This window comes from Kryptolebias marmoratus, linkage group LG24 (genome assembly GCF_001649575.2).
Source record: "Kryptolebias marmoratus isolate JLee-2015 linkage group LG24, ASM164957v2, whole genome shotgun sequence".
Lineage (NCBI taxonomy): Eukaryota > Metazoa > Chordata > Actinopteri > Cyprinodontiformes > Rivulidae > Kryptolebias > Kryptolebias marmoratus.
In genome coordinates, this window is record NC_051453.1 from 18,471,432 (window position 1) to 18,542,280 (window position 70,849).

Sequence of the window (70,849 nt, forward strand, 5' to 3'; positions counted from 1 at the left end):
TTGATCATAAAATTAAGATCTTTGCATTTTAAAATCGTCAAAGTGAAGAAATGGCTTGATATTTGTTGAGTTTTGCGGTAACCTAACTATAAACCAGCCAATGTGAAGTCTGGAAAACTGTAATTGATACTAAAGTTTTATTTAGTTGTCTTTGGTTAGCCAATGCCACACTGTCTCAGAGAAATTGTGTAGAGTCAAAACATTCACTAATGTAATAAAAACTTACTCATCTGTAAAGCCGATGTCTGTTTGAAAGTGTAATGTTTTGTCATAGAGATAACTAAAAACCATACTCTTTACTTATGAAGTAAAATGCCCACAGCACCAACAATAATTATCTTTGCGCTATTCTTTTAACATAACGGTTTCGACAATGTGTCTATTTTTTATGTTGCTCTTTGTATTTATAGTTTGAATGACTCATATTGAGTCTGTTCATTGTTAAAACAATAATTATGTGATTATGACATGTTTGAGTAACATTAAATTTGACTCTTCAGTGAGTCAATGTTTACATTATGACATTTCTTCTTTTTACACAAAAAGTAGCACGATAATTTAAAAACTGAAACTATTTGACTTTTGGGAAGTCTTTCTTCAGTTCCTGTTAGCTAGGAAGCTAGTTAGCTTAGCACAAAGTTAGGAGACAAACTTGTCTGGTCTGTCTCAAGTTAATAAAACATCTATTACCACTTCCAAAACTTACTAATTAGCACAGATTACCAGTAGTTCCTTAAATATACAGGGTGTCCCAAAAGATTTTATAGCCTAACATAGCTAATTCTCGCTCAGATGATCTCAAATTTTAACAAAATGTGCAAAAAAATACCTAAGTTTAATGGTTAATTAACATTTTGGGCAATAACAGCAGTTTTTATGTGTTATTTGAATAAATGGGACTTTTTTTTCAGGGTGAAGAATGATATTGACTAGAAATGTAAAAGCATTTTGCGTTTATAATATGCTTGAATACATTCAGACAAGAGCATACAGCATGCATTTTTGAGAAAATTCAAGAAAAATACACCAACTGGAAAGTGGATTTGGATGTGGCAAAGAAATGTAAGACAAATTCAAGCTACAGTGTGTTTGACGGTACCTGGATTATTAAGTTGACGTGGGTCATTGGCTGTGTGCATATTGAACGCTTGTGAAGCTTCGTGACATTGGTTTATAAAATCTACATCTCTCCAAATTTCTGATTCGAATTTTGATGAACAAATCTTTTACTGTTCAACATGAAGCCTAGTTCATTGTTTGCCTGAGGCACCTTTAGTAACCCTTCATGTAGTAACTTAGATATTCACATTTTAAAATATGTCATATTTCTAACATTCATGCATAAACAGAACAAATTTCCACTTATGAACGTAAGCTAGCTAGTAGCTACCAGTATTTACCAGAAAGACACAAAGATCACAGTGAACACACTGATAGATAACTGGAAAATAAAATGTAATACCATTACTCTGATATAGCATAAGTTGTATCTAGAATATGAGATCATTTTGAAGCGAGAAAATGGAAACTGTTTTGTAAAAAAGTGGGTTAATTTTTTTCTACAATATCTTACTATGTGCTGTGGATCAATTCAACCAGTTATGTTTTCACCTAATGACTGTCGGTAACTGGAGACTGAATATTGGTCATTCAATGTAACAGAGCACTAAAGTGGGATTTATGTTTTGAAGGTTAAAATGGCAGCATTTCCTCTGTCTTTGGTCTGCTCCCAATAGATTTCTGACTGATCTAAAAAACCTTGGATATACTTGGCTTCAAACCATGCTTGCTGGTTTCAGATCATTTATCTCTGCCTTTAGACACCACTGAATAAAGAGCAGACCTGCTTTTGTGGGCAACCATATTTCTCTTTGGAAATATCAATTTTCATAGTTCAGCAGAACAATGTCCTGACAAAAATGATCTTACCAGGAAAAAAACTGTAAAAGGTTACAGCCACGGGCAGTTTCGGAACAGCCCATATACTTTTACAACAAATTGTATTATTCCCCAGACATTTAAATATTACCTGAATCTATTCTGCTATGAAATGTCATGTAATGTCATTTCCTGATAAATCTGGGCTTCTTTTGTGAGCAGATTAACTCCACAGATGGCAACGCTTCTCCATCCTTAGCATCTCAGCAACTTAAGTGTAGTAAAGTATTAATATAAACCAATAATGATAAACTGCCATAAATCTGACTTGTACTAAATGATATAATAACCAAAAAGTGACTGGCAAAGGTTTTTGTTTTCATCTTTATTTAGGCCCTACACTACTTCAAATATTTTAATACTTTTCTGCTGCGTCTGCACCTCTCTTCCACATGCAAACAGCTTTTGGGAGGAAAAAAAATCAAGATTTTTATAACCTCAGTTTCTGACGGATCAGAGTAGACTAGCAATACAAAGCTTTTCAAATCCGATGATGTAGCAGCCTACGTCATGCATGCCCGATATCACTTTGAGCCCTAAAAACAACAACAGCGGAGACGTTTAGACTGAGTTTTCTGGGTCTGTCTCGCTTTATCCTGATCATGTTGCCATTAAACTTTGAGGGCTGGAATTGTTAATAACTGAGAGAAAATTCTAAATGGTATCAAAGAAAAAACCCAGACCAAAAACATGCATTTTAGGTTCATTTGTGACTTCAAATTGTCTCTAGGTATGAGTGAGAGCGTGAATTTCTGTTATGTGTCCCTACGATGGACTTGCAACCTGTCCAGGGTGTCCCCTGCCTCTTGCACAGTGACTGCTTGAGACACCAGCTCTCCACGACCCGAAAAAGAAAAGTAAGTAAAGAAAATGGATGGATGGATGGATGGATGGATGGATGGATGGATGGATGGATGGATGGATGGATGGATGGATGGATGGATGGATGGATGGATGGATGGATGGATGGATGGATGGTTTGTTTACTAAGAAATCAGATGTATGTTTCACCTCCAAAACCTTAACACTATCTCAATGCACTGCTGTCACAGTCTGACAGTCATAGCTCTATTGTGGGCTTTCAGTCTTTAAAAATAACTGGTGTTTCTCTAACACCAGTCACTGTTTAATCTCAGCTAAAAATAATACTTTGTTGCACAGTTTTTGAACTCTGGAAGTATGTTTAGGGTTATGACAAACTGACTTAATGAGAGGTCCTCTATGAAATGCAATATTTGTATTTAAAATACCGGTATATCACCAACCCTATAATGATTTCAAAGTGCCACTAATTGTTTTCCACATTGTTTAACTTTATAGAATTTATTGCCCTATGGAAACTCCCTCCTGAGTGACCTCCTGTAAACAGCATCGGTGACTAATTCATTGTCAGCTGTAGGTTTTGAGGCTGTAATCAGAATTATTCACAGTTCTGTCACTACCGTGTTATGCAAACATACAGCACATGTCTGCTTCATAAATCTTCATGCCGTATTTGGGGCTGGAAATTATATTGACGTAGCAAAAACAGGAAAAAAAAAACTATTGAAGCTTTTTAGCTGTTGAGGCGCTATTGATTTGATTTGCCCCCTAAAAGGGGAAATTTATAGATGTGGTGCGGCCTCTCCAGAGAGTGATATTAGTTTCCCTCAGGAGGAAAGAAAACTGTCTGAGCGAGGTGTGAAGAATTAGGTCCAGACTCAGCTGGAGCTTGGGCCCCTCTACGAATCTATAACATGTTATTAAGCGAGAGAAAGTTGTTTCTTTTGAAGGTAACCCAAACCTATCCAGTTCTGTGGTCGCAGTAAGAAATTTTATTTTTTGCAGCACACTAAGCACAAAGGCAGCTGATGACTTAAACCCCATGTCTTAGTTTCTGTCTGCTTTTCTTCTCTACTCACCCACAGGTGCTTTTTCCAGTCTTTTTTTTCATATACTGTAGCTTTACAGTTCCATTATGGTAACAACTAGTCCAAAAAGGATGGCTCCTACATGGATAAATCCATGTTTGCTTGCAGCAATGCTGCTCAAACTGTTGTCTTGCAGTATTATTATAAACAGATTGAAATGCTTCACTAAAGCTGACTTACCAGTTCTGCTGTGGGAAATCTAACATGTGTTATGTCTCAAACTGATAACTGTTTCAGAAAAGTGGATTAGATTTATAGTTCTTTCTAAGAAGCTGTCCAACACGCGCAACACAAGTCAGGATGTTACACATTCAGACACCATAAATTTAATACAATAACTCTGACATTATGACGTTCTCACTGGAAAAAGGAGATTTTCAAGTAGCTGAAAAAATCAACATTAAAAGTCTTTTGTGGCACTGTTATCATAAATAACACAGGTATTTTTTATAGATCTGTAGGTCTTTTTTCTTTGTCACTTTAAATCCCCATTGTAACTTGACTTGAATATTATTAGACTATGACAGAAAAAAATGGAGAACCATGGAGAAAACATGCAAATTCCTCACAGAATAGTTCCAACTGACTTTCGAATCACAGACCTGTAGCTCCACTACTCTCCAGTCATCTCAAAGCTGTAATTCCTTTTCCAAATCCAAGGCTTTCCACACACAGTCCTTTTGATTTTGTTTTTGTGTTGACTTGTAGTCAGGTATGATGGATCAATGCTATAACCTGTTAACCCTCGCTAACACGTAAAACAAGTCTAACAGAAGGGTGGAGTCAATAGGGTTTGGCTGAACTATAATATAGTACTGGAAGCACCTTTGTCCAGTCACATGATGCATATGTATGAGACCAAGAAATGATAAATGCCAAAGTGGAGCAACAGAGAGCACCAGCAAGAAGAAGAACAAGGAGATGATGGGGGAGACCACGGCTAGATGTTGTAAGATTATAATTCAGATGATACCATAGGTTCATGGGTTCCAATCCTAACAAACTATCAAAAAAAAAAACGACAAATTTACCTGTTTCAAAATTTATTTATTTTTTCAAAAATAAAAAAACAAAACAACAAAAATAAACTAACACTAAAATTTGGGAAGAATACTTGGAGTTTTGGCATCAAATTTCTGAATTATCTGAAGCTAATATAATATTAATTTACCAATGATTAAATGAAGAGACCACTCTGAAGCAAGAATTAACCCATTACTATATGAAGGAAGTATTTGATTATAAGTTTATCTGAAACACAAAAATCTTTTAAACAAGATGTTTAATTAAAATTTATATTTAAGTTTCTATATGCGAACATTTTGAACAGTTTAGCCTGTTTGACAAGGGTTTTACTTTGGAACATAGTTCAAAAGAATATTAATAATTCTGACAGATTAGTAAATTATTTAGGAAATATCAGTTTGCATCAGCTTAAAATAACCAGACCAGCACAGTTTTCCTCATCACCAGGTAGGAAAAGGAGGACACCTGACTGTGGTAACCCTTGGGTTGGGCATGAGGTCAACAGTTTGTCCTAAAGGTCACCCAGGAGGGTTAAGGTGATGGCGTTGAGGTAGGTCTAAAGTTTTTAGGTAATAGGGAAAGAATTCAGAGGCTGATAAACAAAAACGTATCTCTTAAAGTGAAAAGGGTAATCTTCGACTTTGTTAAGTATGTTTTACTCTCTCTTTACTTCACTGCTGAAGACAACAACAAACTGAGCTGCAATCGCCCGCCAAGGTCTCTCTCCCCTCACTGTTATAAAACGAAAGCCTTAAAACAGACGGCCATATTGCTGGAACTACGGCGATGTTAAAGTCTGTATAGATGGGTTATCTCATCCTGTTCTAAAGAAGTTCTGTTGATGTTTCAGGACAATCCCCTATAAAACACAAACAATAACGGTTTGTTGAAAACACTAGACTATTTTCTTATCAAAAATGTGCATATAACAATCATCTACATTCATTTTTAACATTCAAAAGATTTCACAATCAAATGGCCAATTATAATTCCTGCCAAAATCATGTTTTATAAGCCTTAAAGAAATGTAAACATTATGTATTTCTACTGATTAGGCCTCTGAGGGTGACCTTGGAGTAAACATGTGCCCGGGGCAGAATGATAAATAAGACAGGACAGTCTGGAAAGGTGACTTTAGGTCAAATAGCATGAAGAACAGGGCTTTTTATTGCAATAGTCATATAAAATTCAGTCCAGCATCACGGACACAGAAACTGCTCAGGTTATTTATTAATACCTTTGTGTTCCTAACATTGCTCACATTTAGTCAGCTTTCTGGCAGACCAACAGATGCATCTGTGTTTTTTCTCAGCCACAATCAGCAGCAAAGTCTGATAACAGAGTCGCTCAGGTAAGAGTCAGACATTCTGAGCAGGTATAAGAGCTGAACAGAAAGACTGCAGCTCGCTTCGTCACACTGAAATCATGCTGCGGACACTCGCCTTCCTGCTGCTTCAGGCAGTATTTGGTGAGTTACTTGGTTAAATCAGAATTTAAAAGGTGACTTTTTCCTACCAAATGCTGATGTAACACAATACAAGCATGTAAATGTATAAAATCTTATTGTGGGTTAGTAGTTTTTGGATGTGGTACACCTGCTGTCAAACCTGACACGAATAGGATTGTAAATGGAGAAGATGCTCGTGCTCATAGTTGGCCTTGGCAGGTAACGTCAACATATTATTATACAATAAGTATTCATTTAATTAGGATTATTACATCCTAACATGTTTTTCACAGATCTCTTTGCAAGTAAAGCATGGCAGTCGTTATCATCATACATGTGGAGGAACTCTAATTGCACCTCGTTGGGTGTTGACTGCTGGACACTGCATCTGGTGACTATAATGCAATCAGTGCAATGATCCGTAAAGGAATATAATGCTAGAAATAAAGCAAACCTCTTACATCCTATAGGCCTGGCGATGTGTATCGTGTGGTTTTAGGTGAGCACGACATGAGCACACAGGAGGGCACAGAACAGATCCGAGACATCCTGCGCATCATTGTCCATCCTGACTGGGACATCGACCACGTGGCTGATGGGTGACGGCATTACCTTTTTTTTTCACCTTGCCGATGAGTAAAAATCTAACTCTAATAATGTTTTCCTCTCAGCAATGATCTCACCCTGCTAAAACTGGATAAGAGCCCCATCCTGAACGACAGCGTCAGCGTGGCTTGCCTTCCACAGGCCGGAGAGATCCTCGCCCATGGAGCCCCCTGTTACATCACTGGCTGGGGCAACCTTTACAGTAATACCACTGCTTTCCTATCTCTGTCATGCAGTTTCTGTTTTCACTGTGAATTGTTGGGAAGCTCTGCAGTATTAAGGCTCAGACAGAAGACGAACATAAGAACGTGGCCACATTAGACCATAAAATCAGGGTTTCTATTGGCCTGTTGTAGAAATGAATGAACTTCTTTAATACTGGCTTTTTTTGACCTCACATCCAGGTTTTAAACTGACAAAATTAGTGCTCAAATTTCATGTCAACAGGAGCTCTTTGGCCTTTTTGCTCTTCCTGGTATACATTTTTATCCATAGAGACTATGTATTTGCGCAGCCTTCCTTAGTTTTACTTTCTTTGTGTCAACACAGAGCTGTAGCCCAAGCAGAGACCCGTTGGGAAATGCACATATGGAATTCATTGTTGCCATTTTAGCAACCTTTTCTCTAGATTTGGCAACTTTTCAGATGGTCTTTGTAACAAATTTAGTGAATTTTTTTTTTTTGTACAAGCTTAAAAAATACATGGACCTCCCCTTTTCCTTAAAGTCCACTCTGTTCAGTAACCTAAAGAGCTAGGGGGAAAAAACCAACCTTTTACTTAAGGAATTTTATTATCTTAATGTAGTCATAAAATCAGAATTTTAGAAAATGTGGAACTTGTTTTGAAGTGACCTCAATTTAGTGTGTTAATGTACAGAGTCAAGGCATAACTTTAACCTTAATCTGTCATTTGACAACAGAAAAAAAACTTTGTTAGGATGTTTTTTTTGCACTATTTATGCACAAACAAAAGAAGCAGCCTGCCATAAAGAACATTAAGCAAATGGATTAGTTCCTAAGCCATTTTTTTAGCAGAACGTTTTTCCTCATGCCTTTGGTCAGAACGTTTTTCCTCAGATAACTAGAAACCTTTCTTGAGTTTAATGTTCATAGTTTTAGCCAAGAGACTGCAGCTTTCTAGACAATTTCAAAAATTCTCATCAGACTTTTAAAGTCAGAATACATCAACCCCACTGAAAATTTATTTTTGGCAATTTTGTTTGAGGAAATAAATAGAGTTTATTTCTGAAATAATTTATGGGCTAATGGTTAGTCAAAGTGGATTGCTGCCATTTTAAAACAACTCCAGTCTCAAAGATTTCAAAGTGCTTCATGCAAATGCTATTTTATAGGCATTTACACGCTATCCATTTCACATTGCATGGTTAATTGGGTATTTATTTATTTATTTATTTTGCAAAAACAAATATGTGGTGTAGCACTTCCAGTGAAACCTGGGGTCAATTCTGGCAGGAATTTCATTATATTTTTTCTGAAACAACTATGTTGTGCAAAGCTGATGTGATGTGATTGTTTAAATAATAGTGTTTGCATAAATCAGTATGAATTTGTTGCTAGGATAACATTGAGGAGCTAATAAAAACTAGTCCAAGTGGATCCCCTTTCAAAGCAGATTTCTTAAAACAACTTCTGTATTAAAAGCTTTAAATCATTGCATCCGTTGAAGCTTTCAACCTTTACTTTTGCCTTACATGCCTATTTTGGCAGAAATATCTTAAAATTCCATGCAGAGTTGATTACACTGCGCTGTTAGTGCCATTTGTGCTTGCAAATAACCACAAAATTGTATGTAAATTATTATGTATTGCAAAAATAACATTGGTGTTAAGGTTTGTGAAATACAGTTTGCATGAATCTTTATGACATTTTGGAGACTGGAGCTGTTTTAAGATGGCAGTAATTCACTTTGGCCAGCTACCAGTTCTGTCAGAATTAAACTATTTCTCCAAATTGAGGTCATTCAAAGAGCTATCCAAAACAAGTAAAATATCAATTGTTCATAACTTTTTCATAGAACCCCACTTCAAAATGACCAGAATATCCTTACAGGTTTAAAAACATCGATACCTGAGTCATTCTAACTACCTGACCCATGTTTTACTAACAGCTTCTGCAGATAATATTTAAAAGGGACATTACTGGGTAAATGGTTCCAAATAATTTCAGTCGACACTCTGATGTATTTGCACATTTAAACAGCATCTGTGTCGTCTCTGTGTGCCAGCCCACGGCCCCATGCCTGATAAACTGCAGCAGGCCCTGCTGCCTGTGGTGGAGCACAGCGTGTGCAGCAGCAGCGACTGGTGGGGCACTGTTGTGAAGAGCACCATGGTGTGTGCAGGAGGAGACGTCGTATCAGGATGCAACGTGAGCAGCTGGATCAAAAGAAACTAGCTTTTTCCCTGGCAGAGCTTATCTGCTGCACGCGAGCATTATGGGAGCCTTCATTCTCTTTCTGCTTCTCTCACAGGGAGACTCTGGGAGTCCTCTGAACTGTTTGGGTCAGGACGGTAGGTGGTACATCCAGGGTGTTACCAGCTTTGTTTCATCAAACATCTGCAATGAAGTAAAGAAACCCACCGTCTTCACTCGCACGTCTGCTTTCACCGAATGGATCAGTGAGGTACAGTCACTTTGTTTCCTGCTCCGTTTTAGCTGTGGTGACCTTTCACCTGGGCATGGGTCTGTCTGCGGGAAGCGAAAGTGTATCACAACCAATCTCATGTTATTTCTCAAAGATTTATGTTGTTTCTGCAGATCATGCTGCATTACTGAGGAGCTCCTGAATGATGCCAATAATAATGAGATCCCTGGTCAATTTTTTCTGTATTTGTTCATTACCTGGTTTCACATCTGGTTCGGGAACAGTTACAGATCAAGAAATGTTAGCTGTACTTCAAAAATAAAAAGTAGACATGAAAACCTTCAAAATGCTGGTGTTTTAATGTGATATTAGGACACTGATTTTATACAGAACAAGAGGTTTTTGTGTGTTTAAAGCAACTGAACAATCATTTATGATAATCAAACAAGACCTCTCGAACGAAATCACAAAACACCTACAATCAGTGTAGAAAGCTTTCTTAATCTGTTTTCACCTCTTCACATTCCACCACCCTGCTGTGCGATGAGACAAAAGATGAATGACTGCCCACCGGAGCGTGTGGAGGACTCGTGAATCAGTCTTCCTATCGATCACCTCCAAGGTCAGCCAAGTGCCAGCGCAGGTGAATGTACTGTCTGATGCACACAGGTGGGATATCTGGAGATCAGATAAACACCTGCAGTCATGATGCTCAGGCTCAGTAACTTCTGACAAATATACAATACATAGCCAAAAATTGTGTTAGTTTCATTCAGAGGGAGAATTATATTTAGACATGGTGCATAATACAGATAGCTGGTTGAACAGCCTCAGGTGGGAGAAATAAACTTTTATGTCCAACAGAACTGATGAGCTAACAACTAGTCTGATCTCAGAAAAGACCAAAATAGATTGTTGCCATCTTAAACATTTCCGATCTCAAAGTTTTCATAGAGGTTCATTTAAACACTGTTTCATAAACCTCACATCAGTTCACATTTATTTAACTGATAGGCTCTACAGTTTTTTGCTGCAAATAAGAACAGAATTATACGTAAATACTGTGAAATGTGTAACTGACTCTGGTGTAAAGGTCTGTGAAATGACGTTTGCCCTTAATAAAATTTTTTAGCCTGAAACTGTTTTAAGATGGCAGCAATCCTCCTTAATTTAAACTTTTTGAACTAATTGTTAATTGTATTTAAGGAGTTATTTTGCTGATTTCCAGAAAAAGCATGTCATCACATATCTGAAATCACCTCTCTGAAGGTTTCTGGAACAGCGAGCATACCTTGGCCATGACCTTCCTTCATCTGTTCTTCTGATGAGCTGGAATGGTTTTAAACAACAGGCATTTCCTGTCGTTTTCCATTACTTTGGAAAATGTCCATTTTAATCTAATCTGTCTAAAACAAAGCTTTACTCCATACGTTTTCGGGCAGCGTTTTGTCTTTGGCTGATTTATATTCTTCAGATTTTTGTTGCTTAGACTAATGCATGTGTGTGAACTTGCAGCCACTTTTGTGAACAGAATGTGTTTCCTACACATACAGCTAGGGACAGCACAGACTTTTATTTCAGTGCTTTATAAGGAACGTATAAGCAGAAGCAGCTGCCACGCAACAACTAGAAACAAAAGCGCTGATCAGGCCACTCAACCTCTTTAAACTCATTTTTTAACATTACATTATGATGACAGAAATGGTTCTTGTCCGGTAAATTCTGGGGTGATATCTAGATAATAATAAGGCTAGTTTGCCTATTGTCCTCTAGAATATAATTTCTGTGGAGCACTGACTAACATTGAATACAGACTTCCTCCTTAAACAAATAACACTGGTGGTACAATAAGTGGACCTTTGCACAAATATCTGCCCCCATCTGCTGGTGCATGTGGGAACTTCACAGCAGCTCCATCCAAAGAACAAAAAGGAGCTTTCTATGTTCTCCTCTAACGCTTCACCCAATTTATTTTACCACTGGAGGGAGGGGTAAGGCTGGGGTGTAGTGTTTAAAGGTTAATATTCTCCTAAAAGGTGGATTTAAAGCAGGACAGTAAAAGATTGTGTATGATTAATGAATGTTTGCAAAGCAGAGTTTACAGCATATCTGCGCAATAATTTAAGCTGATTAAAATTTGTCATTTCAACTGACTATTCAAATCCCAAAGTAACTAGAAATACTGACTTAGTTACAGTTTTTAATCTGAAATAAACTGAACTAAACTCTCAAGCTGAACAGCAACCCTGTACAATGGATGGGCATTTCAAAAATAGTTTTCAGGTTTATCTGCAAGTATTCTGTTATTCCTAATATGAAAAAGACCAATTCGCAGCTAATCAGGCTTTTCACAGAGCATGCTTACTTTGTCCTTTTCTCATACAAGGTGAACTGAAATCTCACAAGTAGGATTAACAACTAACTAAAAAAAAGGCAAAAATTCTGGACACAGAAATTCAGCACAGCTAAATTAAGCTCTCCTAGTGACGACTAACCCCAGCAAGGTCTGTTCACTTTGCTGCTACCTTTGATGGAGTTTTCAGGTGCAGCGGCTAATCCTGCTGGCTGAGGATCCTAATATTCCTTCATATTCACTGGTCCAGTGGTTCAATGTGCAGGAGTATGCATGTATTCTGGCAGTAAAGGTGACATAAGTTTCCATTTTGAATACTTTCAAAATAACTTATCATGGCAGAACCAGATGCAGAGTTGCTATCTACAAGAGATGAGACTGTTTATGACGTTTACAATGAACAAGTGGCCGAAGTATCCCTCTAAAGCTTCCTGATCAGCAAATATCATGAGAACCAAGCTTTTACACAACTCCGCCTTTGTGTTTCACATATTATCTGCATGCACCACCATACTTCATGACAACATGGGAGAATATTTCTGCAGAGCCACATCTCTGCTGCCTATAACATGTGATATACGGTACATTTGAACACCATTTTTGGTTTATAAATAATCTTTAGAGGCTGTTGGAGTGTCTGACTTTTTACTGTGACTATCTGAGGGCAGCAGCTCAATTTATAGAATGCATTTTGGTAGACTTTCTGTTGTTTCAGTTGCCAAAATTGATCATAAATCTAAGCAAAAAAAGAGGTTTACATGCTGTTAAGTGTCATGGATGGTGTTATTATTGATGCCAATCTTCTTTATAGCCAATGAAAAACTGCTACTAGTGTTCAGTTTGTTTCCTCAAACGGTCTCTTTGGAAACCGAAGATAAAACCTGCAGAAACACATTGACCTTCCATTGCTGTATTTTCTGTGTCAGTCTGATTGTAATATCTTACATGATAGTCACTCGCAGGGATTCAGCCAGTTTGGACAAGTTTTACCAGCTGAGTTTTATGGTTTTACAGCGCCGCCTACGCACTGCGTAGTACTACAGGGCGGCCTCTCTCTGTGTAACATGAGGGCAAACTGCGTGACCCTCCATGGACTGTGCCAACCTGGCAGACAGGCAGTGACCCCTTCAGACAATCATTTACCCTGATATAATAACAACATAAATATAAAACTCGTGAGGAACACAAAACATTTATTTAACCTGCCAGCTGCTTTAAACATAGAGAACTATAGGGATTTATAAACAAATAGAAAACAGGAAAATCACTTATAAAAAGGGGAGAATGCAACACATAATTGCAGGGATGAAAGCAAGATGTGATTTGCATGTGGGTGGAGGACAGTGAAAGCAGTGTTTCAAAGGTCAAAGGTAAGCCTCAAATGATCCTTCCATCATATGTGGGTCTTCTGAAGTCACATGCAGAAGAGTGTTACATCAAACCTAATGGTTTAGTCAATAAATAACCTGGGGGGGATTGTAAAATGCTGCCTCTTTGAGATGCCTCTTCATGTTTAATTGCTACACCACGCGTTGGGCCTTCAGTCATCTCACGCTCTGATCATGTCTTGTTATTGTAAACTCTGCGAGGAGGTCAAGGCCGGGGACAAATGGTTTGAAGAAAATCAGATACCTATTAGAGATATCACCCTGTTCAAAACTGCACAGAAGCTGCTCCTCTGGGCAACAGCACATATTAACAATTATCAGTAAGATATTTAATCAGCTAAAGATAGCCTGCTCCACCTTTTGTCTTCTATCTGCACAATAATTAAATTAGCTTACATTTACGCCTCATAAAATGCAGCAATACGCTGTTTGCTGAAATAATGAAGACACTGTGTTTACAACCATCAGCAAAATGTTTGTCCTTTATTAAAAAAGATGCCTTAACATTCAGTTATGTTACATCAAATTCATAGTGTATTGAAAATAATACTCAAAAAACGGAATATATATATATATATATTTTTAGAATATATATATATATTTTTTTTTTAAATAAGGTTTTGTAATGATGTTATGAAAATATTGCTTGTTCGGAAAATTGAAAATTGAAAAATACCGTATATATAAAGTTAACTTATATAATATTGCAATATATGTAAACAGGCAGTACAAAAAAGGAAATACTAGCAAAAAATTTTTAGCGTTCTTTAATGTTTTTTGTTGCCTGTGTGGATCACTTCTTGTCTGAAAGACTCGTAGGATGGTATTAACAAAACTAGCCAATTTTAGCTAGTTTTGTTAATGCAAAGAAGTTAACGTTTCTCAACACAATTAGAAACAAATCACATGCACAAAAAAGAAAGATTTTGTCCAAGTCCACTTGGCTGAATGGTAAAGAGATATCAATGAAAACAATTCAGCTGTGGACTTGGTTGTTAACGGGACTTAGCAAGATTAGCCTGTCTAGACGCCTCTATTGTAAGGACTAAATACAGTCCAGAGTCCCAAATGTTGCTTAGATTTGGATATTTCATATTTTGTGTTAATATAAAATAATAACTTGTGCCTAGTAAAGAAATGCTAGCAGGCTAATATAACGAAAGCTGTCTTATGCCAGCATCTAACTGGGTTGCGTTTGTGTTCAGGTCTCAAAACCACACCGTTGATAAATAATGATTAATAAACTAGTTCAAATCTGCCTATCATCATTTTGGCAGTGTACTCCGGTCAATTAAGTCATAATATTTAAAGCCTGCTGCCAAGGTTGGTGCAAAGCAGGGCGAGGTGGGTATGATGTGGGCGGAACGAAATAATGTGCGTGAGCTGGAATACAGTTTTGCAAGCTACACTCACAAAGTAAGCCGAGGCTTTCGAAAATTGGCTGCGCACAATGTGGTTGTTACCTTTTTCAGTTTAGTCTTTGTCATTTTAGTGCCGTATTTAAATGTCTGCACAGCAGCTACAGCCCCAAATGTCCAAGTGTAAAAACCACACCAGTAGTAATTAATAACTGTTAAAAAAAACAATGGTCCAAATGTGCTTATCTCGCTGTGTCGCTCAGTTACTAACATCAGCACCTAAACTGCAACTGAAAATGTGGTTAACTCTGCAGCTATAAAACAGGAAAATTAAACTGCACAGCTAGAAACTTCATGGGTCAAGGGTGATCATCGTTGTGTACAGGGTGATGGGGTCAAAGGTCAAGGGCACAGGTAACCCCAGTTATGTTTCTGGATGTGTTTGCTTGTCTGTCTGTTAGCAAAGATCAGGTAAAAACTGATGAATAGATTTGGAGCAAATCTTCAGGAGATGTTGGAGTTGTTACCAAAAAAAATGGAATAAAGTTTGGTGCTGATCCACATTATGATCCAGTTCGCACTGTTTTTTTAATCCCGCTGTGGCCTTGGTGGAGGTTTGCGCTCTCTGAGTGCTTCTAGTTCGGAATATCATCACTGCTTCCATGTGGCACAGCAGCACAGTTAGAGCTGTCGCCTCAGAGTGAGAACGTTGCAGGTTTGCCTTTTCTGTGTGGTTTACATGTTTTCCCCGTGCACGTTTGGATTTTCTCCAGGAACTCCAGTTTCCTCTCACAGAGCAAAAGAAAATGCATATTAGGTTCACTGGTAACTAAACTGGTAGCTAAATTGTCCCTAGATGTGAGCTAGGTCACTAATTTAGCCAACAACGATATTTTGTTAGTTTTTACATGCCAACATGATTTTTATTTTTATATTCTGGATCTATAAAGATTCAGAGGAGTTCACAGGTTTTTCAGGCTTTTGCTATTTAAGGTCTAAAGAGATTAAATCTACAAATAAAACACAGCTACAACAGGTTAAGACACATCATGTAAGCCCCGTATTTCTTATTATATCAAAAAAAAAATCCTAATTTGCCATTTAACAAACTCCTGCAATTATTGTGTTGTCATTTCTTTATCTTAACTTAGAAAAGTCTATAAACTTGATTTTATTTTCCATCAACTCAGTGAACTTTTTTTTTTATTACAGATGCTGTATTAAATCTATCATGATTATTTTACTGCAGATGGGGAGCAGCTGAAACCCAATCAAAGTTTAATCATTTACTTATATTCACACCATTTATTTTAGATGTTGTTACAGTCCTATCTCTCTCACTATAAATACAGATAAATACAGTGAGCAATAAACATGGGCAGGAGTGTGCGTTATCTACAGAGCTGTAAACCACTGCATGTTTGTATGCTATGAACTGTATGTATGGGACAGTGAGTGTATACATGTGCAATGTGCCTAAGTGAAGATAACAGATTTATGTTCAATTTTGATTACTTGTTAACTGGAGACAAATATGCAACAAAAAATGGTGAAAAGTTGCACCGTATGGAGAAATGTCAGATAACCTTTGATGACCCTGTATTATCATTACCTGTCCTGAGCTTGTGACTTTTTTTCCCTTTTGCTCGACATTACTATTTCAAAAAGGGACATTCAGTTTAAGACTATAATTTTTTTTTATTTTGTTTTAGAAAAAAATAATAAATCAAAATAACAACAAAAACAAACCTTTAAAATAAAACTTCAGAGCAGGTGTACCCCCCCCTCCNAATTTTTTTCTGCTTTGATGTAAATAATTATAATATATAATATCTGTATTACATCAAACTATAATCTATTTATGTGCAGTAAACATTTAAAATTGTTTTACCATTTTTATTATATTTGCATACTTACCTTAAAAGCAAGTGTCACTTCATAAGATACTAAACATTTAAGTACCAACACATGATTATCATATATATATATCATATATATCATATATGATATATATATATATATATATATATATATATATATACACACACACAAAAGCAGAAGTACAAAAAAAGTGAAAATCTAAATTTTTGCCATAATTAAGATTTACCTAAAATGAGTACATAAGGACCCCATCTGGCAATCCCAGTAACTAAAATATGTAATAATTTTCCTAATCTAACTTTTAAATCAAATGTTTTTAAGAGGCACGTCTTCTGACATAATCCGTTGTCTTAAAACACCTATTTAACCACTTTCTCTGTTGGCTGTCGACAGGAAATCCCTTCGTATAATGTTTGGCTTCATTGTGAAGGTTGGGGATTCCCCCTTTTAAATTTAAGGCTGGAACTCAAGATGACGTCACTACAGATCAACTCAGTATTGACTAATTCATCATTGAGACTCATTCTTCCATCATGGGTCAGATATATATTCCTCTTTCTTTTTTCTGTCGACACGTTCTAAAAAAAAACAGGTTAAAATAGCCACGATATGCCACTAGGTGGTGAGATCGTCCACATCAACAACATCCCAGAATCCAGAGAAAGAACTTGATTAAGATTCTCTCAGAATGCATTTTACGTAATTCAGCATACAATCAAAATTTAGAGGTGACAGATCAGTTTTTCTCATCAATAACTCTGTTTGTGTGGACAAGAGTCACAACCACAGCATAAAAGATCTGTTTTTTAAAACTATCCAGAGCAGTGTGGAGAGGGCCCGGGATGTGATGGTTCCCCGCTGAGATCAGACACCACAGCCTCGGCTCTTCTTCTGCTTAACAACAAAGAAATGCAACATGATTCAAACCTCCTCTGTGTTTTAGGGAACCCTACAGAACCTTCACTCAGTGCTGCAGTATCCAGTCGCACATTAGTTAACCATTACACTATACAGCTACAGTTTCTGTGGGAGTTCTCAAAATATTGCAGCTTTGTTTTAAGTAGTTTCCATTAGGAGACAACATTGTGTTTGCTTGAACCCCCTCATTAGTTTTGCTCTGTGCATCACTATTAGGCTTATTATGATGTTTAATTAGCAAATTTTGAACTTAAGGGACCATGAGTACCACCAATGGTACTTGTACCACAGTTGCTCTAAGTCCAGGGACATGGTTGCACAATTTCATCTTGATTGAAATCTGAGTTATTTTATTTTATTTTATTTTATTTTATTTTATTTTATTTTATTTTATTTTATTTTAATTCTGAATAGAGAGAAAATCTTTGTAGAAAACAGGAAGCTACTGCTTTTGTTCACGGTCAGGGATAAAAGCAAGTCTTATATGCAAGGTTGGCACTTTTCCAGGCCAGGAAAAAGCCCCCCTCAGACCAGAGAAGGCCCATGAGCCAGCAGTTGATGATGACTGTGTTAAGCTACTGGCAATTAGCAATTTATAACTGTTGGATGGTTTTGTTTTGTAGATTTAAATCATAAAAAATGGATGCAAAGCCGGGGAGGGAAAAGATGACCTAAAGAACGAAATCTAGTCGTTTTCTGGCTCTGACCTGTGATGTAGTCAGGCGTCCTGGTCTGTGACTCTGATTACTCCTCAGGTTATTGGGGCTGTTATCAGCTGAGAGCTGCAGCACACAGGTAATCCTCCGTGCACTCTGCCCAGAGGCGCACGACCTTCGAACTGCGGGCGGCGGGCGCGCGCTCCGCAGCCGCGCTATAAGAGCAGCGTCAGGTGGGACCGACAGGTGAGACTCCAGCTCCAGCTGCGGACACGCTGGCGCACAGCTGCAGGTGAGGACTCTGCCTCGTCTTGTTTTTCCTTCCTTCACAAGATGGGCTGCGCGGGTTGAATGTCGTGAAAGTGGGGGGTTTTCAAAGCGCTTTAAAGCTCATTATTATCAGGTGGTGTTTTGTTTTTAGCCTGTGAGTATCCGGGTTATTACAGTGTATCAGGTGCTTTTGTTCTTTTTATCCCAGCTTTTTTTTTTTTTTTTTGGTTATCTACAGTTTTAACTCTTTGTTCTGTTTTCCTTTGCTTCTCAGACAATCATGGCTCCAAGACCAGAAGAGGGGACTCAGTCCACCACCGCTATAAGTATGTGATTTTCTCTGGGAACCTCATGAAACTCTTATCCTAAAATACATATTTATATATAAGTCACATATTTATATTATAAGTGTCATCTGTCTGTCCAATGACAGATGACAAGGCTCGGGATAAAGACGAGGTCATCCCACCGGCCTACTCCACTTTGGACCTGGTGAACGTGGACCCTGCTGAGGATGATCCCTGGGATCTGCCCGAACTCAAAGACACGGGAGTCAAGTGGTCAGGTGGGTAAGGTAGCCGGTCATTCGAAAGACTTAAAGGTCCAGCGTTCCTTAAAGGAATGTCTATCGCACATCCCCTTTCATGCCAGAGTTGTAGACTAAAATCTGTCTTTTTTTGCTGAGAAACATTGAAGTTATAGCCATTTTGGTCAAACCTTGAAAGTAGCTTTATGTGCAGAGTCTGAGCTTATTATGCAGTATGTGTTGTGAATGACTCTTTTTTTTTTTTGGGTTGATTTGCTGTAGTGTCCATTTTGAATTGGGTTGACTCCAAAAGTTAATCAGTTGTTGACGTCCATCCAATGATTATTTTCTGACAGTATCATTAAAATCACAAACATCACCTTCACCGTTCGGCAGTAGGTGATTAACAATCATCCCTGACTCTGTGTTTTGGTTTTTCTTGTTTGTTTTTCTTCCCGTACAGATCTGGACACAAAAGGAAAGATAATGAGAGTTCTTACTGCATTGGTGAAGCTGGTTCTGCTGATTGGATTACTCTACCTGTTTATTTGCTCTCTGGATATCCTCAGCTCGGCTTTCCAGCTAGTGGGAGGTGAAAACATCATATTCCGTCTAAAGCCGTAGGCTCATGAGCCAACCTTGCACATTTACTGTACTCGCCAGCAACTAAAGCGGCTCCAACGAGGTGCTTTTGTGTTGGAGTGATGCGTTGCTGAATTGAGGCTGTGTGTGCATACAGGTAAAGCTGCTGGGGACATCTTCCAGGACAGTGCTGTGTTGTCCAACCCTGTGGCCGGGCTGGTGATCGGGGTGTTAGTCACAGTGCTGGTGCAGAGCTCCAGCACCTCCTCTTCTATTGTGGTCAGCATGGTGTCCGCTGGACGTAAGTAGACTTCACCAACTCACCTATTCAGACACTCAGAGCAAGCAGCAGCAACTAAAGCACATGCATGATGCAGCAAATCTGGGCTTTTGTGTAGCTTGGATTATCAGTTAAAGGGACAGTCTGGAGCAGGCGTCTACAAACTGCGGCTCTCACATGTCCTTTAGCAGTGGCTTTCTTTACCTTTGACACCCCCCACCCCTAAAAAAAAAACACTGAAATAAATCACGTTTATATTTAAAACTGCTACTTTATGAGTCATAGAAACAAGATGTGGAGGAAAATTATCGCAAGTCTCTCTGCTAACACAGAATTAAAAGTCAAGGTTTGCTTTTGATAAAATCTTACTAAAGGTTGAAGTAAATGAAGGGCTCTGCTTTTATTAAGAGAAAATAAGCAAGTCACAAACATCCACCAAACATGACCTATATTCACTCTAATGCTATAGTTTTTTTTAAGTGTATATTTATATTAATTTAGAAATGACTCAAATATGTGCACATTGTTTATCAAAGTGGGTTTAAACAATTTTTTTTCTTCTGAAGTTGTTCTTTTCATTTGTTTTATCATGAAAAAATACTAATAAATGTCAACAACGTGTTCTTTAATGTCAGAATGCAACTAACTATGGTTTTATTTATATGTCGTGTTCATATCACAGTGGGCTGAGTATGTTTAAACTTAAGAGTGAGTTTTGTGGCTTTGGACACATTTTTAGAGTGGAGGAAAAAAGGAAAAAATGCGTCTTTAGGTTGTAAAGAGACAAGAGTCTTCATCCAGGCTATGCTAATAATTATGCCTTTACAATTAAAACACCATTTTTACCATTTTATTTACTAAAGCAAATTTGTAAAAAGCCACAAAATCCACCTTACCAATAAATTAAGATAACAGAGTTTAGAAGATGTCATTTACACTTTATGCATACAATATGCTGCATTTTCTTGCAACATATTTTCAGGCTTTTAGATCAAAACTTGAAGAATGATAAAAGCAGCCCTTCATTTGACTAGCTATTAACCTAGCCTGGACAAAGACTTTTGCCCTTTTTTCCATATCTAGTGCTCTATGGCTGACGTCACGGACTATTCCTTTAATAATGTTGGTTTTGCTACTATTTCCTGTTCTTTAGTGCTGGATGTTAGGTCTGCTGTACCGATCATCATGGGCGCCAACATCGGAACATCGGTCACTAACACCATCGTGGCCGTGATGCAGGCGGGGGAACGAAATGAGTTCCGCAGGTAAACCAGAGCAACGGGTGAGAAAACAGACCCACAGGGAGAATACGTGCAACCTGTTCACACGTGTACTGCTGTACTTTCAGAGCGTTCGCCGGCGCTACGGTTCACGATTTCTTCAACTGGCTGTCGGTGATGGTCCTTCTGCCCTTGGAGGCAGCCACGGGCGTTCTGTACAAACTTACCCTTCTCCTGGTGGAGTCTTTTAACATCGAAACCGGAGAGGACGCTCCCGACCTGCTGAACGTCATCACTGACCCCCTCACCAGCTCTATCATCCAGGTAACACTCAAGCAATGTTAAAAACTGATGCACAATTCTGACTCAAAAGGATGCGTTGTTCTGAATCAAGTGTTTTCTCTTAGCTGGACAAGTCTGTTATCACCGGCATCGCAACTGGTGACCCCGACGCACGAAACAGGAGTCTGATCAAGAAGTGGTGCAAAACCAAGACAAACATCGTAAGAAAATCTCTGTTATCATAAATGAATCCAATGGGCGGGTGACTGTTATCAAAATAAATATCTCATGAACCAGTGGGCAATTTTCATAAATTGTGCAGAGAGTAATCGTTGGCTGTTTGATGGTGACCTTCAAAAACACAAAAAAATGGCTATGACTCAATCCACTTTACAAATACTGAGCTAAAATCTGCTGTGGTTGTAGCTGGGACTGATCCCCAACACATATTCTGAGCACTAACAGATTATGCAGCAACATTAACTTTACCTGGAGTCACCTCTGCCTGTCTGTTAGCAAAATATCTCATGAACCATCCACCAGAATTTGATTAAACTTTTGTAAAATAATCATTGAACATGCCTCTCCAATTGATCAGGTTTTGGAGTCAACCTGATTTAAGATGGCCTCTACAGTCAACTGAACTCATGAAACACAAAAATGCCTATAAGTCAGTCAGTTTTACAGATATGGAGATAAAATCTGACGTGTCGATAACTGAGACTTGTTCACAACATATAGTCTAAGCGTGACATCTCACATAAGATTATTCATAATGTCATTTTCAAGGTTTGTCAAAAATGGCCAAAAATTGATCATTTCTCAACATGAGATGATCGTAGTTTAAAACTCATAAAAGGTGGCAGGTGATATGCATCCCATCAAAGAATCACCTTTAACCTAATGACTGTTCTGATATATATTATACTTTTATTTATGAAGGGGAAAAAGTCTTGTATTGCAGTGATAGAAGGATGCTTATCTGCAGCTGCAGTAATCGTTGTGTTGTCTCCTGTTTCTGTCGCCTCCCTCTCTGTTAGACTTTCTGGAATGAGACTGTGGAAAGCTGCCCCGCTGGCGTCATATGTTGGGAGGAAGGAAACCAGACCTGGGCTGAGCTGAACTCCACTTCAATTGAGGAGCTAGAAAAATGTAAGTGTGCCTTAGTGCTTGTCTGTGGGGGGAAGAGGGAGATAATGGAGGCAGGGGACATTCAGAGAGCAGTTGGGATTACCTGATCCACTAAAGCTCAGTGAAACATGAGCGAGCCAGGTCGCCACAAGAACGTCCTCTGATAGCAGGACAATGCAAGCCTTTGAGATGTTGCTGTGCTTCAGGTATTACCCTCAATAGGTCTTTTCATGCCTCCTCGTCAAAGCACCTGAGTACCTCATGACTGTGAGACAGACCACTTCCTCAGTGTTATCTGCCTCCAATAAAGAACCTTATTCACTGCTTTGTTTTGTAAACAGAAATACTGTTCATTTTTTTAAATTTTGACACACTAAGAAAACTTATTGTACAGCTTCTGTGAACATTTTGTCCCAAACAAATGAAGCTTCATGCTGTTCTCAATATTCAGCAAAAAATGTATACAGCATGTTTTATACCAAAACCTTCTTATGTTGAGAAATGGCAGAGTTGGAGGTTTGGTTAAACCTTGAAAATACTGTTAATTTGCTCAGATATGGCAAGACATCCTGCTCAGAGTATGTGTTGTAATTGTTTCTTAGCTACTACATGAAAATTCAGCTCAATATCTGTGAAAATGACTGAGGTATAATAGCCATTTTTGGAGCTTTCCAAGGTCGGCTGACTGCGGCAGCCATGTTAAAGTTAGTCTGGAATTAATCAGTCGTAGCTAGACATCCAGTGATTATTTTCTGCAAGTATTATTAAAATTCAGCCAGCGGTTCATGAGATATGGGCAAAATCATTATCGTTCTCGTTTGGCTTTCAGCTGCTCTAAAAAGGAGCCATGCACGTGAATCTCTTTTTAAATGTCACATAAAGCTGATGTTTTATGTTTTTAACCATGCTCTGCAGGCAAACACATCTTCGTGGACGTCAAACTGCCAGACCTAGCCATAGGCCTCATCCTCCTGGCTCTGTCTCTGCTCGTCCTCTGCACCTGCCTCATCCTCATCGTCAAGCTGCTCAACTCCATGCTGAAGGGACAGGTGGCTTTGGTCATCAAGAAGGTGCTCAACACAGGTACAGAGCTAAAACAAAATTTTAAAAAAAAGTATCCTTGTCCATATGTTGTGTGGAGCCTGTTTGATAGTCAGCACATCTGTTTTTTTTCCGTGGTGATGCTTGATGAGCAGCACAGGCACAGCCCCTCCTGTAGCTTCTGGCTCGTCTCCAGGTGCAGCAGTCCTGGAGAAAAGCAGAAAAGCTCAGGCACAAACATAGCTTTGCAAGATCTTTTTTTGTTTGTTTGCCTCTGCTCTTCGTGTCATGTTTGTTGCTTACTTCTTGTGTATTCATATGATTGCAGACTTCCCCTTCCCCTTCGGTTGGGTTACTGGCTACATTGCAATTTTAGTAGGAGCAGGGATGACGTTTATTGTCCAAAGTAGCTCCGTCTTCACCTCAGCTATAACGCCTCTCGTTGGTAAGTTATCATGAGCATACTGGTTTCTCATCATTTGGGTCCACTTGCATTTACATTCAAATTTACATCCTTTGCGTTGTTTTTTTTTACCACCAGGTATTGGTGTGATTAGTCTTGAGAGGGCCTATCCTCTGACACTGGGGTCAAACATCGGAACAACAACCACAGCCATACTTGCTGCTATGGCTAGCCCTGGAGATACACTAGCCAACTCCCTGCAGGTAAAAGGGCCTGAAAGCTTGCACCAGTTGTCCCCGTTTGCAGCCATCGTTTTCATCATTTCATCTCAAAGTGCCCATGCTTTTATAGGAAAATTTTTAAACCAAAACCTCAGTTCAATTAATTAAATGTCCAATCTATTAGTTTGTTTAAAACGTTTGTAAAATAAATAAATAAAAAGTTCAATTGCAGCAGTTCATATGGTGGACTACGGCATCATACTAGCATTTAGCCTGAATGATAAGACTCAGAGATAGACTAAACTTATGGGCTTCTTTTCCCTTGTAATTTTCTTTTTTGGATTTGAAATCTATTTTTGCTTTGTTTAGATTGCACTGTGCCATTTCTTCTTCAACATCATGGGCATCCTTCTTTGGTATCCAATCCCCTTCATGAGGGTGCCAATCAGACTAGCCAGAGGTCTGGGGAACAAAACTGCCAAATACCGCTGGTTTGCTGCACTCTACCTGTTCCTGTGCTTCCTGGTCTTCCCCCTGTCTGTATTTGGCCTGTCTCTGGCCGGCTGGGAAGTTCTGGTCGGTGTTGGCGTGCCCATCGTCGTTCTGTTCATCGCGGTGGTCATCATCAACGTGATGCAGTCGCGATGGCCGCGCTACCTTCCCAAGGTCCTGCGCAGCTGGGAGTTCCTGCCCCGGCCCCTGCACTCCATGGCGCCTTGGGACAGGGTGGTGACGTCCTCCATGGCGTTCTGCGGCAAACACTGCTGCTGCTGCTGCAAATGCAGCAGCTGTTGCAGGAAAGGCGACGAGGAGGAAAAGCCCTCGAGAAGAAGCAAGAAGAGTCTGGAGATGTACGATAACCTGGCCCTGTCGAGGGACGAGGACTTGAATGTTGTGAGAGCAACACAGCTTTAATATCATGAAGTTTAATTTATGCACATGCATTATGTAATGCAATAACTCTTGTAATCGTCCATCACTTCTCAGGTTGTGGGGTTAATAATTCAATGATACAAAAAGTACTGTAGTGTACAATCTGTTGCCTTGCTGGAGAGTATGAACCCAACTGTCGCACATATTGTATGTATTTTATGCTGTTTTATTGTACAGACTCACTTCCTGCTATGTCTTCATCTACTGAATGAGTGGCTGCGAATACGTTGGTTATTTTATTTTTATTTTGTGTGATGTGTGAAAGTAGTTTCTGGTTTTGTTTGCATCCCCGAACATTTCAACTTTGAATGACTGATGTAGCACTTCAAATGTAAAGTTGTTTGCATATGTTATCACGGAGTATTTAAAACTATGTAATATTTTTAAATTAAAAAAATATATATGCTATTTTAAAAGGGCCTCATTGTCACCTTTTTTTATTTAGTTCCAATTTTTGTTTTGATGACAGACAAGTTCAGTATTTCTTGTATGGTTATTTTTTTAGCAGACAGCTCAAAGATGTGTTTCATTTAATGTTCATTTGATTCATGAGAGTATTAAATGGTTAGTTTGGCCATTTTGAAGTGATGTTTTGTCAAATAGTTTTCAGTAGTTTGTATCTTATCGGCTGTGGGATCAGTCATAAAGAATGGATTCTGCAAAAAGAGGAAGAAGTCCTCCTGCACGTCCTGCACATCCAATGGCTAGCCGTTAGCAGTTTTTCGGCAAATAAAACAACTTTTGCTCAAAAACAAATCATCTCCTGGTGTGAAAGAATGCTACATTAGCAAAAATAAAAGCTTTAATCTTTTAAATGAGTCCATTTGTTTAGTTTGTTCCCATTTTCTCAACACAACATTGCCCTTGTTGCTAGGCGAATGTGTGCGTGCTGAGGCGGCCGAATGTACCGGTCCGCCTGATCAGCGTTTCTCATCAGGCGTAAAGTTTACCAACTACCGGGTCGGCAGCCTCAGAACGCACACAGACATCATTCGGTTGACAAAGCAGTGACAAAATAAACAAATTAAAAGATCATTAAAACATAAAGCTTTGATTTTTGCTAATGTAGCATTCTTTCACATCACAGTATGATATTTTCGAGCAAACATTGTTTTAGAAGTCTTCAAAAATACTTTAAATAAAAAAACAGTCTGGCTAGTTACTGACCTGACTCCTGTAGGAGGGCTTCCTCCATACTCCGCGCTCTATGGACGATGTCACGGCTGAAAATGTACTAACTACTGAAAACGATTTAACAGTACATTACTTCAGAAAAGCTGAACTATTCCTTAGAGGTTCTAGGGTTCTTCTGTAGGTAGGACCTCAATTTGAAGAAACAGTTTTATCGTGACAAGTTAATGGATATCTTGAGCAGGTCCAAGACTAAAGCTGACTGCTGCTGTCTTAAAACCCCTCCGATTGCAAACAGTTCATAGCTGTTTACATGAAGATTAGTTTGTAAACTTTTACAACCCACTCAATGTCACATTATATTTTTTTACATGTACAGGAATCCCAGGGTTATTTGTCGCTAAGCAACTAGCTGTAACACTGCAGAGAGAGGGGCAGGTCTGGCAGGAATACCAAATACAAAGACTGTAAAAATGGGACCCATTGACACCCTGCTTGACACTCAGCATTAAGGGTTGGAATTGGGGGGTTAGATCACCAAATGATTCCCGAGTGTGGCGCCGCTGCTGCTCACCGCTCCCTCAGGGGATGGGTCAAATGCGGAGAACAAATTTCACACACTCAGGTGTGTGACAATCAGTGGATCTTTCTTTCTTCTGAATGTGGTAAATAGGCTGATGAAACAGCATTTGCATGAGCTGCTATAAAACCTATGAGACTGGAGATTTTTTAAGACAGCAACAATCCACTTCAAAAGATCGGAACTATCTCTTCAAGTATGTTCAGAGAACAAGTCTGTGTAAAAACACATTCCTGTTTTCATATCTGATTTGCCTTTGGACAGCAGCAATATACAGAGAGTAAATAAATACCAGCTGTGTGACACATTTTCATGCTGCACTCTTTTTAAACAAAAGCCCTGCAAAAAATAAATATATTTTAAAAAAGGAAGGTCCTGTGAATTTAGTTTAATGAGCTTAGAACTGACAATAACAAGAAGTGGTCCTGTTTGTGTACCGGAGTCCTCGAAACCCCAATAAAGCCCCTCCTTCGCCACCTACGCTGCCACTCCTGTCCCTCGTGTATTTACAGGTCAAGGTAAACCGCTGGACAGAAAGTACTGTGAAATCACACTCGAACTGTGTTTTATAGTCCTGTTTGTTAATGAATCATTACTAATAATCACCAGCGGTCACTTATAGTGCATTGGATAATGCTGGTGAGGTAAATTATAAGTATTAGTGGTTGTACTTTTCCAGACTCACATTAGATTAAATTAAGTTCGGTCATTCGTAGAGCCAAGATTTCTTCGGCAAGTACACAGTTTTGCTTTTTTTCCTGTTTTTTTGGTCTTGTTAGATGAAAACAATATGCTCATTTAGTAAAAAAAAATATATATATATATATATAATTAAGCTCAAATATGAATTCAATTTATGTCAAAAATAAAAAGGAACATTCCTCAGCCTTGCAGGCCAGTATTTTATTTTATAATGTTGCGCGATCAGTTAGCAATCAGTGTACATGTTGGGAATGACTCCTAGCTACTACCACACCAAATTTTCCCTTAATGTCAATAAAATTGACTTAGTGACAGTCCTTTTTTTGTTTGCTAAGGTTGTTCAGCTGTGGCAGCTATCTTGAATTAGACTGGCGTTCAAAGGTAACAAATTGCAGAAGTACCATACACCCGATGATTATTTTCTTGTTTCAATAAAGTTTGTCCAGTGGTTCATAAAATATCGCAGACAAAGTGTGTATAGAGATACACACACACACAAAAGTTTGTATTTCTATCCTTAGTAGGACACTGCGTTGACTTCCATTCATTCCCATAGCCTAACTCTGACCACTACACTAAACCTAGTCATCACATGCTTAACCTTAACCCTAAACTAAATACAGTTCACACCTTAGCCCTAAACTTAACCCAAAAATATGTTCCACTGTATTAGGACCATGCATTGGTACCCATAAGGACTCCTGGTCCCGACAAGGTAGTTGATTCTACCAGAAAAGGTCCTTTATTTATTTTAATTTAACCTTTATAAAAGGACTCATTTTCAAGAAAGATCTGGTTTAGACAGATAATATGATAGACAACAATAAAAACAATTAAAACAGCAATACAATGTAATAATAAAAAAAACAACTGCATAATATCCAACTTTCATGGTAGTTGGCAATAATATGTGGTAACAGTGGTATATTTTTCAGTTCAGGTAGAGCATAAAGCTTTTTTTCTTATCTTCAAAACCCCATAAAACTGAATGGACCATGTAAATAATAGTTGCAAAACTCAAAAAGACATATCAGGGAATAAAGCAAAAGAGAACTCCATGTAATAAAAAAATTGAGCTCCGTATAACAGTAGTAAATATTGAACTGTACTTTGGAAAAGATAACACTCACACAAGGCACTACTTTGGCCATATTTTAGGTTCTCTTTTGTGTTTGGCTTTGAAAGGTTTTTACTTTTAGGAGAAATAAGCGAGTTCAGCAGGTTTGGTGTGGGTTTTAGCATGAAATGTTCACAAAGTGTCAGGTCAGCTCAGGTAACATGGCCATACTTGTAATAAACATTATGTTACAGCAACCTGTTCAGCTTTTAAACCTCAGAAGACATTCCAATTACATATGCAATATAATTGTGACACTCGTTGAAGCTTTCAGGATGGAAAAATCAACGTAAATACAAATACAGTTGCTCAACGTTGCTTTTAAGTATACTACAACGTGTAATTAACTGAACGCTGAAGGTCAGTTGTGTTATCAACTCATTACAGCTTGGCAGCAGTTCAGCTGAGGATCGTAAAGTGCTTTAAGCTCCAGGATCATTTAAGATTACTTTTATGTGACATTCTCTAAAATCACTGCACTTTCTTATCCTTGATCAAAATGAAAAGGACATTTTATGGCAGACTTATCAAAATTCCATAAGTTCATGTCTTTATAATTTAACAACTGTTTCATAAAGGAACTGGTTGGCTACTGTTGGAAGGGACAAAAGCAAAAGTCGGACTTCTCATTTGCTTTGATTTTTAATCTTTAATGTGAACTAAAACATTTACTATGGAATACTTTTTAGAGTGTTGGTGAGGAAAAACTATTAATGCACAGACAAACATGCAGAACAAACTCTGCACTGATTGTCACGAGCAGTCTTGGAAAATCATGTTACGGGAGTGTGTATTTGTTTTTTTGTTTTTTTAGCTTTGCCTGCAATTACTGCAACCATCTGCAGGTGTGCACAGCCTACTTAAGTGGGCCACACCCTTCCCCTTTGGAAGAGGGGATTCTCTCTCTCTTCTCTGTTCCCTGTTCCCTCCCTTGGCTGCAGCTTAGATGTTTGTTTCCCTTTACTCCTTACTTTTAGGTTAAAAAAGCGTATTCTGTTCACTCCACCAGTTTGCTGTGTGCTTCTTACTAGGATGCATCCATTTGAGCCAGTGGGTCATAGCATAATGGGGGCTTGTCCGGGATAGGCCCTGGGCTAGAAGTGCTGTTTTTATTAGTTTTTCCCTACACTTTGTTTTGTTCAGTTTTCTTGGTTGATGAAGAGTTTTGTGGTTTCCTTTTTTTTTTTTTTGACAACTGGTGGTTATTTGTGGTGCTTTGTTTAAATTACTTTATGAGCACCCTGGTTATTTAGAGTGAGTGATTCAGCTGGGCTTTAGTTCTTCCAATGGTCATTCTCTTGCTGTTTTTCCTTTTTTGTTGTTGGGGCTATCCTAAGTAGGGGCACTCTTTGGTTACTGCAGTAAACTGTATCCTTGGTTTGCTGTGGGCCTTGAGTTCAGCATTTAAAGTTGCGTGAACTTTGTCTGGTCTGTAGGTCTGAGGATTGCTCTAATTTCTCTCTCTCTCTCTCTCTCTCTCTCTCTCTCTCTCTCTCTCTCTCTCTCTCTCTCTCTCTCTCTCTCTCTCTCTCTCTCTCCTTTAAGGCTGGTACTTCATAACCATCCTCAGATGATGGAACTTTCCTTTTTATCCTCAGTAGAAAACTCAATCTGATAGCAAGATGCTAGCTGAAGAAGTTGTTTCTTTATGAAACCTTCAACCAGCTGATGGCTAGTGACACAAAGTGGCTGCAGTGCCACACAAGAGTAGGCAAAAGCTCCGCCCATCAAGCTACTAAAGTTGCACACAAAAGCTCACCTGTTCCTTATAAGCATACCTATAACTTGCTGGTAATTACTACTATGCCAAAGGTATCAAGGCTAAAAGTCAGTTTTACAGATATTGAGAAACTTTGGTGTGGTAGTAGTTGAGAGTCATTCCTTTAAAAACATACTTTGAGAGCTAACAGATCATTCATTATTTTTGTTTAAGACGTCGGCATGCATGGCAGTGGGCAAGATGCATTCCTTAAAAGACTGCTACTTTAACTCAGTCAGTGTTTAGCCTCCTCGATAAAAGGTTTATAGAGGCAAAATTTGGAAAAATAGTGGACGAGTGCAAAAAGAGTAAAGCAAAATTGTTATAACGCACATTATTTAACAATATACAACTTAGATACCTGTTGAAATATTAAACATGTCTATTTGAAAGCATTTATTATCAATCAGATAGGCTCCAGTCAATATCCACTTTATGTAAGACTTCAATATAACAAAAACATTAATAGGTGATGCTTTTCAACAGGTAAAAAGTCAGACTTTCTTTTCATTGAAGCTCTGGGATGCTGTGCCCACCGTTCTTTCATGAAATTATTAAAGTCTAGAAACACTTGACAGTAATTCAAGGAAATTAGCACTGACATGACCTCCAATTTATCAGTAATTAACAGCGCATGTTAGTGCATGCAGATGGACAATAAAACAGATAAATGAGCTCCTGTAAACTGCTGTCTAAGCAGGACAAACAAATGAATGTTTATTTTATTATTACAGGTGTAATAAACCAAAGGTGAGACTGCATATATAGCTTTTCGACAATTAACATTAATTTTAGTAATGTCATTCATTTTAGGTGGCACAGCTAGTCTAACATTTACGGTAATTCATTTTAAGCAGTGCAGCTTTTTCTACATTTATGAAAAACTAAAAAATTTTAGGCCAGACTATGGAGGTCCTGGGTGAAGCGTGGTGGTGGTGTTTCTATGACATGGGAATGACGCACACCAGCGTTACTGGGTTGTTGAGTTTGAAGCGACCCTAGCTACGACTCCATCACATCCCCATCACACTAAGCACACTTGCAACACTCTTTCAGTGCAGCTGCTGCAAGCAACACGTCCTACCTCTACTTCTTCCACAACCAATAGGAATGCTCACGCTCTCACCACACAGCTGCAATGACCAATTGGTGCTCTCCATGCCCCAATAAATACAGTGCGATGCTAGGCTGTCCTTTTCTGTACCTTTACAATGGAAAGTAAGAATGCTTCTTCTCGTCAAGAGAAGGCCTGCTGGTTGAGGAAGGAAGAAAGGTGTATGTGGTGGAGGTTCTGAACAGAAAAAAACTCTTCATGTTGCTGAGAGGGTTTCCTCCTTCACAGCAAGGCAGAAACTGATGCTGGAGACCCAGAAAGCTCTCATATACAGGATGTTTCTGCAGACTGAGACCACACGATACCTGTGGGGGTAGCTTTGTTCTAGCCTGCCATGATCTTTTCACTCTATCCCAGAGAGTCATGCCAAGATGAGGCATGGTGCAGTCGTGGGTGAATGTTGTAGTGTCATCGGGGGTGCATGCTGCTGTTATGTAAAGTACGCTGAACCTAAAGAGTGTGGCATCGTGACTGCTTTCACACTGAAGGTTTTCCACTTTTTTTGTGATCCAGTCACTTTCTAACTGGTTGTGTCAGTGAAAGAGTGTAGTGGGGGTCATCATTCAGCGTGAAGAAGGCCTTACAAATAAAAATGTAGAAATTGGGGATATTTTGTTGTATACATTTAAATAAAAAAAATCCAACCAACTCCAAAAACATTTTGATCTAATTTGCTGTCCTTTCTCATTGTTGATCTGATGTTTGATATGTAAGTGATATTTTTGGAAAGCAGGTGGAAAAACCTTGAAAGCCACCTGTGTGTTTTTGGCGTGAACAGCCAAAACCTTTTGAAAATCAAATCTAAGCTACAATCCAAGAGTTTTGTCTTCTTCTTGTTGGGTTTTATACGTATGTATAAGCTTTATGTGCATGCTCCATGCCTCCAGTTCCTGTTTTTGGTGTAATCTTATGGCAGTGTTACAGAGTCACATACAGGTCTGGCATAGTTACTACAGCCTTTTGGGCTGTTTTTGTTGTTTTTTTTGTGTGGGTGAAGACATTTGTAGAAACAAGGCTTTGTTTACGAGGCTATTTTTTAAAATAAAAAGATCATTTTGGAAAAACTGCAATTCCGTGAGGACAAGGCTACGTCTCAAAACAGTGAATTAATGGTCAGGATTGCTGTTAATGTGCAGTTATAAAATCATATCTTCATGCTATATAGTTGTTCTTCATAGAAGTTTTATTATTTATTCTTATCTGCTGTGAAGCACTTTGTGATACACTGTTACTGTTAAAAATGTGCTCTGTAGATTTTTTTTATTGTTTTTTTTTTATTTGAAAGCAATAATCAGGCTGTTTTGGTCTTAGTGCTGCAAAGAGCTGAAGGCCCACAGGTGCACAGAGAATGAAACCCACACAGGGACTGGTTTAACACAATCAGTTCTTCATTGTCCAAGTTCTTTCCACTGGAATGTAAAGTCTGTAGTTGTAGTCAAACTGCTGTGTTTTTAAGAGATAATTTAAAACAGCTGTTGCAACATCATCCAATAGAGAAAGTATGTGATGGCTGATAAAATATTAATATCTTACCTGCTGTGGATAGCTCTATGAACGACCTCAGTTTGGAGCAACAGAGTTTAAGTATTACTGGACTGATGAGCTAATAGCTAGTCTGAAGTGCCATCGTAACACAACTCCAACCTCTGAAATTTCAAATTTCAGCTATTTTGTAAACGTTTCCATCACCGTATTGGACAAATACTTGCATCAAATTTTGAAATCTTTGAGACTGGACCAGATAGCAACAATCCACTTTGGTTGCAATCTGACTAGCCTTTAGCTTGTCTGTCCTGTCAGATTTAACCTCCATTTCACCAAACTCAGGCCATTTGAGGTCTACAACAGGTAAGATATTAATTGTTCATAACCATTTCACAGAATTTCAAAACATTGCTGGAATGTTATTTTAAGCTCAATAGTTAAACATAATAATAATAATAATAATAATAATAATAATAATAATAATAATAATAATAACAGTACATTTATTTTATTTTCCTGTTTTTTAAAACTATGTATTTTAACTTGTGGTATTAGAAACAGTCCAGACTAGTTGCATTAATGAGCTTATAAATTCTCATGTAAGAAGCAGAAGTTTAAGCACTTGTTTGCGGTTCAAAGTATCAAGGTTATTGCACCTACGGCTGAGCAGAAAAAGAGGCGTCATTACCACACCCAACAGCGGTGGCAAGGCACAGAGCACGGGTACAACATGCATCACTTTCCCAGGGTGGAAAGTTGAGCAACCGCAGACCAACAAACCGTAAACAACCTCTTGGCAACTTTCAGAACAACTCTTCCCTGCTCTTTGCCCTCCTCCACTTACTGGCAGCTCAGAGTGAAGAACTATCAAACAAACTCTGCTCTAAAGTCCAATTTAGACAAAGATACTCTTCATAAAGCACAGCAGAGTGGGTGATCCCACCACCTGGCCCACAGAGGTTATCCATCTGCACTCAGTGTGGGCGCAGAGATTTGTTCCTGAACATTTAGTACTTTTTACGAGTTGACATTTTTAGGCACAGTGCTGCTCTGACCTTGAGTCAGTCATAGGAGTTACGTTTTTATCATTGGAAATTGTTGATACAGTGAACAAGGTGTCTTGTTCTGCAGAAACGCTGATAGGATTTCTGACTTATTTCACATTTTTGCTCCTACCCACTCGCTCATGTGCTACATTTGTTCACTTACAGAGCCTATAAAATGCATTCACCCTTTTTGCTTTTTTGGTATTATAAATCTGTCATTGTCAATCTAAATTGGACTATTTGTGAAAAAAAACCTTCAGTGTCAAAGTGAAATCAAATTCCTACACCAGTTAAATACAATGTGATGGAAAGTAAGTGTCTGCATAAATATTCACCTCCTTTACAGTGACTGTCCTAATTCAACTCAGAGAAAGGATTACTGAAAGGTACAAGTCAGGGGATGGATACAAAAAATTCTAAGGCCTTAAATATCCCCATGAGTTCTGTTAAATCCATCATCAATAAATGGAAGCATTATGGGACATGTTAATCTATCAAGAGCAGGCTGTCCTCACAAACTGAGTGACTGTGAAGAAGGAGAATAGTGAGAGAGACCACCAAGACACCTGTGACTCTGAAGAAGGTACAAGCTTCAGCAGGTGATTGTCACAGCCTCACTTTATCCTTGAAGAAGGATTTTTTGTTTTTAGCAAAAAGGCCAATTTATGTTGATCGTGACTGTTTTAAAACAGCAACAAAAGAGTCAAACATGCAAGGGGGGCAGTACGTTTTATAGAAACTGTTAAAATATTCCTGGTGTTCAGCAGATGCACAACTAATGGGGACCTCAACCTTAGGTCAGCCAAGGCTTTGGACCAAATTGAGATCCAGCCAGTCTGCCTATGCAGATCTGTGTTCAAGCTGCTGCTAGAACCAGAAAATACCATCAAGCTCACAAGTGTTGGTGATGAGGTTCAACGGGTTTGAAAATATTCAATTTCACAGATAAAGGTCAATGCGTTCTTAATGAAAGAGAGTTTATAATCAGAGTTTTATACTAAGATCGTCTTATTTTAAGAAATAAGGGAGTTGTAGGCGTTTTGGTCAAACCTTCAAATTAAAGTTAGGTGTGATCTTGTGCTCAGAGTGTGTGTTGTGACTGACTCCTGGCTATTGCTACATAACACCACATCTGTAACACTGACTGAGTTATAGCCATTTTTGTGCTGGCTCAGGTGAGTTAGCAAGAATGATGTAATGATGTAGTTCTTGTAGAGCTGAAGTGAAATATGTGTTGAAGCAGGAATTCGTTGCTTTGCTTTAACCTTCCAGTACAGATTGTTTTGTCAGAGCTAGGTTCACCTCAGGATTTTGAAATCTTTTCAGTACAAGTCAAATATTAGCTTTTCTTTTCCCCCAAATAAGAATGCCCTCCATTAAATGTTTTTCATTCTTTCATAATTGTCAAACATTACGGTTCAGTGAGAGTTTAATTCTGATGGAAGTGGTGATAAAAGCTCCTAATTAAACTGTCAGTGTGCAGTAAGGCTCATAATCTAAGACTGAAACAAAACTAGATCGCGTAAATGCCCCCCTCCCCCTCCCCTCATCTTATGAAACAAATCAACCCCTCCAATGTCAGACAAAAAGAGTTTCAAGACTGATTCTCAACATAAACTGCCAAATCAAAAGCATCTCAAAAGTATTAACAGATATGAAATGGCAATTTAAAGATTACATTTTCAATTTCCTGATGTACCCCAACAAATGATTTTAGGACTGATCTGATCCAGATTTGGGATTTTGTGTTTGTGACAAAATGCCAAAGATGTCATCGTCATCAGCCAGTTAAATTGGTAGCTGTAAAAAAAAATGAAACACTTGCATGAATAAACTTATCGGGATTTGTGTAGGACTTTTCCAAACACATCCAACCCCAAAGCATAAGAAACACATTGTAGTAGATTTTAACCAGATGTATGTTTACCTGAATACACCTGCTGTTGCACCTGGAATGAGTTTCCTTATTCTGGGTGAGTTAACCTGTTTCTTCTGGTCTTCCGTCATTGAGGTCTTCGTATTGTGCCCAGTCCATCTCAGAGACAGGGTGAGGAACTCTAGTGGGGAGTTTGAAGCACAGCCGCTGCTCCTCTGCGCTCAAAGTGGTCCGATGAGGCAGTTCGGCAATCTGATTAGGACGTATTGTGGTTGCTTTCCTCTGAAGTTTCGGAATCACCCCACATGAGCTGGATAAGTGGGAGGAAACTGGATGGATGGATTATTTGGAGGACCAAATGTTGAAAGTAAACCAAAGTCTGTAGCTCCTGGAACCAGTTCCAGCTATGATGGAGCGGAGAGAACATGCAAACTGCAGAAACCAACTCAGTATGAAGTAACAATGATAATCACTGCTTTGGCAGTCTAACAAATGAGCAAAATTGAGGGAAACACTCTTAAATGAACCTATTATTTAGCGTGAAAAAAAAGAGACAATTTGAAAAAACAGTATTCTTTACTTCTATTTGATGTAGAAGATGATCTTTTCTCCTTTATTTCCACACGACTGGAAAACACATCACCACAAAAACTGCACAATAAACATTAAAAGAATACTGTCTCACACGTGTGCTGTTTTTGTTTTGAGAAACCCAGAAAAAAACAGAGAGATGACAACTGGGAAAGAGTTATAAGCAGAAAGAGGCACAACATTAGTCAGGCTCCAAATTATACTTTAAAGTGATGCAGCGCCACATGGAGCTGTTTGAACGTTCAAAGTTTCAATTTAACTAATGACAGCCTCATGAAAGCAGGCTGTAAACTGCACATTATCACATCTCAGCCCGTCAGACCTGGAAATAACCGAGAGCAACAAACAAACTGACACGGCTTAAGTCCTCGTATTAGCAGGTGTCGAAACAAAGTTAGTCCAAGGATATTTCCACAAACTTTTTTTTTTAACTGACACAGAGGGTTTGGCACCGCAGATAAATTATCCAACTCTCAAAGAAATGGTTAACAGGGTTGTAGAAAGTGTCACTTGTTGCTATGGTTACTTCCCCTCAGCCCAATTCCTCCTTATCGATGTGGGAAGCAGATATCTTCTTATCTTGGGTATTGACCAAAGGCACCGGCACAGAAACTAAATCAATAATATTTGAAATTCCAGCACTCTGCCTTTGAATCAAACGCAACATTAAGGTGCCTTGCATGGTTTTGTTGGATGCCCTGTCTCCTGTTCCATGTTTATTATCATTATGTCAATGATAGGACCAGGGACAAGCCTTAATGGTTGACTCATTAGCTGGTACAACATCTCTATTCCCAACCATCAATGAAGCTGTATTTATTTTAAAAGCAAAACTGTTTGACCTAAAAAAGGAGTAACTGGACTTAGAATAACCCAAATGAAGGTATTTTGTTTTTTATAAACCAAAAGAAGTAGACAATTGTAAGGAGATCTAGACAGCACTTAGATTCTGAGTCACGAACTTCGTCACATGATTAATTCTGTAAGTTATCCTCTAAATGTATGCTCTTTCAGTGTATAGAGTGTGGGGATTAGGCTGTGGCTGCTGGATCACTGAGTTGAGCGTTGTTTGTCATAGGAGGTGATAAAGGAGTGTGGTCCAGAAAGCACAAAGACACACACCAGATAGAGTCACGGCCAAATCGGTGCTCTGCTGGAGCCGCCACACGGCGTTTACAGAAAGCCAGGAGTTCTCCACTTCATCATGGGTTCTTCCCGTGGGACCGCCTTGTCCTCCATGAACATCACCAACAGGAAGTGTTCTTCTTCTCTGTGCGGATGTTCTGCATCTGTGTTCTGTAGGAGTATGGAGACGGTGAGGAAAGGTAAAGATGCTTTTAAAGACAATCATAACATAAATTAGAGAAGGAGGCAATGCAAAGCAACATGTGGGGAAAGTGGGCCATCTTGTGGCTAATGCTTGTAAGTGGGTGCAGTAATCAGGAACATTTTAACTTACCAAGGCAGCTCTGCAAAGGCACGACGACAACAAAGACAATGACGGAGAAAATGGATGCATATGCCTATGAAAAAAAACAAAAATGATTTACACAAATGACTTTTTTTTCTCTTGATGTGCAGTAGTGTATAATAGATTTAAGTCTTTTGATCAAATACTATTTGAATTATTTTCTTTATCTCAGTAATTAAAAGATGGCTGGTGATAAAAAGCAGGGCATCTTGAGGTGTGATCATGTTTTCCCTCTTTCTGCGTACAGTAAGAGTTGTCTCATGCCTACCAAGAGAAGCTGTGCACGGCTCTGAGTCATGCTGCTCAAGGCTTTTCCCATCTGGAGTCTGAGCAGAGCTAAAGAACAGGGTGTAACTGCCTCCTCATCCTCCCTCTCTACACATCTTAGGAGACACAACAGTGGAAACTGTGTTACACACGGTAAGAGCTCTCGTATACTTCTGCTGAAACCAGAACAGTGGCAAATACTGAAGGTAAATACATAGCTGGGCTGTTTTGAAGTGGGTTTCTGTGTAAAGATTATAAATAGTTAATGTCTTACCTGTTGTGGATAGCTTTTCATATGACCGCAGATTGACAAGCTAACAGCTAAGACCAAAGTAGATTGGCGATTTGTGAGAAATATTATACAATTCCTGCCATTTGTGACCCCTAGATGCCCCCAAAGTGCTACATCTTGTTACTGTGATTACTCTTGTAATTAACCCTAGATTTCCACATAAATAACAGTGTAAGTCAAACTGATGGAGATCGAAAGGTATTTGTATGAACAGCTATCATTTGATTTAAGATAGCACTGATCCATTTTGGTCCTATCTGCACTCAGACTAGCTGTTAGCTCGTCAATCCTGACAGATTTAAAATTTATTCACCCAAACTGAGATTGTTCAAAGAGCCACCTACAACAGGTAAAATATCAAGTAGAACTTTTATGCAGAAACCTGCTTCTAAACGGCCAAACTATCCCTTTAATATAATGTCAACAGCATGCTAAAAAGTGTCTCTGAACATGTTTAAACACTGGCCTCTCAACATTCGTCATCTTTACTGATGGCTGTGACAGCTGATGGTTTAAACGCACATTTTTAGGATCTTCTCCACCAGGGAGTCCGTTTCATCTTGACGTGATGCATTGAACAAGTCGAGAGCGCTCGGTGGAAGAACGTAGCCTTCTTGTGCTAAAACAGCCAAATTGTACATTCCCTGTGAGTCAGTGTGAAAACAGAGTTAGAACAGTCGGGTTATTCACTCAGAAAGTCTCCAAATAATAACAGAGCGTGATGCCGTTTGTTGTTTTTATTGCAGTGGGCCTCAGCCTGTGGAAGTTTAATTAAGTTTATCATAGGGCGATGAGATTATGGGCCGAGTAAATCTGTCACCTGAGGGCTGCCCGCTGCAGCTGCTCTGCTATACATTGATACGGCCTGCTCAACCACGGATAATGAGTCCTCTCGTGTGCTGAGGGAATAGTAGTAGAAGTCTCCCCCTTTCAGCAAAGCTATAAGGAAGACACATATTTGCTGCTCAGTGACCAGACTGACAGGGAGAAAAAGAGAGGTTAAATCAAAATGAAATGAGATGAACTCACCGGATGGATGAGGATCAGAGTTTAATATAGAGAAGTTGTCATATCTCCACTGACAGTCATAACTGAGATTCAGTTCCTTGGTGCATGGTGGGAAAGAGCAGAGCAATAACGAGGGTTATGTTATCAGCCACTAATAATTTCCTTCCGGCACAGTTAGTGTGTGACTGGAATCATATGCATTTTGTTCATTAGCTTCAATCACAACTCCAATTAAGAGACATTGGTTGCAGAATTATAAAACAGATCAGATTAAAAGATCAGGCGGTGCTAATGATGTCTACAAAAGGGTTTTTAAACCCGAGATGTTTACCTCACACAGGTGCGCAGAATTGATCTGAGCTAAACCAAAACCAGTTTCAGCGGCCAAAACGTACTTCACAAGTGCTTCCTGCCTGTTGGCAACACACACGTGAAACGTGAAAGGAGTGGAGACAAACAGCACAGATCAGAGAAAAAGGATTAAATGAAAATCGAAATGTTATTGAATTACGTGGCTACCAAGAACCCTGGAGGTAGGCCTGAAGAGCCTCTCTGATCATGAATCCAAGGTGTCCGTTCCTTTCACAGACCTTTTTCAGCATTCTGTTCAGAGGGGTAAAATATGCCTGATGAATTATGGAACATAATTTGTTTCACATTAAACTGAAACTGTTTCAACAGAGCTTAGAAAGACAACGGGTTGCAAAAGTATTCGGCCCCTTGGGATGTACTCTGTTTTGTTGCCTCACAATCCAGAATTTCAAAGGAATTTACGGGTGTTGTACCTTTAAGTTCACACAGCATAACTAACACTTTAAAGATTCAAAATCTTTTATTGTGAAACAAACAAGAGGGAAAAATCCAAAAATGCATAAGTATTCACAGCCTAAATGTCAGTACTTGGTAGAAATACCTTTTGCAGTAGTTACAGCAGCAACAGGACTTTTTCCCCATTGATCATGACCAAACTGCTAAACCTCCTCCAGGCTGGATGGGTGCTGCTTGTGTCAAACAGTCTTTAAATCAAACCAGAGATCCTCAGTTGAATTGAATGAATTTGACTGGACATTTAATTGGTTGTTCTTAAAGCCCTGGAGTGTTGCTTCAGCAGTGTGTTTAGAGTTGTCGTCCTACTGGAACAGCTGAAACACTGGGTGCCTTTAAATCTCAACTTAAAACCCACCTGTTTAGAATTGCCTATGGCTAAATTAGGGTTAGAGTGCGGGGTTTTGATGTCTTCGATGTTTTTCTCTTTCTTACTGTTTATTCAATGTCACATGCTGTTTTTATTTTGTTTGTTTTTTTGTTTTTTTTAATTATGTAAAGCACCTTGAAATGCCTTGCTGCTGAAATGTGCTATACAAATAAAATTTGATTGATTGATTGGAAGGCGAGCCCTCCAGTTCAATTCTATGCAAGACTCAAACAGGTTTCCATCAAGTTTTTGTATCTTTTGGTCCATCTATCTTTAGTTTAACTCTGATCACTTTCCCAGTCTCTGCTGGTGAGCATGACGAGGTGGTAAATTTGTACCAGACATGTTCTTGATGCCCTAAAAGTTCAGTTTTAGTCTGTGTTTATCGCACCTTGTTCCATATATTTGGGGGATATGTCTTTTGGCAAATTCCAAATGGTATGCCTTTTTTTTTTCTTTAATCAGTGGCTTTTTCTGGCCACTCTTCCATGAGGCCTAGCTCTGTCCAGCCTAAAGTGGTCCCATGGACAGATGTTCTCATCTCTGCAGAAGAGTCGCAGCTCCATTGGGGTTATCTTTGGTCTCTTGGTTGCTTCTATTATACCTTCCATGCTCGGTCTGTGAGTTTTGGCAGATGATGCTCTTTTAGAAGGTTTGCTGTGGTGAAATAATCATTTTTATTTCCTAATAATGGATTTAATGGTGCTCCAAGGGATGTCGAGGGTTTGGGAAATTGCTTTAAAACCCCAGCCTTGATCTGTACACCTCCACAACTTCATCTCCGACCTGTGTGGAGTGTTTCTTCAGGCTGTCTCTTGCTTGGTGGTAGCTCTTACCACTGATGTTGGTTCTAGGCACTACCATAACTGGTGTATATACACTGAAATAATTTGACATTTAGATCGCCCACAGGCAAATCTTTTTTAAGTAATTATACAGCATCTGAAGATATGGTTGGGACTTCAAAGCAAGGGGGTGAATATATATGCATGAATGCACTGCTTTTCAGCTTTATATTTTTCAGAAATATTTCAAACTAGGCAACAAAATAGAAAGATTACCAAGGGGTGAATACTTTTGTGACCCATTGTAGTTTTAGATTTGTTCAGCTTGTTTAAAAAAAAAAAAGCTTATTTAAATTCATAACATATCACAGGAATTTTGGTAATCACAGTCTCTTTGTGCCAGCAAAAAAAACTAGTGGCAGTGGCTCTTATTTTTAGATATGCAAATGCTGGTTTCTGACCTTGAATTAGCCACTGTCATTGAAATTAGATGGCACTGAGCTGCAGGCTACAGTGCAACGTCTCATAACAATGCTTTCTTCACCGAGCTAATGAAAGCTTCTTACATCACAGCCCTCTGCACATCCTGCGAAACCCCTTCCAGGCTTCCTGTCGAAAGGTACCATGCAGCCTCTACCGACGCTGCGATGTGGCCAAACTGAGACGCGTTTAGAAAATGCTCGAATGCTGCACTCTGATGGTGAGAGGAAAAAAAAGTGTCAGTCTTATGATTATATCTTTGCAGTGACAAAACGAGATGAAAATCAAACCTCATTCCTCTGTGGCTGGTCAGGGTTTTTCCCATTGAGATGGTAAATCCCCAGGTTGTACATCCCATCATCACTCCCATTTAAAGCAGCTTGTTCAAAGTATTTCACCGCAGCCTTGTGGTCCTTTGCCACAATCCCATGGTACCAGCCTAAACCGTTCAGCGCGTTAATTGAACCCTAAAGCGAGGAAACAGACAGTGGTATTCATAGTGAACTTCTATGGAGTAAACACAGCCATTGATTGCTTCTCGCTCACCATCGCTGCTGCTTTTTTCAGAAGCTGAAAACCTTGAGTATAGTTCCTTTTCACTCCCTGGCCCTGAAGGAATCAACATCAATCACCGAATCGATATGTGTCAAAACAAAGACAGCACACACACAGAAACACACATAGAAATCGTAAATAGGGTTTGTAATTTTACACAACCTTCATTAGTAGAATGGAGTAGTCATACATCGCTGAGGGATCCTTCATTTGCATAGCACTTCTCTCCAACCACTTCATTGCACTGGTTATGTCTTTTGAGACTCCATTTTGTCCCCAGTAAAGCATCATTCCCAGGCGTCTCTAAAGTTAATAGAGTTTTTAATAGTCTGTTCTGGACACTGACGCCACCACTGACCACAAAGGAGGAATTAAAAGCAAAGAGGGTGCTTTCCTCTCTGCGCTTTTCGTCATCTTCCACAGACAACCACACGCAGCTCATCTGAATAATAAATCCCACGAGAAGTCGCATCAGTTTTGCGTATCCCTCATACCTGAGATTCCAGGTCTCCTCTTTCTGCTTGGAATTTTAAATACTGAAAAACATCACTCGTCTCGTGCGTCACGCTGTCTAAATCCTCCTCGTTGCTTAGATAGATGTATTCAGGGGTGTATTGCTGCAGAAAAGACAAACAGTCAATATCATGACTAACTGCTCTTCAAGCAAATGCTTTTTAGTTACTGACAGGACTTTCGATGTGAACACTTCAAGCTTTTACAATCGACAAAACTCCCTCTTCAAGAGAAACATGATTATTCAATAATTAACTCCAAAATTCAATAATTTTAATCAAGTCTAATATATAACATTAATTAAAACTATTTGAATGAAATTAATACAGCAAGAGCCCGGTGCCTGGGACGGAAACAATTAGTTTTTTTTTCCCTCAATGTATGTTAAAAACTGTCCACATTGCAACAATACATATAAAATATAAAAATACAGAGAAAAAAAGAACATTGTGAGCCTGGCTAACAGTTCTACTAAAACAACTGTGGATTTATTTTCCTTCTTTAATACCATTTTTTTTATTTCTCTCAGTTATTATCCATTTTAGCACTCAGTCAAAGATTAATGGCAACAAGCTCAGGATTAAGTGAATGAGTTGCAGCAAATGCATTTCCAAAAGCAAGAAAAAACGGTTCTATTGTTTTGGTGTCTTGGTCACAAAGGGACAGTGAGCATCATGCACAAAACGTCATTTCTGAAAAAGCGACTGAACATGGAGGCAATGAAAAAGAGAGTTTTTGAAAATCTCCAGTATTTTTTAAATTTCTTTTTTTCACCAAAAAAAACCCAGTTTGCGTAAGAACCAGAGGTGCAAAGAAATCTGCATTTACAAAATATCTGGAGTAGTGTGGATAAGATTTAAATATCTTCATGAAGTCAAAGACAGTTACAGATTTATTGGAGATACTTCACTTCAGCTCAAATCCATGGAAGCTGAGAACAGTAGGACCTGCTAAGGTCAGTTTTGACATAATTTTGATAACCAAGCTAGTTTATTGTACCTCACAAAAACAAGCTTTTTGCTTAAAAGAACAAACTGATTAGTGGAGATTGATCTGTAACAGAAACACCTTGATCAACGATGGAGGTTAGTTCATTTATCTGTGATTACCCTTTTTTTTATTTGTGATTTTGAACAAATTTTTACTCATCATGGGAAAATACGATTTTTAAAGTTTAAATAATTATATTAACTTGGTATCTTGAGAAAACAAGTATCATTGTCTCAAGATAACGTGAAAAAATATTCTAATTGCGTCCTCTCTTGGCCTCTGTACAGTTCACTTCAGTTTAATCGACTGAGTTACATTTTTACTAACTGGGTTTTTAGGCTGTTTGTATTGTGTTGTACCTGAAGTGATTTAGACCGTAGTCGGACTGCTTTTGGTTGAGTTGTCACTGAATTATACTGAAAGAAATTGCAATGAATTGCATTTTTTATGTAAGTGGAAATTAATAGGACATATCTGCTTTAGTGACTTTTTGCTCTGGACTGGACTTATATGTAGAAATTTATTTATGAGCCAACACTCAGTGAGGTAAAAACAAGAGAAAATAACTTTTGTTATTTGCATTTGCATTATTAATTTAAACATCCAAGATATGCACTAATTTCATTAACTGGGACTGTGTGTGTCTGATTACGATTTAAATAAAGTTACAACTTAGTTAAAAATGTTTGAAGCTTTTTTTTTGCCTCATTTGTTTTAATCAGATCTGTTGCACTTTTATCAGATAATGTTTTGGTTCAACCTTTACAAGAATAATAAAAAAAAAGCTTTCTTGCTGCTTTGATTGTCTGCTCAGCAGCTGGAACAGACAGTTGTGTCTCTCTCTCTCTAGTGTTTTCATCCACCTCTCTTCATTAGATGCAGCTTATTGAAAATACTGTTAGAATAAACAGGAAATCAGGAGGAAGCAGCCTTTTCTCATAGCAGGCTCCTTATCTTTGGAGTGCTGTTTCACATTCATCAGGACAGCTTCATTTTTAAATTAAGATTTAAGACCAACTCGTGGTTGCTTTACAGCAGCCTCTTCAACAAACACGTTATTAATCATCTTCCAGAGACGGTATGCTTTGGAAAGCTGTTGCCATGTGTTCAGCATGTTTGTATGAATGTATTTGTGCGTGAATGGCCTTTTGATATAGAGTAATCACCCATCTGATATAAATTTTTCTATTAATATTTTATGTTGTCTCTTTGTTGCTAAAAGAAGATGAGAAGATCAATACCACTTACATCTATTTGGAAAGAAGGGGCAACAGCTACTAAGGGTGCTTGTGAAAGCAACAAAATCTGCCTGTAACACCTTTTAAACTGCACTAATTATTGATCTGTTGTGTTTGATTTCTACAAAAGTAAAAGGTAAAACCAACATGTTGTGGTGCTACAGGGAATTACTTCATGTGTATTTTTCACCAGCCCTAAAGCAGAGATAAACTAACCAGCCACTCAGAGTAGTTTTATATAGAACTGACAGAAATAAAGCAGTAAAAATAGTCAAGTGTTCAGACATGGAGACATATTTTTGCTTTGAGACAAACAAATGTAATATTATAACAGAAACAGCAGCTCCACATATATGTCTAATGTCATAGCTATTACTATATTTTCATACAGCTAACATTTAATAAATAAATTAGCAGGGATTGCTACCTTATATTCATGTGTTTTGTAACCATCGATGCTGCTCTGTGCTCCAACGTTGGAGTAGTAGCCATAAGCCACGCTCAAGTCTTTGGGAAAGCCATCAGCTCCATGTGTGTGTTTGTACCCTAAATGCATCAGGGCAAAACGGTCGTCACCTGAGGCTCCGATCAAACTGTAGACGTGACCCTGAAACACACCAAAGCTCAGGATGGTGAATCGTTATAGGGATAGTTAGGATTTTCTGAAGTGGGGTTCTGTGGAGGTTATGAGCAGTAAGTATCTGACCTGCAGTCGATGCACAGCAGCATGAAAAGTGGAATTAACCATAGAATACTGGCCAAGACTTTCACTGTGATTAGCCCTTTAAATAATAATAATAATGACAAAATAAAGACACAGTACTGCATACTTTTTTGGGATGGGATTGGTTTTAGGACAGCAGTAATCTGCTTTAGTCTTGGCCCTGCGTGGGCTAGCCTTGGATTAGCCTGCCATTGTCATCAATATTAAACTCTATTTAAAACACCAAATTGAGGCCTATCAAAGCGCTATCTACAACAGGTAAGATACTAGATATTTCCAAAAAAGGCTTCAAACCAGGCCAGAGAGGCCTGCTGACTGGCTTTGCAGTTTGAGTGTGTGATGTAGCCATGACAGATGGTCTGTGCGATCAGAAGAATAGACACACAACACACATTTTGTGCCTAGTGGTCCACATCAACACAGCTGAGTTAGACTCCACTCCTTCACTGGGTCCATCATGCCATCTTCTTTAATGAAAGCTCACATCTTTGTGGGACATGGGGGGGCTTGAATGAGGATTTATGAAGCACCAGTGGAAGATTAAACAGGAACTCATCTTTGCAGTTATATTGCAGAACTGTTTTGTAAAAGAAGCGCATAATTTGCCCACAGAACGCCACTTTAAACAAAAAAACGAACTCTCACATAAATGCACAGTTGGTTATACACGTGATAAAGCAGCGACTAAGACGCGTGGAAGACACTGAGTGTACCTGCTCTTGATTGACTGGATGACCCAGTCCAGAGAGGAAGATGGTGGCCAACAAGAGAGATGCTCTGTGATTTCCAAAGCAGGAGGAAGCTTTTAATAAAGCCAATGATTTGGTTGGGATTTCCATTAGTGCCTCATCCGCTGGGAACATTGTACTAACTGTCAGGTCAAACAAAGTATTTCCGAGGAGCCTCATACCCATAGGTCCTGCAAAAATGGATACCTGTGTGAGCTGCAACATAAACACATAATAAATGCCCACCTGATTTGGTATGTAAATCTGTAACACCTGTTCTAATAATATTTTCTTCTCTTAGTAAGAAGTGAAAGAGTGTGCTGTATTTCAGCTGTGTTTCCAGATCCCATGCTTCTGTGCAGGTTTCCTTTTTGTTTCCAAACTCAGCCCACAGCCTTATGAAGTCATTGGTACAGACAGCTGAAATAAAACAGGAAAAACAACATGTCAGCAGCATTTCTTACATACTCTCTAGGTGTGCACTTGTAGTATTCGCACCCTTGATATTAGGTCTAAACAAGATTCCGCTATGTGGATTGGTTGCAACATCACATTTATATGAAATGTCAAAACAATATATCACCTTTGTTGTTTAGTGACAGCGGGTGACTCTCGGTTACTTCTCTCAGAAAAGCTTTTGTAAATGTTTTCATTTCCTGACACTCCATATGAGCCCTGTCCAGCTCCTGTAAGGTCGACTCGGGGTGAAGTTGATTTTTTATCTGTGACATGAAAAGCAATGGATTTAAAACTGGTTTGAACAGCCTAGAGGCACTTCATTTGACATTGCACAACAGAAACGTCACCTCTTTGGTTCCTAAACGGTAGTATTTGAAAGGTCCAAAGTACCCACTGAAGCCTAACATGTATTTGCCTCCTCCAATCACAAAGTATCCGTCGGTGTCATCGTAGAGGATATTACTCTGAAATCTGTAAGATATTTAACCTCGATGAAAACATTAGTCACAATCATTGCGCAGCATCATGTCTGGACCCATCATTTCAGTTTTTCTAGTGATTAATTAGACTAATTTTCTGTAAAATGCACTCCCCTGATACCTTTTATGTTTTTATGTCTTTGAACACAACATCCAAATTAACAGGATACAAGTTAGAAAGGATTTTAGAGCCTCCTTTAAAATGGTTCATGTCCTACATTTCTGACATAAGTTTCAGTGTTTTTAATAATCAAATCATGTCAGATACTATCAGGCTGTCATATTAGGTTCCTCGGGGTTCTGTTTTGGGGCCATTCCTGTTTTTGCTTTATATGTGCCCTCTAGGACAGATTATTAATACATTTAGCAACATCTCTCACCAAATGTAGGCAGATGACATTCAGCTATACTGCTCCATAAACGACTCAGAGTTCTGTAAATTGTCAGATTTACTTGATTGCTCAGCAGACATAAAAAAAAAACTGTTAAAAAAAATTACCTTCATCAAAATTCTGATGAGACAGGATGTTTAATCATCTACCCTGACAGCATGCTTCCATAATTAAGGCAACAGTTTAACCATTTAAGGTGTGTTTCCACCGCAAGAACCTTTTTCAGGTATTTTTGTGATGTATTTGTTTAATCTTCCTCCATTTGAACTGTAGGAACCAGGGCCAAAACACATCACCTGGGTAGAAATTTGACCCAGAACGTGACCTGAGTACAGAAGTGGTACTTATGGAACTGCCTTCAACCTTCGGCATGAAGCTTTGTGTTGAGTATCCCCAGCATATCCAACGACAATCTGTCAGAAATGTGCATGAAGGAACTGAGGCAGCTGCTAATGTGTGTGTGTGTGTGTGTGTGTGTCTGTGTGAATGGAGTTCTGTTTCTTTTCCTCAAAGTTTGGAGTAATTGCTCTACAAGAGATTGTCATGTGTCGCCAAAATGTATTTCAAATCTGTTACAGTTACACAGTCCCACAAAGTGTGGGGCAATTCTACTTATGTAAGAAATCTAACGGATGTGCAACAATGTTATTGGTCTATTGTCCTGTCCCGTTCTGGAAGCTGCTGTTTGACCAGCTGCAACATTTCAGCAGTGCAGTTGTGGGTAAAAGCGACACACTTCAATGACTCGATATGTTTAATCTACCCTGAACCTCAGACCTTAGTGGAAACACAACAAATCCAGGCTGGAGGAAATGTTGATGGCTCAGGGTGATTGAATCCTCAGGGGGGTAAACATTCAGGGTAGCACTGTCAAAATACAGCTCCAGATTCAGCTGTTAAGTCAAGTGTGATGGTGGTGTGTTTCACCTACCACTGTCTCTAAACAGCTGGTTTGAAACTTAAGAAATAACTTTAGTGTCAAAACATAGATTAGAATTTATTATCCTTGCTTTGATTTTCGCTCATTTAGATTCTTGTAATGCTCTTTTTACTTGTCCTGACAAAAAAGCTTATTAAAGCCTTCATATTTGAGCCTCAGGTCATCTAACTGAAGATTATTAATAGTTCCTGAGACCCAATTTGAAACCTAGAGGAAAATCACTCTTTTTAAGTGGTCACATCTTGACTGTGAAATGAATTTTCCTAGTTATAAGTTAAACTGACATTGTTTAAAGGCAGTATTATATATATATATATATATATATATATATATATATAATCAGCCAACCATTTAGTTGGCTTTTATGATTGTATACCTATTTGTTTAGTTTTTTTCTACAATTTCTTATGCTGATTATTTTAACATTATTTCTCTTGCTGTGTTTTATCTGTGAAAGGTGCTATAAAAATAAATAAACTTTACGTCTTCTTTGTTACGAGGACAGAGCATTAACATACTCGTATTCAAAGCTGCGGGTTTCATTGTCCCATGTTGTCTTCAGCAGCACCTGAAAATCAGACACAACAATGCATGAGCCTCACACACACACACACATAAAAGAAAGCTTACTGAACTGTGAACAACTTCAATTTGAAGCACATGCTCCGATCGCCCTAAGTCTTTCAGTTGGAAAGAAACCATCTTTCAGGATCTTATAGCGGTTCCAGATGGAAACAAAAGCCACGGCACCAAAACTCAGGAGAAAACAGATGACTACTAGCTCAATTTCAGTTTCTATTGCTCCTCCACCCAGCCAGAACCACATGTTGGGGTGCTATACCTTTGAGTCCAGTATGTAACAGTCCAATCTAATCCATTTCCACAGAGGCAACATTACGCTGGCTCGAAATGCTTCATCTTCTCCTGTTGTCATCCTGGCCTGAATTATGATGTCTCCTGCACAGAAGATATGACAGACATATATTTTGCCAGAGGAAATCCAAAGCTCTTTATTAATACATAACACAGTCTGTTCCCGAGTCTCACAAAACACACATCATCCCTCACAATCATCTCATGGCAGCTCGGTCAAATCCTATACGGCAGTTTGTATCTACATTAGCTGCTGTGCCCCACCTGTGTCTGTAAGTTGCATCAGGACAGAGTCAAATAAATTTTTCTTATCGACATGATGTACGATCCCGCAGAGGCTCTTCTGACACCATTTTAGCAGGTAGATCCACACGGAGAGGGTGACGCTGAAAACCAAGCAATGAGACATGAGTCGACAAATCATTTCTTCAGCCGCTCAAGCGTGAGGCTGGGTTCAAAACGCTGCACCGTCTGCTAAAACTGCCCTGACCTTGCTGTCTGGCAACAACCGTGACTAAAAAAGCTTATGTGCTTGCGTGAAGAGGCTTGGTGAAGCTCATAAAGTCATTTCTAAAGACAGTGAATTAAAACTAAAAGTGGAGTGTGCATTAACATGTCAGCACCCGAAAGAAAGCATTAACTTTTACCATTAACTTCCACTAAATGTGCAGTATGTGTCTGCCTCAATAAGAGTTAACATCTGAAGTTTCATTTTTTTTAAAGCATTTAGTACAGTATCTGCAAACACTACTGGGGACCTTTTTCCACATGCTGTGTGGTTGAACTTGAATAAGGTTGCAGCTAAAATGAGGTAAATTAGGAGCCAGTGAGTGAAGCCCACCTGGGCTGTGTTACAGCACGGAGACGGGCTCTCTCCAAGGCTCTGGTGATGAAAGGCTGGAACCTGCGGACCACCCCAAATGGCTCACCAGTGCTTGCCGAAGGGAAATTTAGCATATCAATTACATCTGTGTATAAACAACACAGCAAAAGACTTTGTTAGTATTTTCATGTTGTGTCTTTTAAAAGCATTGGAAATATTAGGAGAAAATGTTTGTGTGATTAAAGGTCTAACCTGACTCATGTGGGCACTGAGGGATTTTCCTTTTGGTTATTTGCCACATGAGATGAGCAGACCATGACGGGCATCCAGTGGGGGGGGTTCCTGGCCGCACAGAAAGCGGCAGTACCCGCTGCACTTCGTAAATCCTCAACTCGCAGCCACGGTGCTCGCTGACTTCACTGCCTTTTTTCAAATAATCCAGCCAAGCGCGAACTGTCACATTCTGGGGGTCCAACGCGTTCGTGCTGAAATGGAGGCGATGATGTGAAATGGATGGAGGCAATCTGAGCAGCACTGGCTGGGTCCTGGAGACTTGAGGTGTGCTGCTGATCCATTTTCTCCTGAACACCACCAAATCTGTCTTCCTTAATGTTGACACCACAAGTTCTACTGCGAGCTGACATGGCCTGGAGCACTGATACCGCACATGGACCACTGAGCCATCTGCCACTGTGTCAGGGACCGACTCAAACCCAATGAAACTGTCAGCCAAGGTGTCACCACTCTGGCTTGAAACATCTTGTAACACACACTGTCCCTGGGGGAAGAAATCAAATAAAATTGGTGAGGGTAAAGAAAAACAGGCTGTTTCTCTTGAAGCAAATAATTAAAGGTGTCTATGAATAAGCACTGAAGAACACTTCATACTAATCAGACATTATTCTTGTGTTTCTGTCACAGTTTTCAATTCACTACTTCTTCCACAGGTTTGGGAAAAAAAAACAAACTTGCATCTCAATTGAGTGTGGTGTATGATGGCCTTTAATAGCAGTACATCATACAGCGTAGGCAAAATGTTGCAAAAAACTGAGAAACTCCCACATACACAATAATGAGAATTTGGCATAATGAGTGAGAACAAGCTCTATAACTCAGACATACTTCACAGTGGAAACATAGTTCAAAATTTACCAGGTCACAAAAAGTTGGACGTTACATGACTGAACCGGCATTTTGACATCTTTAATGACTTTTGCACAATCACAGTTTAAGTTTTGTTTTACTTCTGGAGATTTCAACACAACTTGTTCAACGTGAGATGATGTCACACACACTATGTTTTAAACTGTCTAACTGCTGCAAGATTTTTGCAAACTCTTCTTACTCCCACAAAATTTAAACTGTCGACACATCAAAACATAGGCATTTTTGTCTTTCACTCAGTGTGTCTCTCACTGCTACAGGACCTATGGTTTTCTTTCAAATCCTCCCAGAATGCACACATCTGCACCCTCATTAACTTCCACTGTACCTGAGCTCACAATTTTCTCTTCAAAGCTGAAACTTAAGGGTTTTTGTAACTTGTCCTATCTTCTACATTAAACATTGTAAACACATAAAGGTTGCCGTGTGACTACAAGAAACTTCTGCCTCTTTCGGTTCAAGACATTTTTCAGGCCGACTTATCCGACTTAGTAGCAGAAAGTTGTTGGATGTTGGCTTTCTGGGCATCAGCTGCATTGGCACCCTTCAAAATTTCATCCAAAACCTTTTAGTTGGAATAAATACCTTGGTTTAACATGTACAGTAGGTGTTAACTAGTAGTTTACAGTGAAATGTGACAAGGTTGTTGTTTTTTTCTTTTAAAGCTTCCTGCTTCAATTGAAAACAACACTATGAACGCAGTGGCAGTGAACCAAAACAATGAAATAAATGTGAAACCAAAACTGCTTTTAAAGTCTTGTAAAATTAAAGAAGGATTTAAGTGATTTTATTAAGTTCTATAGGCAATAAAAAGTGAATAAGTCCATAACTAAAAGCAGCCACTCTTAAAATGTTTATTCTTACAGTTGAATGTAATGTTACATTTAAAAGCTAATGTCAGCGAGATAAAGTAATAAAATTGCTTACCAATAGAAAAAAGACTGTGAAGACGTATCCAACAGCAGCGGACTGGAAGCCATTCATTTTGAATACTTTTAGGTGAAGATGAAGCAGAACATAAAAACAAGTTGTTAAGTCTTGCTAAGTATTCCGCTCAAGAAAGTTGCTCTAAACTAAAGCCAGCGCTCCATGTTTGACGTCTGACTTCATACTTCTCAAACAAACAGCGGCTGGTTAAGTGTAATGCAACGTTACCTGAAATTCTGGTGTGACAAGTTCAGCAACTGCCATGGATTACTATTAAAGGGCTAGACGTGTTCTGCCTTTACTGTGCTGTATAACAAACACCTTTCACTCGTGTTATTTGTTATTCCAACAGAGGTTTTTTATTTCTCTGGGACTTTTTCTGATTTCTACAGAGTCTAAGGTAATTTGTTGTGCTTGAGCTAAGGATTTTGCTATCACCCCACGCTCTGTTTGGCCCACGCCCACACAGGACTTTGAAGAAATCTGATCTGAAAAACAACCTGATATCACAGCCAAGATTAATTACCCATGGGCTACTGACTTTTTACGTCTCAAAGAGAATAAAACATTGGTAACGCTGCTGATGGGTCGTTTCAGGTTACCAAACAGGAACATAAGCGCTGTTCTCTTGCCTATATAAATGCTGCTAGAATAAGCTGAGATACTTTATGATCTCTGTTCGACAGAGATACAGGACCCTGGACAGAAGGTTTTCCTTTTTTTTTTTTTTGCTGTATTTTTTAATTAAATAAACAGAAACGGTTGGACTTGATGGCTTTGGAGGACCTGTGCAATTTTGAGGATGTTTTTTATCCAGAAATAACCACAGAAAGATTTTCAGTGCCATTTGGGAGAAAGAAAGCTTGCGGCTATGTAACTGATTTGCCCTTCAGAAATAACAAAAGTGTGCTACAATTTTATATACCAGAGGCAGTGTATCTGGATGAAAGCCCAATACAGTTTGGGCAAATCAACCCGGTGCCAAGCTCAAGTGCCATCCCATCTCAAGAGTCCCTCTTAACATCCTCCTCCTTGCCCACAAGCCTTCCTTTTGCTTCCTCTCAGCCTGTACCTCTTCCCTTTCCCATGTCTCACGGGACCACCACCTTGGCGTTCCTGTTTCAAGGCGGCGTCCTGGCTGCAGCAGACACTCGCTCCAGCTGCTCCGGTCTCGTAGCGTGCCCGGCCTCCCAGAAGATCCTGCCCATACACAGCCACTTGGTGGGCACCACCTCAGGAACTTCAGCCGACTGCGCGCTTTGGAAGCGGATCCTGTCTCGAGAACTGCGGCTTTACCAACTGCGCCACGGCCGCCGGTTGTCCACGAGCGGAGCTGCCAAGCTGCTTTCACACATGCTTCACCCCTTTAAGGGGACTGAGCTCTGTGTAGCTGCCACGCTGTGTGGGTGGGACGGTGGAGAGCAAGATGATAGATGTCTCGACAGTAGCTCGAAAACAACAACAACTCCAAAAATTGTCCGGGAAATGACTGCAGATGCCTCCAGTGAGAAGCTCTCTCTGTCACTCACTCAGAGCTCTTCTTTTACACAGCAAACGACCTCAGAGATAATAAGTTTCTCTGGACCCAGACTGTTTTATGTATGCAGCGATGGTACTCGTCTACAGGGGAAACTCTTCTCTGTGGGCTCAGGATCCCCGTACGCCTACTCCATCCTGGACCAAGGAGTCCAGTGGGGCCTGACAGTGGCGGAGGCCACCTCGATAGCTCGAGAGGCCGTGTTCAGAGCCACCTACAGGGACGCATACTCCGGGAACTGTGTGGACATCTACCACATCACCTCAAAAGGCTGGACTCGCAGGAGGCGTGAGGACCTGAAAGAGGAGTATTACAGAGAGAAGGAGAGGCGACGACTTGAGAGGGAGACACAGCCCGACGTTCTCCAAGCAAACACACGCAGCAAACAAAAAACATCTTGAGAAAAGCAAAGCAAACACTGAGGCGTGTTTCGGAGCACATACTAAATTAATGAACAAGACAGGCAGTCGCATCCTCGCAGCTATTTCTCAAATGATTTAGACACGAGTATCATTTCAGTTAACAAAGAGCTGATGTTTTGTTTGCACTGATGATAAAATGCTCTCCAGTAGTGCGCTGCTGGCTGCCATTTTGATGTAGATGTTAAAAGATTATAGATCATTTCATCATTTGAAGTATGAGATAATTACTACCTACGCCTAGGCACAGAGAAAAGCAGACAATGAGTCGTCTGGAGGCTGAGGATCACACTGTTTTGTTGAATATGAGAAAACATATTTTAAGTGTAGCAATAGGAGCCAAGGAGCTGAGCCCTGATTTGTGTCTACTGTCAGAAGGCTCGCGAATTTTCTTTGGTACATCAATTAATGAACAAATAAATGAGATTTGGCTGAACTGAACTTGGGTGCTCGTTTTGTTTGAGCTGCATGATCATAAATAATCATTATTCAAATGCTATTGACATTGCAGAAGATAAGGGTAAAAGCTGTTTAGCTTTTTTAAATTTTAGAGCCAAAGTGCGACGATGAAAGGTTTCCAGGGAAACACAATTTACCACGTGGGAGTAGTTTTACAGTGGATTGAAAAAGTATACACCCCCCCTTCGGTATTCTTTCCATTGGTTGAAAATTTGCATTTTGCATGAACACTGCACAAAGCTGGGATTTATAGAAGCGTGGCTAGAAAAAAAAGGCACTGCTGAAAGAAAAATTTTAAAAAGCAGACTATTTGCATAACAGCGACTTCTCAAACATGTAGAAGAAGGTGCTGTAGTCAGATGAGACTGAAACCGACAACACCATGGCTTGAGTAAACCTGCCACCTTTCATCATGCTGAGACCACCATCCCCACAGTGAAGCATGGTGGTGGCAGCATCATGATGTGTGGATGTTTGTCATCTGCAGAAACTGGAACACTGCTCAGAGTCAAAGGAAACATGGATGGCACAAAATATAAGAGAACTCTTGTTAGAGTCTTCCAGAGGTTTGAGGCTAAACACCTGCTGAAGCAACACCCCTGTGGTTTCAGGAGAACCAGTTAACTATAATTGCTGCAGAACGTGGTTCTCCTGAAGACAGAACTTAGGTTTTCTGATTTTTTGTTTGTTTGTTTCCAATAAAAATAGTTTTCAACTTCAAAATGGCAATCGTGTTGTATACATTAGAAGATACAAACACACCAAAATTGCTTTTAGTTTTAAGGTTGCCAGGTCACAAAACGGGGAGAATGCCAAAGGAAGTGAAGACTTTTGCAACTCACTGTATAGTATATGGATGATGATGTGTCAAAATGTTGCAGCGGGTTTTTTTTCCATGTATATATGATGATCTAATCTGTAAGTATTGTGATAAACAGCGTATGACAGTTTTTTTTTATGGCTTGCATAGCTGTTTGTGTGCAGCCAGCGTATCTCTATACTATTAACCGTGTAAAATAAATTACACCCGGGGATGTGTGACAGCAACATGAGTGGAGATGTGCATGCTGTATGACTGACTGCAGCCAAGACTCCTCCTCACACGCCGATCCATTGTTTGGAAAATCACGAACACCAGAACAGAGTGAAGAAAGACAAGAATATCAAGTAGAAAACACAATTAGTGGTTTGGATTTGAAAGCCTGAAAGCACTCGACAACGTGTTCACCAGAAGAAGTTGGAATTCAAAAGGGTTTAGGTTTCTTAAGTTTACAGTTTTGATCAAAAATCTGTGCAACTGTGAGCAGCTATTCCTTAGCTTGGCTTCTTCAAAGCGTTTTTGTTCAGTTTTGGACATGCCCCCCCCCCCACACACACACACACACACACACACACACACACACACACACACATGCACACACGCACAAACTCATTCTGAGAGCTAAGCAAATGTCACCCTGTGCCTTGAAATCCTTCCCAGCAGGCTGACTGCAACTCGTCTTTGTTTTGCGCTTGCCGAGTCGTTGGCTTTAATAAACTTCTGCATGATTCTGGATACTAGAGATCTGACAGGTGACCTCAGGGTCATCCTAGTCTCATCGCGATTTACTCAAAGGGCTCTCTTGTTTCTTCCTCACCACAATGATCAAGACGGTTCTTTGTAGCTACTAAACAGTCCCTCTGAACATCTTCAGTCTAAACCAGTCGGCAGCTGAATCAGTGGTGAGGTGTTTAATCACAGCTCACAATTCTTTTGCTTTTAAATAAAAAATAACCAAACATTTAGGCCAAAATCAAACTAAATCTAAAATGTAGCTAAAGATGGGTCTGATGAGCTCAAATTTGCTACTTTAAAATGGTTTAACACACGTATATTTGGACTTACAGCATATCCTTTTTTTATTTATAGCAGTGCAGAGTCCATTGTTTAATGTCACAAATAAATGTGAAATATTTTCAGTCTTTCCATCCCAATGACTACAGAAATGCCCTAAAATAAAATGCACCAGTGACGCTCAAAAATGGTGGGTAATTACAGTCAATCAGAAGACTCTTGTTTTAAGCAAGTCTAGAGAGCCATTTGTGAAATTTCATCTTGTAACACTGAGTAGCAATTTTCTGCTAAAGCCTCAGGGTAGAGGAGTGGGGTAAAAAAATAATAATAAAAAATTGTTGATTGCATTAAAATGACCAGACTATAACAGCTTTAATGAAAGTATACAGAATAATTTAAAGGTGTGTAAAGAAAAAAAAACTAGAGAAACTGCACTTTCTGTGAAAAAAGCCTTGTGTGACTTTAAAGAAATTTGCTGAAGAAGCTGAAACTGGGTTGTTACAGATGAAAGAAAACTCAAGCCAACATGCTAAAGCAGCAAAGTTTTATCTTAAAGTTGAAAGTAGCCTAAAGAGACCAAAACAGAGCAATGTTTTTGAAGAAATTAGAGAGCTCAATGCATTTCTATGGGGACATTTTTTGTAAAAAGTTTGTAATTATTATTATTTTTTTTACAGTTTATCGTTTTTAAACACAGGTAGGGTTCAAATACTTGTGCCAAAACAAATTTAAAAAATAGTGCAAGAGGCTTTTATTGTGACATAGAGTAGTAAATTCTGTTTTTATCTGTGGAAAAAGAAAAAAGAGGAGGTAATGATCCATAATTTCCGTCAAGTTTTCAACGGCGATCTGGTTCAGGTCTTACTTTGTTCTTGTTTTACAGGTTCCTCTGAGGAGGTGGGAGTGCTCCAGGTAGTCTGGTGTCGGTGGCGTTTATAGGACGAGTCAGGAGAACAGGTAAGAAGACTGAGCTGGCTTCATCTTGTTTTTTCGGCGGAGATCACCAAGAGGTCTTTGCCGGTTTGATGGAGAGACTGAGGTGGGCACAGAGGATTTCGGGACCACACAAGGAGATCTGCGGAGGAGCCCACATAAGCTGAATAAACCTTTGTCTTCTTTTAGAACGCTGGAACTTTTTACTACAGAGGGCTGAAACAAGCAGAGCCACAGAATGACATTTAACGATCCAACCATGAGCCGTGACTCAGCTCTGCCTTAAATACCCACGCAGCCATCAGGCGTCGTGGGGAACAGCTGTCAGGAGGGGGAGCCCCGCCCAGCAGAAACAACGCCCTCTCAGACTCATCCTGTAAAAGTGAATTATTAGCGGAGAGCAGAATGAAAGCGGAACCCTGACAGTTACGTATTTTTGAAAAGCATAAAAGACACAAAAACCCAAACGTCACAGCTGGAATGTCATAAATGAGCTGAACATTTTGACATCTGAATTGCACAAAGTGTGTAGAAAGTTTCATGCAGAACAGGATTGAGGAGGGTGTGGGCCCATGGGTGACGCTGCTGACTCTATCTTTCATGCATACAAATTACAACAATGATGTCCACAGGTTTCTGGTCACACAGAGCAGAGCTGCTCTAAGCTTTAATGTAACATCTAAAGTCTGAAGCAGAGAAAAAACAATAAACTTAACATAGTAGACATTATGAGAAAGCCTACTTTGTCCATTACATCTTTAAGTGGAGGCCCAGCCTTCCTTGAAGGAGTGCATATCGCCCGCTGCCATCCATGTCAGGGTTTCAAACTGAGATCATCTTATGATGACAAATGAGTTGCAGCCAATTTGGTCAAACCGTGAAGATACTGTTCTGTGCAATCTCACTCAGTGTTGCAAGACATTACGCTCAGATCAAGTGTTGTGAATGACGCTCAGCTACTGCCATATCAATTTTGGATCAATATCTGTAAAACTGACTGAATCGTATTCATTTTTCTCTTGGCTAAAGGTGATTTGGGTTGAACTGGGTTGGCTCCAAAAGTTTATCGGTTACAGATGCACATCTAATGATTATTTCCTTGAGTGTCTTGTTAAAATTTGCACAGAGGTTCATGAGATATTTTGCTGGTAAGGACCCCTCCTGGACACCTCCCTTGAGAGGTGTTCCGGGCCTGTCCAACTGGGAGGAGACCCCGGGTAAGACCCAGGACACGCTGGGGAGACTATGTCTCTCGGCTGGACTGGGAATCCCTTAAAATCCTCCTGGAAGAGCTGGAAGTGTGGACAGAGATGTCTGGGCTTCCCTGCTCAAGCTGCTGCCCCCACGACCCGACTCCGCAACAAGCAGCAGATAATAGATGGATGGACAAACTATTATGGGTCAGAATCACACAGTTCTAAAAAATCTGAAGCAAACTAAGCAGAAACCCACTAGAGACTATTAAGCAGTCGGTAATTAACATAAGCTTCAACAAACTGAAACTCTTTTAAGTGATGTTTGCTTTATACTTCATTGAAAATAAGTAAAATAAGATGCCTGGAAAACATCCATTCATTAGAAACAATAATACTTTTAAAAAATACAACTATCCCATAATTACACTAAAATAATATTAAACCTCAGGGCCCTGGGTTAAAGCCAAAAAAGCCATTTGGAAAGTCAGCTCTTTGGTTAAAGAAGGTATGAAGGGAAAAAAAAACAAAAATAAAGAAAAACAGGATCACCCAGCAATGACCATTTAAATAAGAAATGGGGCTTTGCTCAGGAATTAGACGGTACCTCAGAGTGTATGTGTGTGACTCAGTGCTCTCTGCTGTATGTCAAAGATAGCAGGCTCTTAGAGGAACTGTTGGTTTATTCCTGTGCCGTTTCCAAACTAATGGAGAGAGATGGAGGTGGGGGGGGAGAGGAGAGAAAGCTGCGGAGCCACTCGGAGGGAGGGAGAGGCAGAGAGAGAGGAGAGAGACTGGGCTAAGTGGACAGACCTCACGATGAGCTCGCGTGAACCTCGGCATCCCTTCCCCACGTCTGGACGCCGCAGCGCCGCCGCGTCGCCGCCACGAGCTCACGGTAAGCTCTGTCCTTACGTGACAAGTTGTAGTTTCTTCCCAGCCCGTCATATTTGTACTTTCTCGTTTTTTTTTTTGATTTTTGTTTGTTTGTTTATTTTTGTCCTTTTAGGGACAGGGGAGACGGCTCTGCAACACTTTTGCCGTCAGTTCAAAGACAAATTCTTAACAAACCCAAAGCTCACCGGAACAAACATCGTTCAGTCGGGGGCTCTCTGTCGGGAAGGAAACTCTTATTTTGCTCGAACGAGCTGAGCCGCCGAGAAGACGGAGAGGCACAGAAAATGTCGATGTTTTCCTCTTTTTTTTTTTTTGTAATCTTTGCGCTCGAGCGTTCGGCAGTTGCGTCGCTGCGCGCGCTAAACTCACCTGGCGCGCGTGCGTCGGAGGCTCGCCTCCCACTGGATCCCGGCTTGTGGCCCTCGGCGCCGCGTTCATTATAATAGTTAGTCCAAGTGTGTTTAATCACATTAACATGCATCAAGTAGGTCGTTTTTCTGGCTTGTTCTAACGAGACGAGGTCAGCTCCGGGCTGTTTAGTGTGTTCCGATGCTATTAGGAGGTCCACATTTGAGTGTGCAACCCGAAATAAAACATAAATAAATAAAAGTAATGTCTTTAAAGGAATAGTTCCGATCTTTTGATTCCAACAAGAACATTCCTGAAGAATTTTCTGTGCAGCTTTGAAATCCAAGTTAATAAAGAAAACAATGTCTACATTGTGATAAACTGTATAAAGAGAACAAGGAGCGAAGCGGAAGGTGCTGCCAGTAGCTCATTGGGGTCACCATGGGAGCCTGACACCTGTGTCTGTCACTCCCTGATGGCACGCTATAAGAGAGGCAGGCAGACTGAAAAGTAAGCCTCAAACAAGCAATCGCTGTGGGAAAACTGTAAGTTGTGAATTTGAACTAAAACGTAGCTGAGGTCTGTGGACGCGCTGGTGTGCGCTCTCTGCACGACGAGGGGATTTGTTGTGAGAGACACACTGGGGAGAAAAAGACAACAAGACCTAAGTCTTGATGTAGATTTTGCACGTGTGCTGGAAAGGTAGCGGGAGTAAGAGGATCTCGCAGAATTCTTCTTACGTGTTTGTAACTGATCTTTGGTCATACAGCGTTGTGTTTGGGACGCACCAGATTATCTCTAGATCCATTTCTTTTTACGAGGGTTGCTTACAAAACAAACAGATGTTAAAATGGCTTCAGCAATGCTTGCCGGCTCACATCTGTACGTATTTGCTTCGTTCACACAAATATTCAGTTAATGATTCAGAGACACCAAAAAAATAAAAAATAAAAACTATAAATAAAATAAGACATACTTGCTTCAACAGTACCATTCCATCATCATCACAACATCCCTAATATATTTGAGGACTCTCTATGCTTCGGTGACTCTTGAATATTTTCACTATTTATTTATTTTTAAACACCACTTTTGTGTTTTTGCGTGGACAAATTTTTTGGGGGAAAGAATGTCACAGCCCCACATCTAATCTAGCCTACAACCTGAGTGCCAATTCATTCTCCTTCTCGAGTTTGTATCTATTACTCGGCGTGTGAGCTTTACGTGCACTCTCCACTCCTTGTTTCCTGTTTTGTTTTGTTTTTTGAGGGGCGGGGCTACAGCGGCTCATACAGGCCTGGCATAGCTAGACAGTCCATTTTCTGTTTCTCTGTAAGCGAAAGCATTTTCTAGACACGTTTTACGAGGAGATTTTTTTTTTTCAAAACGACAACTTAGTAAGATCATTTTTGGGAAAAACTGCATCTCAACGAGGACTAAACCTGAGCTGCTTCTGTCATACCTGAAACAACTTCAGTCACATTACATTATTTGTCTCATTGCACAGTTCTTTTACAAGCAGCACTGTTATGTTCCTGCAGGAAGTGCCCCAGGCAGGTGCTACAGTTAGCTGCTGCTCCTGTCTGAGCTCGAGAACAACCATAGAGAAATCCGTGTAAATGACTGTGTCATGTGAGGTTGACGGAGGTATAAAAGTTCATTTAAAAAAAACAGCATTCGCATAAACAACTTTAAATTTTGGGGGATCTGCGTTGTTTTAAGACAGCAGCCGTTAGCTCGTCAGGCTGGTCAGAAATCAACTTTTATTCCCCCAAAACGAGGTCATTCAGAGATCTGCATCATCACCTCATGTGTTCTCAATGCACCGTCAAAGAGCGCCCCGTCATTCACAGCTGCTCTGCCCGCCCGCCCGCCTCTCATAAGTAAAATCGACCGCCGAGCCACAGAGACATTTTATATTTGACAATTAAAGTACACGCTGAAGACTTGCTCAGCAGAATGCGTTTGCCGTGGTATCACTTAAGCTGTCTCGGTGTCAAACCTTGACAATAATGAGGTGACTGATGTGCTGAGTACAGTGGGTCCCTCGCTTTACCAGGCTGATTCGGGTGGACTTAAGAGATTTGCGCCAAGCATGTGAGGGGGGAAGAATGGATGAGAGGTCTGAAGGCATTAAGAGGAATAGCAAAAGCAGAGAAGTGTGTGTGTGTGTGGGGGGGGGAGATGTGCAAATGGAGCAGAGTCTGTCCATGTCCTGGCAGTTAAAGCAAGCCCACCGTCCCTCAGCCCCGCTGCAACCTCCTCATCCTAGAGTACTTCCACCACCCTCCCCTTTTTGCTCCCTCCATGCCTCCCATTTCCTTTTTTTTGTGTGTGTGTAAAAGGCCTGACATGCACAGGCTATTTTTAATAAAAATGAAATAGCCTTGTTGCAGCGAAGCGACTCAATGCAGAGTGAAGTGAGACTGAAACAGCGATTTGCAATTTGGAGCTATGTCACCACTCATCATTCCATTCGGAGTCGGCAACAGCAAATCGTCCTCACGCTTTCATCCTCCATCCTCCACCACACACACACACACACACACACATCTCCAAAGACTTCAAACAACAGTGAATGACATGTACTGCTGGCAACGTGGGCTTTGGAGCAAAGCTGGCAGGGAGAAACGCACGCTGCGAGCTCAGTCTTTGCTAATGCACAATAGCCCGGGAAGACAAAAGTATTTTGGAAGCGCCACTTCTCATATTTTCATAGACTTAAGATGCTGGCAAACGGATGTAGAACATGACACATTACATATGGATGGCTGGTGTAATTGCATAATGAAATTAAAGGCCTGGCATTCCTTGAAGGAATGCATATTGTCCACCGACTGAGAGAGACTGAGATCATCTTTTGTTAAGAAATGATAGATCTGAAGCCTCAAAAATAATGTTATGCACAACCTTATGCGATATTGTAAGATGTCAGGGTCAGAGTATTTGTTGTGAATGACTCTCAGCTCTGTCCACATCAAATTTTAGCTCAATCTCTGTAAAACTGACTGAGTTACTGACATTTTTGTGTTGGCTAATGTCAATTAGCTGTTGTGGCCACATTAAATTGGACTGACTTCAAAAGTTAATCAGCTGTAGAAGTGCATCCAGCGATTACTTTCTGCAAGTTTCATCAGAATCCGTCTTGTGCTTCACAAGATATTTTACTAACAGCCAAACAGGGTTGACACCAACAGTTCATGCTGAAGTTTTAGGAACAGCATCTTCCACAACAAGTAGCACTTGGAATATGCATTGTAAAAGACTCTCAGCTACAACCACGGCAAATTTTAGCACAATATCTGTGAAACTGACTGAATTATAGCCATTTGTGTGCATTCTGAGGTCAGTTAGCTGTGGCAGCCATCTTGAAATGGGTTGGCTCCAGATGTCAATTAGGCATGTAGGTACATTCAACGGTTATTTCCTGCAAGTTTCATAAATATTCTTCTAGTGGTTCGTGAGATATTTTGCTAACAGACAAAACCAGTATTGCCCATCTTTGCCTTGCGGTCAAAGGTGGGCTGAGAGAAAAGCACAGTGAAAGAAGACTGGAAATTACTTCTATGTTCTTAGGATCAAATGTCTGTTCTCCGCTTGTTTAAAGTGGGTCAGTAGCTGGAGAGAAAAAAAAGGAACGCTGATTTCATTTCCATGTGTCCTTCCTTTCATATGAAGAATATCAGTTTGGATACATCACACAATGTTATGGCTCGTATTATAAGGCACCATCAAAGGCTGCTGCGTTCCTGTAAGGGCCCCCCGCCTCCCTGCCAACTCCAAATGAACCAAAGAACGAGTTTATCTGGACGTTCACTGAGGCCGAGAATGCCGGGGATTTAGGTTTGTTCATACAGAATGTCCTTCAGCCAAATTGGTACTAATTCGCCAACGAATGCAGGATAGATTTTTTTTTTACAGCGGCGAAGGGGAAACCTTATTAAACGAGTCTGAAAAGCCCGTCCCCATGTTTGGATACGTGACTCATATTGCTCTGCGGAGATGATAATGCGGGGCCTCCGTGAGCGCACAAAAGGTGAAGGCGGGATGTCAGAAGCGTTCCATTTATCCTGGAAAAATAGTGAAGGCAGAGTGATGGATGCATATGGTTCATTTATATAAAAGAAGAAAAAAAAAGAAAAAGCTGCAATCGCTCAGGACCTGAGTCAGACACAGCTGAGAAAAACAGAAAAAAAAAAAAGAAAGATCATTAAACTTTTGGGAAATGAGAACAAGTCATTGATTATATTATTTATGAGCCTAATTAATCTCTGAAAGGGGGGACTTCTTTCTCTTTGGGGCACTGAGGCATGGGGGAGACCATCTTTAGGGGTGGTATCAATCACCTGCCGTCCAGGCAATTGTGTGTGACAAGGAGCAGTAAAGCACCTGAGCTCCACCTCATCGCCAGGCCCCTGGGCTCCGAATTAATTGAAAAATCTCAAAGCCCGCACTTATCTCTCCGAGAACGAGATCGGGAAGCAGATGCAGGCGCACCGGCGAGGGGATGACGAAAGGATGCAACTCACAGCACAAAGCAGCCTCTCCTTTTTTCTTTTTGTTTTGTTTTGGGGGATTGGGGTGTGTGTGTGTGTGTGTGTGGGGGGGGGGGGTTGCTTTCTTATTACACCGTTCAGTTGAGAGTTTCTTTGTAAAACAACGCAGCTATTTTTACAGCAGCTGGCAGAGCGCTCGGATGAGCAAACAAAAGCTGTTCGACAAACAGCGGAAAGCGAGAGAGAGAGAGAGAAAGAGAGAGACGTTCATGTAGAAATTTGCCTTAAAATATCCTGCTCTTTGTTAGATAATGAGTAAGATGTCAGCTTTTCTCCACTGGTATTAATGAATGCAGTTCAGATCACACTATTTATGTCTTCTTCTAGGTGGTCCTGTGCAGCATGTGCGCTGCATGGAAATGTGTGAGAAAGGAAGGCAAGATGAGGGCACGCTCTGAAGGGAGGAAAGGGGAAAGTAAAGCAGCACTAAAGCAGCATCAAACCCCGTGTCTGATCATCCGTTCCACGGACCGGTCCCCGAGACAGAGCGCCCTCTGATCGCCCGGGATGGCACCGCGCGCCGTGCTCCTCGTTCTCTTCTTCTGTCAAGTGGAAAGAGGTGGCATTTTGGACGCCGCTGGCCTTTCCGAGCGGGGCGAGGGCCTGCAAGTGACATCAAGCGCACAGCAACAAGTCCTAATTCAGCCGGCATCCGGGGAAGTCTTGTTTGTGAGACTCAGCCAACTGGGAGGCCGTGGTCAGGAGGAGGCATGGGGTGATGGAAGAGCGCCGGCAAATGTGGCGTCTCGACAAAATGACAGAAAGCCCGATGATCTGGACTTGGACTACGCGAACCAGCAACCAAACACTCTCAGCCGTCCTGAATTTGACCCTGAAGTGACTTTAGACAGTCAGAAAAGCAGCAATCTGACTAACAGGGAGGGGGAGGGGGTAATTAATGGCCGCAGCCCGCTGCCGAGGTCAGAGGAGGTGTTCGCCGGGCTGCAAGCAGAAGCTCACCCCCGCCGCCGCAGGAGCTGGCTCTGGAACCAGTTCTTCGTGATCGAGGAGTACAAAGGGCCTGAACCTGTGCTCATTGGACGGGTAAGCATGGACGCATGAATCACCAGCATGTGTTTGGATGGAACTATATTTGTGCTCTACCCCTCAGGGCAGGGAAAACAATTTGCAAACACACTGTTGTGCATGAAAAAGATAACTAGATTAACAGTCTAGCTACTATGATCATCTTATGATGAGAAAAAAAAGAGCTAAAGCTGTTTTGCTCAAACCTTGAAGATAATGTTGTGCACAATCTCATACAATAATATAGAGCTCAGAGTATGTGCTGGATAGGACTCTCAGCTACTACAGCAGTAAATTTTAGCTCACTATCTGTAAAATTGAAGAGTTATCTCCATTTTTGTGTTTCTTAAGGTCAGTTAGCTCTGGTGACCATCTTGAGTCGGAGTGGCTCCAGAAGTTAATCAGCTGCAGATTGTCATCCTGTGATTACTCTCTGGGAGTTTCATTAAAATCCAACCAGTGGTTCATGAGATGTTTTGCTAACAGACAAAAAAGGTTAACTCCAACTGTTGATGCCAAAGTTTGAAACAAAAATCGCCTGTAGTGTGTGTTGCTGAAGTTATATGTCGGGGATGACTCTCAGCTACTACCACACCAATTTAGAGCTCAAGATCTGTAAAATGGACCAAGTTGTAGCCATTTCTGTATCTCCTAAGGTCAGTTGGCTGTGGCGGCCATCTTGAATCGAGTTGACTCCAAAAGTTAATCCGTTGCAGATGTATATGCTTTCTGAGAGTTTTACTCAAATCAGTCCAGTGCTCCGTGAGATATTTCGCCAACAGACACAGGCAGAACCAATATCACCCGGTTTGCTCGTTTTGGAGGCGGGGAATAATAAAAGCAGACATTTCCAGTACGTGTTTGCAGTTCTCCGCACCCAGCAGTAACCTTGTCACTCAGTTTCCCTGTGCTGCCACCCTGCCCCGAGCGCTCAGTCACCGTTTATCTTCCTCTCGGCGACTCCGATATTACTCTGAACCTTTTTCCTGACAGACTGTGACATTTCCAACCAAAGCGAGACGTGAAAATTGGAGAATGTGGTTCTTAAACAGCAGTTTTGGGCTTTTTTTTCATCTTTTTTTTTAATTTTTGTTGCTGCCTTCACCAAAACCAGAATCTGTTAGATTCAATTTGCTCCCAAAAATACTTTGAACCATTACCAAAAACCTGTTGACCACACTGCAGGGTGGTGAAATTTCACGTCCATTGCCTCCTAAAAGCCGCAATTTGTTACAAAAACGCTCTGGAGAGAGGAGCCTGTGAGGAAGGCGCGGGGTTTTTGCTGGAGGCGCACCTCCTCGCGGCGTTTGTGAGGCGGCTTCCTGCGCGTCATCATGGCTGATCCACGCTTCCCTTACAAAAAAATCCCACGAAATTCACATGTGATCACATGTGATTCCCATTTTCCACATGTGGTTCACATAATCCACCAAAAAATCACGTTTTCACATGTGGAAATGTGGGAATTACATGTGATTCCCATGTGATCACATGTGAAAGTCACATGTGATTTTCATGGGATTTTTTTGTAAGGGTTCAGAGAGGTGGGAGGGTTGGGGTCAGGAGTGTCCAGGAACACTCAGTTTGCAGCACAGTGGTGTTAAAAGGACTGCAGAGAAAATCATTCCAAATGTCCCTGATTACCAGCCATGGCAAACAACAACATGGGCTAAATTTATCTGCAGTCTGAGGACGCAAACCAGTGAATGTAAACAATTTTGGCAGTTCAGTCAACAAAGACTTTGACAATAAGTTCAAGCTGATTTATTATCCTGTTGCTCAGATGTTTTACAGTAATATCTTTAGTTGTCTGCGCGACGCAGTCTGCCACATCTCTGCGCCGGTTCGTTACAGCAGGGTCGGAGCGGGTTGTGCTGACGCGACACCTGTCTGAGAACTCTTCCCTCGCGGCATTTGCGGCGGGAAACAGGCGTGGAACCCTGACGTGGGTGAACTTTCGAGGAGGAGCGAACAAGTGTGTGGAACTGTGGAGAAAACAGAAAACGTGGCTGTAAATGACCCCCCCCCCCTCCAGCTCCTCCATCCTGCAGTGAACAGACATTTAGCACCAAAAAAAAAAAAGTCTTTACTTCGGCGAGACAAGACGGGCACAATTAACAATTAACAATGAATGCTTTCAGGCGTTGGTGTCTGTTTACAAAATATTCCATGAACCACAGGACAGATTTTAATGAAACTCTCAGGAAGTATTCACTGGACGTACATCTACAGCTGATTAACTTTTAGAGTCAGCCTGATTTAAGATGGCCGCCACGCCTCATCGACATTAGAAAACATCAAAATGGCTATGACTCTGCCACTTTTAAAGATATTGAGCTGAAACTTGGCATGGTAGCATCTGAGAGTCATCCTCAACATATACTCAAAGTACGGATTGATCAAGCTGGATTTGTGTTTACAGTCAACCCTGTTTGTCTGTTAGCAAAATATCCCATTAACCAGACTCACAGATAGCAATCATTGGACGTTCATCTGCAGCTGATTAAACTTTGAAGTCAACCCATTTTAAAAGCCCACTGAACTTTAGAAAACACAAAAGGCTAAATGTTTGATTTTGAAGAAGCTGAAGCTCATTTACAGCACACCGGTTTTAAACTCATGCGTTCCTTCAAAGCTAGTTTAGTTTTATTTGTGTTATTTAGCCATCTTCTAGTGAAAGTAGTATGGTTTTACACTGTAGTTATGTGGTTTTAGTAGTCTGGTGTGAGAGGCGCCCCCAGCTGTATTACCTCTAGGTGATAGGTCCAAAACATTTCTGACTCCAACAAAATCTTGTACAGGAAACATCAGCAACATCATGAAGTAGGATTCTGTGGAAAAGTTATGACCACTGACTATCTTACCTGCTTTAGATAGCTGTTTGAACGATCTCAGTTTGGAGAAACAGAGTTTAATCCAGACAGGACTGATGAGCGAACAGCTAGTCTGAATTTAGCCAAGGTTTATCAGGTTTATCAGCACAGTCTGGACAAAAATGAGTCCAGTCTTCAAAACGTCCCACTGGTTGGTGCAAACACTGTTTCATAATCCCTTACACTGCTGGGAATTTTGAATTACTTGGTGATTTTAGCAGAAATATTATGATGTTCCTGCCAGAAGTTCCCCCCTGGCTGCACAAGAAGTGCTTCTACGGCTAATGACAGAACTCCATGTACATAACTGGACCATGTATTGATACAATTTTGGAGATTGAAGCTGTTTTAAGACACCAGCAATCACTTTAATCTTGGCTGTGTTCCGATTAGCTGTTAGCTTGAGTCCAGCCAAAATTAAACCTATTTCTCAAAATGAGGTCATGCAGAGATCTATATACATCAGGTAGGATATTAATTCTTCATAATTCTTCCGCAAAATGTCCAAAATATTCCTCTAAACGTCAGGATAATGTCATTACCTAGATGTCCTTTTTCTGATACGGGGGATGAAGGGTAATCTTTTAGCAGTTTGCAATATAAAACAGATTTTCATGCTTTTCTTTTTCATCTAAATTTGGTCAATTGTGGCTCCAGAAGAACCAAGATGGTGGTGGACAGAACCTCAGCCCCGCAGACCAGCAAATGTAGTTACTGTTACAGTCCAATATCAGATTTTTCTCCTTGACTGCCTTTCAAGTTCCTCAACTAGTTATCTCTTTAATCAGCGCAGTCATGTCGCAAGCATACAGAAATGTATTCAATGGAAATATGACCAACACTTAAATTAAGCTCAACAAAATGATGAGTAAAATCGAACTTTATGTCATACTCATAAGTTGATGCTGTGGGATTTGTTCTCTCTGCTTGGATGCCAGCTGTCATTAAGTAAAACGAATTGTGCACTGAAGTCCCACAAAAGCCTTTTAATATTTCTTTACATTTTATTCCATAAAACAATAATTATGTGCGTACGAAAACCTTATTATTCCTGTTATCATTGTCTGCTCAAATTGCACCGATTCATCTAGAAATGCGGCACGGATCAACTCTACAGCAGCAGCTCCACTTGTTGTGTCACGTACTTTGGCTTTTGTTTTGTTTTGTTCTGTTTTTTTTTTTCCCTCTTCTTTTTTTTACATTTCCAACAGAGCCAGCCATCATCTGCTGTCAGCGTGGCAGCGTGTGAAGTGACGGGGGGTGATTTAGTTTGCAGCGTACCTGAACCGTTTGGTCCCTGGGGTTTACTTGTATTATTTCACAGTCAGGAACTCCTCACTAATGCAGCTGCTGGCAGCTACCGTGTACTCAGAGCAGGATTATATCAGCTGTAACGCTAACAGGAAATGCTGCCAGCCACTTTGGAGCTAGTAGTATACTATATAGTGACAGTCCAGATTGGATCCTTCCCAGTGCAGTGTACAGCTCATAAATGTTTAATTTCCCTCTCTGGTTGTTATTGATACAGTCGGGGAGGGGTGTTAAAGCAATCAGTAGTCACACGAGACTGCCCATTCCTTTTGCAGGCACAGTCAGGCTGTTGATATTTGTGTAATAAAGTGCTCCTTGCTTTGTCGAGGTGTCGGAAGCACTCTCTCAGAGGCGGCTGGCTTTGTTTGCCAGAAATAGAGAGACGATAACGTGGGAATCCTTTTTCGCCGCGGCAGGATTAAAGGCGGGCTGGCAACAGTTCAAATCGCAGGTGCGAGACTTTTCCCTGCAAGACACGCCGATATGAACCCAGAGATGGATGCGGCCCAGGAGCGTGGAAGGGGGAGATTGAGATTACAGACGAGCGAGATAGAAACGTTTCGTTTGTGTGGAATGGATAAATTTCTTCCCCGCTGTGAAAGTTTCTCCATGCTGACTGATGCGCAGCGAAACTGAGCCAGCAATTAGACAGTGAAGGGGGGGGTCTGGATTGAAAGTGGGAGGCGAGGTGGGGGAGTAACTAGCAGGGGAGCGAGGAAGGCACAGACTTCGATAAAGCCGTCTCTGGCGGTGGAAAGTGGGATGGGAGCTCGGCGGAATAAAA

General features: G+C 40.1%; 5 protein-coding genes across 7 annotated transcripts in view; 4 read left to right on the forward strand and 1 right to left on the reverse strand.

Moving 5' to 3' along the window:
- Window positions 1–6,230: 6,230 nt before the first annotated feature.
- LOC108240172 (chymotrypsin-like elastase family member 3B) lies at window positions 6,231–9,870 on the forward strand. 2 transcript variants are annotated; one of them, XM_017423409.3, is made up of 8 exons: window positions 6,231–6,342; window positions 6,452–6,540; window positions 6,615–6,712; window positions 6,792–6,920; window positions 6,993–7,129; window positions 9,173–9,315; window positions 9,419–9,571; window positions 9,706–9,870. In XM_017423409.3, exons 1-8 carry the CDS (start codon window positions 6,300–6,302, stop codon window positions 9,721–9,723), a joined length of 810 nt encoding a protein of 269 aa, XP_017278898.1. In that variant the 5' UTR covers window positions 6,231–6,299; the 3' UTR covers window positions 9,724–9,870. The 2 variants fall into 2 exon arrangements, with proteins under 2 accessions (XP_017278898.1, XP_017278899.1); XM_017423410.3 differs by having other exon boundaries at window positions 6,244–6,342; window positions 6,449–6,540.
- A 6,926-nt stretch (window positions 9,871–16,796) lies between these two features.
- Window positions 16,797–25,744, forward strand: slc34a2b (solute carrier family 34 member 2b). Its single transcript, XM_017423381.3, has 13 exons — window positions 16,797–18,378; window positions 18,631–18,682; window positions 18,790–18,921; window positions 19,346–19,474; window positions 19,622–19,765; window positions 20,898–21,009; window positions 21,093–21,288; window positions 21,372–21,467; window positions 22,287–22,398; window positions 23,293–23,460; window positions 23,747–23,863; window positions 23,960–24,084; window positions 24,412–25,744. The coding sequence occupies exons 2-13, from the start codon at window positions 18,637–18,639 to the stop codon at window positions 24,955–24,957; spliced, it is 1,923 nt and encodes a 640-aa protein (XP_017278870.1). The 5' UTR covers window positions 16,797–18,378; window positions 18,631–18,636; the 3' UTR covers window positions 24,958–25,744.
- A 10,626-nt stretch (window positions 25,745–36,370) lies between these two features.
- LOC108240209 (protein sel-1 homolog 3) lies at window positions 36,371–52,870 on the reverse strand. The gene is made up of 24 exons (XM_017423509.3): window positions 52,680–52,870; window positions 50,841–51,366; window positions 50,607–50,733; window positions 50,030–50,151; window positions 49,734–49,849; window positions 49,411–49,460; window positions 47,429–47,552; window positions 47,206–47,344; window positions 46,896–47,042; window positions 46,608–46,813; window positions 45,598–45,777; window positions 42,924–43,046; window positions 42,592–42,732; window positions 42,421–42,483; window positions 42,165–42,341; window positions 41,961–42,088; window positions 39,934–40,017; window positions 39,746–39,827; window positions 39,436–39,511; window positions 39,227–39,345; window positions 38,929–39,050; window positions 38,116–38,230; window positions 37,836–37,899; window positions 36,371–37,672 (listed from the first exon to the last, which is right to left on the reverse strand). Exons 1-24 carry the CDS (start codon window positions 52,734–52,736, stop codon window positions 37,449–37,451), a joined length of 3,312 nt encoding a protein of 1,103 aa, XP_017278998.1. The 5' UTR covers window positions 52,737–52,870; the 3' UTR covers window positions 36,371–37,448.
- Window positions 52,871–52,928: 58 nt separating this feature from the next.
- Window positions 52,929–55,040, forward strand: LOC108240170 (proteasome subunit beta type-11-like). Its single transcript, XM_017423406.3, has one exon. The coding sequence runs from the start codon at window positions 53,451–53,453 to the stop codon at window positions 54,615–54,617; it is 1,167 nt and encodes a 388-aa protein (XP_017278895.1). The 5' UTR covers window positions 52,929–53,450; the 3' UTR covers window positions 54,618–55,040.
- A 4,677-nt stretch (window positions 55,041–59,717) lies between these two features.
- LOC108240208 (cadherin-24) overlaps window positions 59,718–70,849 on the forward strand; it is a 31,356-nt gene continuing 20,224 nt past the window's right edge. The window contains exons 1-2 of one of the 2 annotated variants that reach the window (XM_017423507.3): window positions 59,718–59,952; window positions 65,183–65,899. In XM_017423507.3, coding sequence (XP_017278996.1) covers window positions 65,363–65,899 — 537 coding nt within the window. In that variant the 5' untranslated portion in view covers window positions 59,718–59,952; window positions 65,183–65,362. Of the gene's footprint in view, window positions 59,953–64,958; window positions 65,900–70,849 lie in introns of those variants that run through there. The other variant, XM_037973994.1, reaches the window with a different exon arrangement.

Excerpts from the sequence above, each read along its gene's own strand:
- LOC108240172 (XM_017423410.3), top strand. The coding sequence starts at position 6,300 with ATGCTGCGGACACTCGCCTTCCTGCTGCTTCAGGCAGTATTTG. Across the intron at positions 6,343-6,448 it reads GCTGCTTCAGGCAGTATTTG|TAGTTTTTGGATGTGGTACA; the intron begins GTGAGTTACTTG and ends ATTGTGGGTTAG. Across the intron at positions 9,316-9,418 it reads ACGTCGTATCAGGATGCAAC|GGAGACTCTGGGAGTCCTCT; the intron begins GTGAGCAGCTGG and ends CTTCTCTCACAG.
- slc34a2b (XM_017423381.3), top strand. The coding sequence starts at position 18,637 with ATGGCTCCAAGACCAGAAGAGGGGACTCAGTCCACCACCGCTATAA. Across the intron at positions 19,475-19,621 it reads GGCTTTCCAGCTAGTGGGAG|GTAAAGCTGCTGGGGACATC; the intron begins GTGAAAACATCA and ends GTGTGCATACAG. Across the intron at positions 21,010-21,092 it reads GAACGAAATGAGTTCCGCAG|AGCGTTCGCCGGCGCTACGG; the intron begins GTAAACCAGAGC and ends CTGTACTTTCAG.
- LOC108240209 (XM_017423509.3), bottom strand. The coding sequence starts at position 52,736 with ATGAATGGCTTCCAGTCCGCTGCTGTTGGATACGTCTTCACAGTCTTT. Across the intron at positions 39,512-39,745 it reads ATTCTGCGCACCTGTGTGAG|GAACTGAATCTCAGTTATGA; the intron begins GTAAACATCTCG and ends CCATGCACCAAG. Across the intron at positions 39,051-39,226 it reads CTGCAGCGGGCAGCCCTCAG|GGAATGTACAATTTGGCTGT; the intron begins GTGACAGATTTA and ends ACTGACTCACAG.
- LOC108240170 (XM_017423406.3), top strand. The coding sequence starts at position 53,451 with ATGGCTTTGGAGGACCTGTGCAATTTTGAGGATGTTTTTTATCCAGAA.